Source organism: Syngnathus typhle, linkage group LG3, assembly GCF_033458585.1.
Source record: "Syngnathus typhle isolate RoL2023-S1 ecotype Sweden linkage group LG3, RoL_Styp_1.0, whole genome shotgun sequence".
NCBI lineage: Eukaryota > Metazoa > Chordata > Actinopteri > Syngnathiformes > Syngnathidae > Syngnathus > Syngnathus typhle.
The window spans coordinates 3,113,791-3,170,639 of record NC_083740.1 but is presented as its reverse complement, the minus strand read 5'-3'; the positions used below and the strand labels follow the sequence as shown (position 1 = coordinate 3,170,639).

Below are 56,849 nucleotides of genomic sequence, written 5' to 3'. Positions count from 1 at the left end.
CAATTTAGAGGCACCCATTGAAGGCTGGCTGGGCTGGGATGAAACCAGAACACCGGGAAAGCCTTCTGACCTCAAAAGCTATCCATCAAAGGCTCCAATTCAAAGTGTCAACGTCCATTGTGGGACACAATAAAGGAGCGCCTCCGCCGGGGAGCGGGAGGAAGTATTGGACGTGTTGGATGTAACTGTAGATGCTCCGAGGCGATTCTCTCTCTCTTTTTTTTTTAATTACTTTTGTCGCCCATACCAGATACTTGCTTCCTGCCCAGGGAAAAAAGAATAGCATAGCCAATAGCCATGTGGTACACCTGCACAATCTCGTAGGATTCAATATAAGGTGTAGGGATGAGTCAAACTATTAGACAGCTCTAATGGAAATTTACCAGACTGCTATATGTGACCAGATTAAAAAGCTTTTTTTTTGTTTTTTAGAATTTATATGCAGTATTCTGCTCTATGCAATTTCTCCCCTTCTTTAAAAATCCAATAAAAATGAAAAGAATGAAACAGCAGCCAAAGATGGTCCAACTCTTAACTGGCGCACATGCTTTCTACATTTCCAACAGTCATCCTCCAAAACTGCAATTAATTAAGAGGAATAAAAGTACAACAGTTTAACCCCGATTTTTCCATTTCCTGCGCAGCATTAAATATAAGAGGGTCAAGTGCTCAGTTAAATACACAGTGTATGGTTTAAAAAAAAAAACATTATTTTTATAGTTTGCTCCCAGCGGGGCTGCTGGTGCCGGCGGGGCGCCAGACAACACAGCACACACACATTGGGATCACTTTCAGCCTTTGTGTGTGTGCTTGTAGGGGCGGAGGAAGACCGCTCATTAATCCTATAAAGAGACGATCGCAAAGCATGTTTCGCACTCACTCATTCCTCGGCACAAAGGCGGAGAGAAGAGAGCACTCTAGCCTGAACTCCGTAGAGAATCTTCATGACTTTGTCTTAACTTCCTTTTTGCAGGAAAAAAAACATTTAAATGATTCTCGTGACTTTTGCTGTGTGATCTCGGAGAAGACAAAGCGTTAACATCGGCTGTAAACTCGGCCGCGCACATCCACTTGTTTTTCTTGCGAGCAAGGATGACGCTGCTGGTGCGCACTCGGATTAAACGCTGGTTCCTAATGGTCCTCTTCGCCACCGCCACGAGGTGTCAAGCGCCGGAGGGTCGCCCCAAACCTTACTCCATCGGGCCGGTTCTTCTTGCGGGTGCTGCGGAGGATCAGGCGCCCATGGTCGCCGTCTCCAACCGCTCGGCTGCCGCGCACGTCAAGAAGTTCAACATCTTTGCGCAGGTACCTTTCTTCCATCTTCACTTTGATTGGACGTATTAATAGTGATGATGGGCGACCCTATTGTCTTACGTCATAGGATTGTGCAGGTGTACCCCATATTTGCAAAGAACCAACGGAAACTTTGCAAGCCTGCGTTCGGTGTTGTATCGGATGGTGCCTTTTTGTTGAGTATTTTAAATTGTAGCATCTTTGAAGTTGTCGGCAATGATTTATTTTTTCCTGACTATACAGAAGTTCAAACTTTGTGCAATACAGTATTCCTGGTGACTTATTTTATTTTTTCAAATTGACTTTGCACTGTGTAATATTTCAACAAAAGATTTCTGTTTTTGACAAAACTCAATTTAATCTTTAATCATTTGGCAAATTTCTTTTTTTTCTCTTCTTTTTTTTTCATTTAAAGATAAAGAAAAAATTATTTAACTCTCACATGACTTTTTACTCTAAAAATTTGACTTCATTCACATGTTACACTGTGTAGAAAACAAAAATGGAAATAATGTCATTTTGCAGTTTAAAAAGAGAGAGAAAAGAACCTGACTATTGTGTGTCCAAAATTTCCATTTTTGCTCGTGAAGCAGCATGCAGCTTCGGCTTAATTGTACAAGTGACCATAAACAATTGTGGTAGTGAATAAAAGGCAGATTACGTTTACTACAGCTGCTGTGTTAGTCACTTCATCTCCAAACACAATATTTGCCAAACAGCTGAGAGGTCTGAGTGTCTTTTAAATAGTTAGCAGTGTACCATTTAAAATAAGGGTTCTTTATGTCGACCCCCCCAACACCCCCCATAAACTCCTAATTGCCTTTGAGACGTGACGCCACTGTGCACCTCAACAGTAAATCATTAACGGGAGCACAAATGTGAGGAGAAAAAAAGTGACCAGTGGGGGGGGGGGGGGGGGGAGTGACCAGTAGGTCCAGGCACGCTTGTCTAGACTTTTTGGTGTCATTCAAGTCAGGATTAGGGGGTTCTTTTTATCAAGGTAAGGTTGGGGATTTTCTTTACAAATAATTCTCATCCTGCTCTTATAATACTAAAGTGACACATTTGAGGGTTGAGAAATGAGAGGAACCTAGGTGGTGTAAATTTAACAAAGAAAAACTGGGGCAAAATTTACACACGACCGCTCAAATTTCAGTGAATAAAAATTAATTGATCTATAAAATGAAATTTCACGTCAATATTTTTAGGAAGCACTCACACTATGGGTAAAAGTTGACTCAATCAATGTGACCATGGTTGAGCGTTAGGATAGTTAGCATAACCACAAAGTGCTTTTCAAATTCTATCAAAGCAGGAAAAATAACTAAATAGTATAAAACCAATATGCGACTAATATACATGACATAGTCAGACACAGTTAAGTAGTAAAACACAATTAACAGAGAAGTAAAAATGCACAACTTACATCACATTGGACATCAATCTTGTACCCGAGAAGGACTTCCACCTGTCAAATGAGTCGTCCAAGCATATGCCTGTCCTATTTGTTACGTTTAAGAAATACTGCCCTCTTGTGATACTGATGATTTAATAAGAAAAAAAATGTTTAAAAATACTGCCCTCTTCTGATACGAATAAAATGGTTAAAAAAACAACAACAATCTAAAATAAATGTTTGGCTTTCAGTTTGGTGGGAACAAACTGATTTGATAGATTTGAGCGTTCACGTCGGCTTTTCGTAAGTTTTCGAAAGTTTGACTCCATTAGTGGCGAGAAGCTTCTCATCGCAACACAATTTTTTTCAATTCATTGATTTATTTATTTTGCTGCGGTTTGTCTTTTTTTCAACGTGGCCCTCGTGACATGTGTGTGTGCAAACTGCTGAGCGTGCTGACATCTTGCCCTGAGCCAACAATGATGTGAACGTTGAGGCGAAAAACCTCAAGCCGAAGCCTGCCAGACCTCAAATTTGAACGCCTGCTTGCACCTCGGCCACTGACAATATAGGAAGCCATACGTGTGTGTGTGTGTGTGTGTGTGTGTGTGTGTAGACCACCAGTCTACCAGCAGTAAAACCAGGCAAGTTATGGCCATAATGACATTCATGGCGGTGTGTGTGTTTGCACGCGCCAGGAGCTTTTCCACACTTGTAAAGCTGCGGCCTAAGCCACATTAAATGGCTTCTACTGTATAACATTTGACTGGCCCACTAACGGTGAGGCCATTTACAAGCGGAATAAATCAGGAGGTAAAAAAAAAAAAAAAAAAGTACCTGATGTACGCGCTGTTGCCTTTTATTTAACAGACCTTGAAGGCGTCGGAAACCATCCGTGGATCAATCGTCATCTGGTTTTCAGGACCATTTCAAGTCTGCAATGAAATTTTTTGGGAACATCAAAAACAGTTTAGGGCTAAAGCTTACAATTGCGCAAAGACAATTTAGGCTTTCATAGAAATGAACACATGTTCCTGTGAACATCAAAGATACTCACAGTAGCGTTTTGTGTTGAAGACCACATTATCCTAGACCAAGGACTTGCCTGAGACCAGAACTTACAGAGACCAAGACTATTGAGAGTCGAGACCAAGACTGCAAAAGCCAGCAATTTAAAAAAAAAAAAAAAAAAAGAATATTTTCACTTTGATTTGGCATGTTGGTCCAAATTGTCTTTGATGCAGGCAAATATGCTGTTATGACAATTTATGCTAGCTATTGACAATTATTTTGTCTTTGACGATTGAACAAAACCAACCTTTTTCAGGTGGGTGGCGTGAGTCTCAACCGGCTCCGCTTTTAAAAGTCCTGCCGGCCTACCCCGCCAGAGCCGCTCGTGAAGCGACCTTAATGAGCTGAGAAAGTCAGGCGGAGGTGTGGCGGCTTGTTAGCGCCGCCGCCGCCGCCGTCGGCCTCCCGTCCGGTGGCCTTTCCAGTCTGCTGCTCCCTCGGGTGCCGGCGGGGCCTCCAGCCCGAACCTATTAGGCGGGGCCTCCCGCGGCGACCGTAATTGGACCTGTTAATGATAGAGGAGACCCACGGTGATTTAAAGACATTGTCTGAGTGTAATAAGTCGGATGTCTTGTTTCCTCTAAAGGATGCCGGGGTCCAAAGTTCACAGACATGTTTGGTCTGCTAAAGGACGCCAGCGTTGGCGTTTGACGGCCGGGGATTTTGGTCGGAGTGATTCACCCTGAGTTTATGTGATATCTGCTGGCTGTCTTTTGTTTTCTGTTTGTTGACTTGATGAGGTTCTTTTTATTGGACTCTCTGCAACCAATTATTTTGTCATCCACTGATATAAACCTTCAAGTGCAGAGACACAGGGATCACTTTTTATCTTTTCCTTTTAATCAAGTAAGGTTCCTATTCTGGCTCGCGTCATGTGTCACTTTTTGCTAGGCAAGAACTTTAATGTGTCTCGCCGACTATATTATTATTCCGGTTTATGTCAAACGTTTGCTGCTCGGCAGACTTTGCGGTGCGCGTACGTCATGTCTTCGAGAAGCCAAGTAGAGAGTATGAGACGATTTCGATCTTATTGATGCTCAGGTCACTCATTTGCGGAATACTAAAATTTGTTTCGCAAAGGCTAATGAAAACGTGAAATAGAGGAGAACATTTTTTGGGATTGTCGTGGGTCGCAGGAATTCTATTTTATCTTTCAATAACGAGATTAGGAAGGACGAGGATCAAAATGTTCACGTGGGAAAAGTTAGTCACATTTAAAAAGTAGCTCAAATTGTTACTTTAAAAAAAGAAAAAAAGGATATCGAATGAGTTGCAAGACAAAGTTTAGTAAGTTGGCATCAATGTCCTCATTGTTTTTTTTTTTCTTTCTTCACGCAAAGTTCCACTGACATGAGCTGTACAGCGGAACCGTGTTTTGCTTGTAAATAAGGGTTCCACAACGCTGCTTTTTAGAGATTGTTGACCCCGCAGCACGAGTCAAAAAGGGTTTTGTGGTGGAGGGGGGTGGGGCTTCCCTCATGGCGCTGCGTCTGTCTCCATCCTTATCGCCTCGGCCGGCATGCCGTGAGTGGCCGCCGAGTAAAATAGCTCTCGGGGGCCACTTCCTGCGCGGGATCATCTAAGGCTTTTATGTGCCGAGTAAAAATAAGGGCGCGACAACAGAGACGAGACGCATCCGAATTCAAGCCACACGTCCCTCAGAAGTAGCGAGTGAGGCGTTTTAAATAACCGCCCGATAAGATGAGGTAATCAGATGGAAAGAGGGAGGGAGGGGGAGGCTTGATTCACCACATTTCAAAGACTTGGCTGTGATGGAAGAGGTGAGGCCCATTTTTTCTTCCACACCTACGACGTGGATACGAGCCTGAGAGACAGATTCAACGTACGTCGTAGTGTGAAGCTGCGAGCTGTCCGTTTATATAAAACGAGAAGAAAAGCGCATCATGTCTCGTCCCAAATGAAAGGTTAACGAAAGGTTAACAATCACAATTTTTGTGGAATGCTGGTCTTTCAACATCTATGCTTCGAAACGTTTCAACACACTTCTGTTTTTGGCGGCCATTTTCATTTTAGTATGAGTAAGCCAGTTTGTGAACTCGCCAAGTACTGTAAGAAACTGTGTTCAGCGTTTTATTGTCTCATGAGACACCATTTTTAATCAGCGCTTCTTTTTTTTTTTTTGCTCAGGTAGAAAAAGATCACACTGTTGCATTGTCACTTTGTGTTTTCAGAAAGTGAAGTTCAGAAAAGTCTTTTGTAAACAGCTTGTTATGGTGTAAAGGAAAAATCTCATTTGTTACCCTGTGGCAGTTGAATAAATTTTATGTTGCGGACAAATCTGGTTTTGTTTTAAAATTATACTCCAGCCATATTCCCCGCAAGGATGTGGTTGCTTTGAAATGCTTTGTCTCATTAGCGTTAACATTTGTCATTTGTCTCTGGAGTAATGAAGACACTCATCAGTCATCCAATTAAAATTAAACAATAGTATTAAGGATATGTTAAGCACATATGGAGGATTGTTTGTGCCAGAATTAAATACAAAAAAAATCAAGTATGAAAAAATTAACTAAAGTGGTAAAAAAATTAAATGTAACAAATATACCAGGCCCATTAATTTATCATATTTAATTTTTTATGTTTCATTTGAATTAATTTTTTTTTTTTTTTTTATCAAACGGCCTTTTCATCATTCAGTATTTCATAAAATATTAACATATTTAATACATGTTTAAATAGTACCGTAATTTTCGGACTATAAGTCGCTCCGGAGTATAAGTCGCACCAGCCATGAAATGCCCAAAAATGTGAAAGTATAAGTCGCCCCCCACCCACCCAAACTATGAAAAAAACCCCGCGACTTATAGTCCGAAAATTACGGTATTTAGATATCAGTCAGTATCAACTTTACGGAGGTGGAAAACATAGTTGCACACCGATATTGACAAACAAACGAGTACAGAGTGTTACCGTTTTCAAATGTAGGGAGTAAAAGTATAAAAGAAACATAAAAAAAAAAAAAGTATTTCTACCTCCCACCGCTGTATAACGGACTCGAATATAAAGATGTTATAGCTGACGAAACGTTTGACCAACCTGATCCGGCGCACTACTGTTGGTCACGTCTTGGGCACAGTAATTCACTTTTCTAAATTCGATTTGTGACAGGCTTCATGTCCAACTGCTCTGCTTGGCCCCCCGAGTCCCACGGCAACAGCGCTTACACGTGTAAGGAATTACACCGAGATGGCGCATCTTGCGATCCTCGAGGAATTGGCAGTGGCCTATAAAAAAACAAAAAACTATTTGTTAGGCTGTAGCAAATATTTTTTCACTTCTCAACAACATTGAAAAAAAACAGGGAAATGGAGGGAAAGAAAAATGAAAGAAAAAATGTCTGTAAAAACAAATGGAGGGGAAAAAAAAATGAAAGGAAAAAAATGTCTGTAAAAACAAATCCAACTTAGAACAAACCATGCAAACAAGAATCTGAAGGAGTATGATTAGGGGAAGTAATTACCCCTGAGGTACGACTGCAGGGATCATTAACGCTTGGCGAAAGAGCTGGCTTAGGAAATCTAATTGCTCCAATTGTCTGGAGTGCATAGAAATAACAAGAAGGACATGTGAGGAAAAATGTCCGCGCTTACAAGAGTCACTAGACATCCTCCTAAGGAGACACAAAGTGATTGGAGGGAGGCACAAGGCAGTGTTATCTTAGGATGAGTCACGGGTCCAGACACAAAAACAGCCGGTTGAATAGGGGGATGAAAACATTGCCAAACAAACTTTGCCTTTCGATAACAATGCACATTTCCACCCCTACGCTTATTTCTTTGTGTTTTTCCACCTTAAAACGAAACACCAATAGTTGGAATTTTCAAAACCTCTCTCAATTAATTGTCAACTAGAAAAAACGGCCGGAGAAAAAAAAAAGATGTCAGGTGTATTTAAAGTGAATTGTTATGTTCCCTCAGCAGGTGTATCCGTGCAGCAACGACAAGGAGTGCAGCGTGGGAAGTTACTGCCACAGCCCCCATCAAGCGCCCTCGCGTTGCCTCGCCTGCCGCAGAAGGAAGAAGCGCTGCCACCGGGACGCCATGTGTTGCCCCGGCAACCGTTGCCATAACTGTACGTCAATGCATCACCCCTGCGTGTATAAAAATAAAGTGAAGGACTGTTTATCATGGAGAATAAATTACAAACCCAACATCAATCGGTGTATGATGACCGATCAGCTAAATTTCACATCTAAGGCTGCAAATAACGATTTAAGAATCAAGCAATCTGTTAGTTTGCCGATTAAAAATTGTTTTCCAAAATCTAGGACAATTCTACATTAAATACAATTAATCGATGATCAAAATGAATGTACCAATCGATTCGTTGTCGATTAATCGTTGCACCTCTACTTTCATCTTTCCCAATTTTCAGATATTTGCTTGGCAATCTCCGAGAGCGTGATCTCGCCTCGCATCTCCGCCTTGGATGAACACAACAAGCTTACCGCTAAAGACCACAGCTGGAGGAAAAGCACCGGGAAAACACAGGCCAAGCATTCTCCTAAAGGTACAACAACATCCAATTTGATTTTGTAGCCCTTGGTTAAATGTGGACGGCTGCCAACCTTGCAGCATACTAAACAATCAACCATCATGTGATCGCTCTCAAAATCGATCAGTCTTTTGGACCGCAACGTACAACGATAACCTTGGGCCATGAATCATGTTACTTTTGACTAAAATCAAAGAAATGATTGTCTGATCACATGTTCTGGAGCAGCATCGCCTGGAAAACTTTGGAAAGGCAATCCGACTTTAGGTTTGAAATCCATGTATGGATTTTGTCCTATTTTTCAGGTACAGGATCACACAACATTGTCCTGTTTTTTTTTCTTCCAGGTCACGAGGGCGACCCGTGCTTGCGTACGTCCGACTGTTCCGAGGGCTACTGCTGCGCCCGCCACTTCTGGACCAAAATCTGCAAGCCGGTGCTGCGACTCGGCGAGGTTTGCAGCAAGCAAAAGAAGAAAGGCTCGCACAGCCTGGAGATTTTCCAGCGCTGCAATTGCGCCAAAGGCCTCTCGTGCAAGGTGTGGAAAGATGACACCTCGTCGTCAAAGTCCAGACTGCACATGTGCCAGAAGATTTGAAAGAAGAGAAGGCAACGTCTTCAGCGAGCAACACGATCAGCCCAGGGAACTTTTATTTTTTTGTAAAAGGACACAACTACGTGGGTGTTATTTTACGTTGATGACATTCAGGGATGGAGGGACTCCAGGCGGAGCCAGATTATTATTGTTAATATGCATTCCTTAACACGCTGCAAAGTCCATTTGCTCTCAAGTCCACCTCTTATTACCGCTCAAAAGCTTTTCCACAATAACCGTATGCTAGTCGCTAAACGTTAGCGACAGCAAAGTAAGGAATAGCAACCATGTCATCTATTCCGTCCATTGTTCGGATTCATTGTCAATGAAATACAACTGTTGTGTTTACAATCTCTAGTTCTGCTTTTCGGCTTATTGAAGGATACGACGGGAAGCCAGTCAAACTTTTGATCCGAATGACTATGTGTAACGCTAATCCGCATATTATCTTATCTCCCTCTGTTCCATGACTTTATTTGTAACCATTTCAAAATAAAGGTATGCTCCTATATTGTAAATAGAATGGAGGGCGACGATGATGACATATTTAAGAAACAGTGTATATCGTGTACATATCATAAGATATAAAGCCTGAATGGTACAGCCAAAAGAATATAGGTGAGAAGAACGAAGAGACCAAATAAGTTAGCCGGCAGATGCATCACAAGGAAAGTTACTGCAACACAAATACATTGTGTGTAAATGCTATGTATATGATGTTAAGATTGATATCTCAACTAAATATTGTTTTATGTGAATAATTGTGATTGATTTGTTTTTACAATGATGGACAAATTAAAAGAATGTATTTTGTATTAACGCACCGAGTGTTATTTTGCACTACATAATGATCACACTATCAAGCTCAAGAAATTATTTGTAGCAGTTGGAGTATGATCAAATCATACAGTATGTTTCAAACTAACGTATTGGATGCATATTTCATTGATACAAACCACATGATGAAATGCTTACCGTAAAATGTGCTTTTTCTGTGTAAAAGACGTTTTTAATTTGAGAGTTTAATGTCTCAAAACGATAAATGGTCCCAGCCAAGCCTCCAGTAAAGATTAGGTAAGATGGACAGAAAGGTAGAGAAGGTAAGTTGGAACCGTGTCACGAATTGTGACACGCTCGGAAAAATCTTTCGATTCATTGAAGCCAAGTCCAACACATCAAAAGACAAAATCCCTCGGGAGCTATGGCGGACTGATGTTTTTTCAATTAGTCCGTTTAGGATACTGCTAAACAAGACTGACACATTTTCCGTAATTCTACGAAAACATGTGAGGGAAACACTTGTGTGTTTATGTCTGGCGGGGAAAAATTCCACACTGGCCTTTTCATGCTGCGCTTCGAGCACACCCAAAGACTTCATGCGCAAGTTATGAGTGAGACAAACAATTCTGAACTCACATCTGCATAACAGTTCTGTTTATGCGACTTAAATATGAAAATAAATAAAAGCGTTGGTTCTTCTGACATGTGGCAACATAATGTCAATTTAAACATGCTTTCTGTCTCCTTTTCCTCACTGTATGCTAAAAGTAACAATCTTTGTGGAATTCTGTCCACAAAAATGCAAAAAGCACTTGAAACGCTCTAAAATCTTCCACAACAGCTAAATACAGGTTTTAAAAAAAATAAATAATAACTCCAGTCATTTAACCCTAGGCCCCTAAACACCAACCTGCTAACTGTGCGCTAATGCCCCCAATGCTAACACAGTTTCGCATATTAGCGCTTCCACTGTACTCTGACTACAAAGTCAAAATTTTATATATATATATATAAATATAAAAGTACACATGGAAAAGCGAGCTTAAATATGGACAATAATAATTTGCCCCTAAATCTGACCCAATAAATTTGAGGAGTTATTATACAATCAAAGCACTGCAACTAACCATGCATGAAGAACAGAGAAGACTAGGTACCCGTTCTGATTTATTTGTCTTAAGCAATAAAACAATAATGACTATAACATTCATATTTGGGTTTAGCTTATCCAACATCCTGACAAAGTTTGACTCAGCAAGTGATGAGAAGCTAAAAGTGTAACACAAATAGTGCTACAAACGTGACCACCGAGCTTTCTCTGAGCATTTGCCAAGAACCGTCTCCATCCTGCTTTGGACGTGTCCCGAAGGAGCACTTTGAGGTGGATGCGGGATGGAGCACAGTATTGGAAATACACACAACAAACAAGTGCAGCATGTGAATGTGCTTAACACGGAATGTGGGCTGTGTCACGGGAGATTCACAGCTTCGCTTTGATCGGCAATCGGGGCTTGATTTACAAGGCCTGGATCGAAGTTCGCCACGCTCTGATATTGGTTGTTCAAATTTTTTTTTTTCTTTACTGGAGGTGAAGCTTGTAATGATTCCCCGGTCGAAAAATGTTAGATAGCCGGTACGAGAAGCAGTGCCAGGGAAGAGCGGTCATGCTTCACAACTGTGAGCTGATGTTGAATGCCTTAAATCATGTTTTAGTACTTTTTTTCTTTTTCTTTTTTTTAATCTTCAATGAAATGGGAAAGATATCAATGTGAACCCATGTGGGTAAGAGCGGTGAAAATTAATCGATTAATCGACAGGTTACTATTATCATTTAAAGCCATTTTTATGCTAGAACTTTCCAATTTTTTTATGTCAGCTTCTCAACTGTAATTATTATTTTTTGATAAAAACAAAATATTTTGAGAGTTTAATCAAACAGAATTTTACTAACATCTGCTTTTACTTGGGAAAATAACTCATTACATCGTACATTAACCCTCTTGTGTATTATTGTACAATACCAAATAAACAGTAAATGTGGGGGAGAAACTTTCATGCAAAATAAAATTTCATCAGATTATTCGATTAATCGATGGACTCATCGATTAAAAGACACATTTATTATTGACATCTAATGCAAGATGGCCATCTTAGCATGTGTATAAAAGCGTCTTGTGTGATGAGTGTATTTGAAAGGAGGACTCACTCACTCACTCACTCACTCACTCACTCACTCACTCACTCACTCACTCACTCACTCACTCACTCACTCACTCACTCACTCACTCACTCACTCACTCACTCACTCACTCACTCACTCACTCACTCACTCACTCACAGCTACCACCGTGCTGTCAGGGAGGCTGCAGAGAATGAGCGACATGGAAATGTGACTGTTTCAAATGTCATCTGAGTGCAAGTGAATCTTCATTCATCTTCCCAAAGTCCATTCACAAAAAAAGAAAGAAAGAAGACCCACCCAGCCAGACTCCACTGTTATGACATCACGTCTCTGTCAGTAGAGCAGACTGTATTGTTGTCCAGGACTTTATGACAAACACCCTCTCTTCCTAAACGATAACAAAAGGGACGCCACAGCCCAAGCTGCAGACATGCTTGCCGCTTGTGTGCGTGCGTGCCTTCAAATGTGTATGCTTCGCATTTGCGTTCTGATCCCTTTTATAGCAGTTTGACAGCAATTTAAAATAAAAAATCCTCCAACAAGTTTAATGTGGACATGTCCGTGTGCAAATGATAAAAATAACTATTACTGTATATGTTTTGATGTATATTTTTTGATTGACACGTGAGACATACATAGACCCAAAAAATGTTAAATGTATATATAAATGTATATACCGTTTTTTTCCGTGTATAGTGCGCCCCCATGTATAGTACGCACCCCTAAAAATGGCATGCTGATGCTGGAAAAAAGCTTGTACCCATGTATAATACGCACCCAATTTTTATGAATTTTTTTTAAAAATTTTTAATTTTTTTTTTTTTTTTTTTTTTTTAAGTCCCAATGATCGTCACACACGCAGGGAGGCAATGGGTCCCATTTTTATAGTCTTTGGTATGGTCTTAACTAGGCTGGATGTAATTTTTTTTGTTGGCGTTGATTTCTCTGACTGCCCGTAAACGCACCACCGCGCTCCGTGCGCGTGGAGCGTGTTTGAAGTGAACAGCAGAGAAGAAAGGAACAAGGCAAAGTGTTGTGAAATAAAATATTACCTGTAATACGGATTTAGGTAGAGAACTGAACTCTCGCTCTTTATATAGCTGACGTGTCTTGCGCATCCGTTCTGCGCATCTGTAATGGCGGCCTCCGTATGATATCCGGTTTGCGTGTGTGCGAGAGCGAGAGAGAGCGAGAGAGACAGCGCGCAAGAGAACGCTCAACCGTAGCGCGCCGCCGACCGCCCAACTGCACCGGGCTGGTCGATTATTGTGACAGAGCCGTCGCTGAAATTTAGAAGATATTTTTAAAGTCCTGATGTACTTTCTAAAATTTAAGTGGACCTCAGTGCGCACTGCGCAGGGAGCTTAATTTGGTGCGGTCGCGCAACCGCAGCGCGCCGGGCGCTCACTGTCGCATTGCTTAAAGAGCGCCTTTGTGTTTTAGGATGAACAGCAGAGACCAAAGGAACAAGGCAAAGTGTTGTGAAATAAAATATTACCTGTAATACGCATTTTGTTATTTGCTGATTGAAACTGCTAATTAAACTGTGAATTGAAACTAATAGGGAGAAAATAACTCTCGCTCTTTATATAGCTGACGTGTCTTGCGCATCCGTTCTGTGCATTTTATTTCACAACACTTTGCCTTTCTTCTCTGCTGTTCACTTCAAACACGCTCCATGCGACCGCAATGCTCTCGTATCAGACGCTTGCTCGATCACCTGCTCGTTTGCTGTCCCGTGCGCGCACGAAGCGCGGTGGTGCGTTTACGGGCAGTCGGAGAAATCAACGCCAACAAAAAAAATTTGATCCAGCCTAGTTAAGACCATACTAAAGACTATAAAAATGGGACCCATTGCCTCCCTACGTGTGTGACGATCATTGGGACTTAAAAAAAAAAAAAAAAAAATTTAAAAAAAAAAAATTAAAATTTTTTTTTGTACCCATGTATAATGCGCACCCCAGATTTTAGGACAATAAATTAGTTAAATTTTGCGCACTATACACGGAAAAAAACGGTATTTTGATGTATTTTATGATTGACATTTGACACGCACAAACCTTAAAAAATATGTTAAATTTACATATAAATGTGTGTTAATTTATTTTATTACTATATTTATATAATTTATATGTACATTTATATAACATTAAAGTTACATATTGAATTTTTTTCTCCAATTGCCTAATTTCTTATAATTAATTACAAATCAAATCATAATAGAGTTTCTCAACGATAACATCAACAATTATACATAAAATACAATAAAGACAAAACATTTTTCAGTATGTTTAAAAAAAATAAAAAATAAAAAAATCAATTGAGGCCTTAAAGCACCAAATTTTGCCCAGCCCTGCTTTTCGACAGCACCTTGCTTTCATTCTCTTTCTATTTTCTTTACGGCGATTTTACACATTGGACAGTCGGCGCGGCACATCTCTTCCAATAAAACGCCTTGTTAAAGATTAAACCAGGCGTTTCCTCTCTTACAAACTTACAAAAAAAAGCAGCATGGAGCCTGGCTCTTGTTTCAGACGTGACTATGATTTGTTAACAGCTCCAGCTAATACATTTTTTTCCCCCCTTCATTCCACATGTGGTTCCATTTCAAGTGGCTCAAATGATCCACTAGCTCAGCAAAAGTGGGAACATGTTTTAAAAACAGATTTGAGGTATCAAGAAGCTTGATCTTCCTGGTGTCGCTGGATAGGAAGTCAGACTTGCTACAATGTGTGACATGCCAAGTCATCAGTGACTGTCCCTGATCATTTTTCATGGTGTGTCATTTCCAAAGACTTTTACAACTACATTGAGCGGAAAACAGTTGTGCTGTCATTTGAAATAGATTTTTCAGATTGCCAATTTTGAGCACTGGATTAAATCAGATCAGTACTTGAGCGATGAAGCCTGGCAACTCATTTGAAAAATCTTTTTTTAACCACAAGAAATATTACATGACATTGACCATCGTGACACTGTTGAACAGACCTGCTTTCATATCAAACAATTAAAACACAATAATAATAAATGGACTTACCCAAAACAAGTCAGTGACTCACTTTTCAGTTGCAGGCCACCAGTTGAGATCCACCAAGTTCGCCTGAAATTTCATCTGAAGTTAGCAACTTCATTATTCTTATTAACTATTTCACTGAAAGTGCTTTGAATCATTTTTTGCCTGGTAAATTATTCTGTTGAACAGCTAATATTTGCTAGTTACCTGAAAAGGCCCTGAAACTTGCTTTTTAATTGTAAAAAAGTCCCTCAGTTTTGTAGCATTAGCCAAGGCCGCCGTTTGCTAGCCTGCTTATCGCTGACTCAGCTACCTAACCTGCATTGTGGATTAACATGAGAACATTGTTTTGTAGATGTTACAAATCAACATTCGCTAAAATGTAGCAGTGTAGCATAGGAAGTTTTTCCCCTTTATCTCAGTCATAGTGTGATGGACTATGATAAACGTCCGCCTGCACTTTTATTGAACTCACAGTTTAGAGACTGTCACTGATGTTTTGCCCCATCACGATGCTATCTCCACCACAGCCGCAGATTATGTTACCAGAGTAAACAAAAGTCACATGATGCAAATACCTTCCAAAACTCACCATAATGGGTTCCTTTCAACAAATGTATTGTATGCTGATAGAAGCCTACGTGAAAGACTTTGCAAGCCGCTTCAACATTCCAACTGAGGCTTTATCAATCAACAAATCACTATGTTAAAGGATTTCTTATTCTCAAAATCACTGCAGATTTTTAGGTTTAATTCAGCCAACTCAAGACAGTTTTATTTAGGGAGAGCAAATTTTATTTCGGAAAACTTTGGTGGGTGTGACTAAATGATCCAAGTTCAGTCACCAGCTAATTACTTATCATAGAATATCATCTACAATCTCTATGCCAGTGATTTATAGTGACACGCAAACCAAATTGAATATTCTTGCAATAGATAGCAGAAGGTACAATTAATCCAGTGTATAATCAAATTAAATTCACGAATAAATCGTTTTTACGTACTTTTTTTTTTTTTTGCTAGGAACACAATACAAGTCCTGTAGTTTGCCCGATTGCTTGCTCAAAGGTTATTTCTCATAATGAAATGTATATTCAAAAGCCTTTATGCTATGAGAAGATGTTTAACAAGTGTCCACGCCTTGTTAGGAGAAGAGTAGAATGCATGGGAATAGCTCAGTGCCAAAAGGATGGCTTCAGTGTGTCCCATGGCGACGGTTAGCCAAATAACGTTCAAATAGACAGGGGGTCAGGTTGCAGAAAAATGGTAAAAGAGTGGCAAAAGGCATTGTCATGTCTTTTGTGATCACTCCATTTTCTAACCCTGAATGTCTTTTTTTTTTTGCAGACCGGACACCAGTAATTTCTCAAACAAACAAAACAACATCCTTCTTTAAAGCGCCATGACAAAAGCTGGGAGACCTGAATAATTGGGAGTGCTGGTTTTGTTTTGTCCTGGGAGTCAGTCATGGCCCTGGGAAGGAGCTGGACCAGAGTTTTTTTTCTTTTTTTTTGCCTCTAGCTATCAATTGATGGTCAACAGGGTTGTGACATCATTAGGTTGATCGCTCTAGGTATTCCACTGACACCGTTGAAACACTCTTTGAATCATGTGACTAACCAGAAAGGACATTAAAAATGTATCTTGAAATTTTGGCTCGACCTGTTAATACGGTTGAAGATGCTAGTGATCTAAATTCAATAAAACTGATTCAAAGGTTGGAGTTTGTAGATAGAAGGGGCTGAAATGAGCAATCGACAATCAGATGAAAACTGCGGTTTAGCCTCGCTAGCTTTGGCTAATCCCATCGCCGCTAGTCTTGAAAGGTTCATACTAGCGGCAGTGAGAGGAACATAAAGACATTCATATTACATACATTAAAATAGACAAAGTTTCTTTTTGAATGTGTGTGGCTTGGGTTTTCTTTGTTTCTCTTAATTTGGATTTGGGAATTTCCTTTATGGACAGAGTGCTGAGTCGTGGATTTACATCCTGCCCGCTGAATCATGAAATAAAGCACATATGTACACAATCACACTGTAAACTAGAGAAAGCAAAGCTTGTTAAAAAACACAAAGACACGCAAACAAAAGTTTTACAGCTGATCAGTGTCATTTAGTTTGTAGGATGATAGAATTCCACGCAACTTTTAGCTGCTATTTGGGTTTTGGTCTGAGCGTTTCTCATCGGGATGCTTTTGCCACGGGACATAAAAATTCCCTAATTGAAGCCAAGAAATTATCAGTGACTCTGCTATCAGCACAATTCTACCACAAACTGATATTTAGAAAGTCCCAATTATGGTTTCCTGGCGTCACAATCTACTTCCAAGTCTAATTATTAAGTCTATTGGTATGGTTTGGGTCAACTTTTGTCCCTTACTTCACAAGATTAAAACCTGCACAAACCCATTTCAAATGTCATTTATCATTAACCTTTGCAGAAGTTTTGCAAAGCCACACACAGAGTGTGCGAGCTCTTCCCTTTCAAGCGTAGCCAAAGCGAGTCCGCTGAAATTTGTCTTTCCATCAGAACTCTCCACCCAAACTATGTTTTTGTCCATCTTAAGATGGTTTTCAAACAATGCTGTGGATCATTTTCATTGTTTACTTTTTTTTTTTTTTAAATCATCTGTCATGAATCGAAATTTTGACTTGTGCAGATGGTGGTTTTTCCATGATGAAATACACGATGAGGCGCAGGATTCTGTAGGTAATAACTTCTGTAAAACGGTTACAGGTGTCTGTTTGCAAATCGTGTTTTGTTAGACTCCTCGATTCTAGAAATAACAAGGCTGGTTTGGATACGATTTAAAAATCGATTATTGTTCCGACAATGAGAAATAGTTGACGTTTAAAGAAATAACGACCATCAAAAGATGAAAAGGAAGTCAAGTTTGCCATGAACAAGAAAATAATTGGGGTAACATCTGAAGCGTTTTCTGGAAAAGCGCTTTACTTTCCAGAAAAGGCCCTTTTGTCTGAACTTCTGCAGGCTGCTGGACACGTTCGTTGGCGCGACGGCTGCTTTATGCTACATCTCCCCATTTCCTACTTCTATTTTCAGCATTTGGGGCTCATTGGAGGCTAGTAAAGATTTACAACTTCTTTGCAAGCCATCACAGTAAACAGTTATAACCCGCTGAATGTCACACGCAACCGCAAGGCAGCAGGGCTCGTTTTTAAATTATCGAGTTTTTTGTCTGCTCAACGTAAAACCACGGAACATCACCGAGAGCACCGCTATGAAGCATGCGCTTAGGAAACGAAAGTTAGAACTCGCATTAGGAAGAAGATGAACATTTTATTGAAGCCCTTCAAACACTTTTTCACTTCCATTTGTCACCTGGTGGATCGGCTCGTCTTCTTTTATTTGATGCCGCTGTTGCTCATGGTCTGTGCCCGGCACACTCCCTTACCGGCCACTTCAAATGGCGCCCCCTTGTAGGTCGCCACGCATGCGTCGTCTGTGCGCAGGTCGGGCTGAATCTGCTCCCAAACTTTCTTCTTTGGGTTCAGCTCTTTGTCGGGCTCGCCTGCAAGATCGATTAATTGAATAATCAGGTACAATTACATTTGCGTATCACCCGGTCGGTTTGTTCGGACTCGTAGGTGGAAAATTCCATTTTGGCCAACTGTGAGGGAGGGGAAAGGAAAAAAAAAAGAAGAACCTGAGAAGTTCTGGAAAGTGATTCTTTCCCCCGGCACGGCACCGCTGGGAGGGTCGAGGATTTCCACCTTGTCGGGCGAGCTGGCGCACATGACCATGGCCTGGGATGTCACCCCTCTCATCTTGGCTGGCTTTAGGTTACACAGCAGAATTGCCATGCGGTTCTGCATCTGCACGAGACAGTTAAAAGGAACATTCTTGAAGTCTATTTATCCCAAGACAGGCGAGTGGGGGGGTGGGGACTCAAACCCCATACGACATACTTGAATCAAATGGAATTTGACATTATGTAACAAATGCAAGGCTCTTTTCCATCTGCAGTTCTCAAAGTGTACCTGCTCCAAAGGCACATGCTTGACCAGCCCACTGACCACCGTTCTGGGCGAAGGCTCCCCGACGTCCACCTGCTCTACATAGAGACTGTCCGCATCCGGGTGCTTCTCCGCCGTGATGATGCGTCCGACGCGGAGGTCCAGCCGGGACACGTCCACCTTGGCGTCGTCCTGACCAGCTGCCGTCATCTGCTGTGGTTTTTTCTCTTTGCATTTTATAGACAACAGCCATTTTAGTCCACTTTAACTATTTGCCTTAAATCCAAAAGTACCTTTTTGCTTTTTCTTGGGCAAAGAGGGATACCAAGTGTTGGCAAAGTTTCTTTTTTGCGTGTGTGATGTCAACACTGATGGACACCAATCTATACTTGTCTAATTCCCACGGCATGGGTGTGACTTGATTTCACAAGCAAAGCTAAAAAGCTTTATTCTGAAGAATAATGAAACTCAGCTGTGGCTTTTCTGGAACGTAAACTTCTTTCAAATATTTCCAATGCAATAAATTCACCGCAGTTTTACAATGAGGGGGGGGGGGGGAGGGATTGCCATTGCATTGTATGACCCATCAACACCTGATATGAGAAAAGCGAACGTCCTGAGATGAAATGCGTGTTTTCAATATGTTGTGTTTCAATGTGTTCTCAAATCTGTTGAGAGGTCACTTTTAATAACTTCAACGCAGAGCACGCCGCAAGAAACTCCAATGAAATCCGCAGCTCGCTGACGTGCGACGTGACACACGTCACCGATTGGTGTTTGCGTCGCCACTTCAAAAGAATTCATAACTGGAGGAATGTTGATGTGCGCCATCCGTCACCTTTTTTTTCTGGCTTCTTATTGTTGCCGTCGTCTTTGGGGCGAGGACTCTGAACCGTGGTGCCGGCGGCCTGGGTGACAGAAGGCGCGGGACCACCGAGTTGGGGAGGAGTGGCGTTGGACTTCACAGAGACTTCCACCGATGGCATGGCAACGTCTCGCACTGGGGGAAAAGGAAAGAAGTAGATTTCATCATATGATGAAACTTTCCAGCTAAGTATCCGCCGGACATTTTGGGGGGCATGTTCTCATGCCACATAAATGTATTAAAATGATCCATATAATAGAAAATGTATTTATCAATAATACCATAATTAAGGGAAGGAACTGAACATTCAAATGAATGTTAAAAAATGTCCATGAGATGAACAGTCAGGCAAGAGTCACTTTACCTCCCCTCATCTTCTCTTTGTCCAGCAGCTGTTTTTTCAGGTCCTCTATGTCCTGCTTCAACCTGGCATTTTCTACCAGCAGTTTCTTCTCCTCTCTGATGCTGGCCTGGACATCTGCAAAGTAGGTCGATTCACGTTGACGTCGTCCACAAAATATTCAAACTTTAGGAGATGCTCCTATAGGGCTCTCAAGTCGACTATGATTATTACTGGGGCGTATACTTTAAAGCATTTACTTGCTTTCTCCTTGAGCAGCTGGACTTGTTGTTTGAGGTACTCGATGAGCTGGTCAGCTTCGGCGGCTCGCTGCTCCAGCCTCGCCAAGGGGTTGACACTTGACATTTTGAACAGGGAGCGGGCAACAAGCCTGAAAAAGAAATGGTTTGACAAAAGACAGTGAACATTGGATATTTATGAAATTTGTTTGTTTGAATCAAGTTCAATTATAGAATTTGCGTTTGATTCGTTGATGTTTTGTTTTGGCTTTAACTCATTGTGTTACACATTATTTTATTTGCTTGTGAAAATAACAACAGCTGATCATTATGACATGCTCTTGCCGAATGGCCAATGTGAGATAAAGGTGACCTCTGTCCAAAAGGCCAAGAGAAAGATAACTAGCCAATCCCAGATAAAACTGAACAGATAAGTGCCGAACTGAATTCTGAACTTACTAAATTGGTATGGAGAAAAAAATATTTTGCTTCAACATGTGGAAATTTGGTTTAAAAAGTTTAGAGTCTCGATTTTCAATTATTATTATTTATTTATTTTTTAAATTAGGGACACCACTGTTTGAAATCAAATGTGAGGTGCTGGAAAACAACAGCTGGCTCAAGATGAAAAATGACTGCAGAAGGATGAGGAAAATTAGAAACATTTAAATCGCCGCAGTTGATGGAAAAAACTAATCAGGATCAAAGAGTGTTTTCCTTGAATTCATTTAAACAGCCAGCGGGGCAGACCACATGAAGCTGAACTCATTTGGATACGCATTAAAACACATCACAGTACACATTGACGCATATACAAGTCAATTATGCTTTTGTTACTCATCCCATCTGTAAATACAGTATGTACAAAACATGAAAATATCTGAGCACCACTATGACAAAATACAAAAGTGCAATCATAGCGCCAGCTTGAGTATTTAAAAGGAACTTCACTCTAAAAATAGCTATCCGACCATCCATTAATGGTAAGTTTAGACTGGCTTTCCCGTGTGTCATGGTCTTCAAAAGAATCACATTCTCTCATGTATTATTTTGTTTGTCAATTTGGATACTATTGCTAAAAATACTTGAGTGTTGTCAAGATAAAAAGCATGTAAACCTCAAAGGGACAACTTTATTCGAGCTTTGTGATGCCAGCTAACGCCTTTAGGTTGTAATTGGCGAACAAGAGTGTTGATATAACGAAGCAATTTATTGCAGAAAATTAGAATAGCTAGCGCGCAACTAACAGCTCCAAAATTGTTTCGAAGCGTCCCGACTACACCTTCGCTGCTCGTAAGACTGCTTTGACAAAGAAAAAAAAATAAGGGAATCACATATAAGGAACAAATTAAACTTACATGGACTTTAGGCATTCACCTCTACACGTTTCCGCGAGCTTCGGCGGGTCTTGACACTTGCTTGCTAGGAATGTTAACACTAATTTAGCTCAGGCAGGCACACGGATGCTAAATTAGGTCCAACATCGTAGATTTGTAAAAGATGCGCACAATCGTCTGACATACGACAGCTTTTACCCACGTGTTATATATATCGTTTGCACAACTGACCGAAATAATCGCCGATTAAAAATTAGTTCACCATGACATTTTGACAATGGGGAAAAAAGAAAATAACACATGTATAAATCTGTACTTTAAATATTCGTTATTTATTAGGCTGTAAACTCGTCTGTAAACGAGTGTCATTTGAGTACATCACTGTCGCACAGAAATGACGTCATATATCACGTTCAATGTCTTTTTAGTTGACAGCAGCGCCCGACTTCTTCAATGAAAATATTGAATATCAACCCGTTATTCGAGTTCTAGGTCGGTCGAACCTCTTTGCCGTGAAGCGGGTGTAAAGACGCTTTTCGCAGGTAATATAGACAATTTGTCTTCCTTGGTTTCCTACCGGAAATCGACATTTTAAACGATGTGTTCAGTGAGTGTAGTTCACTGCAGCATCAATATGCTGATAGAATAAGTCTTAGTTTAAACCATTTGTAGACTCTTTATATACTGTAAATTAGACCCGTCACTTGCTATATTATATGCGTGTGTTATGGCAGCATTGCTTGAGTATAATCGATGATGACAGCTGATTCAAATTCACACAGTACCAAGAATCACCATGTGTCAGTAAAGACATCTCTTTACCTGGATAATAATTCAGGATGCAGCCTCTCAAGGACGCCCAGTTGGGGGCTTTTACCTTCTTCGCCTCAGCACTCCCCCATGATGTGTGTGGCAGCAACGGCCTCCCCCTGACCCCAAACTCCATCAAAATATTGGGACGCTTCCAGATCCTAAAGACCGTCACCCATCCCAGACTCTGCCAGTATGTGGACATCTCCAGAGGAAAGCATGGTATGCATTGTGTAATGGAACTTATCGCTCAACATAACATGATTATCACTCAACATACCCATGTGTCTCTTCCTGCAGAACGTCTCATCGTTGTTGCTGAACACCACGAGAGAAGTCTGAATGATTTGCAAAAACAGGGAAACAAAGTCAGGTTGGAAATCTGTTCAAAATCCATATCAACTGTCCCATAAGACATTAAGGAACGACACAGCAATCCTTTTTTTCTTTAGTGGCCAAGGGTTGATTGAGCAGGCCTTTGAATGTACAAATGCATATTCATGCTAATATTGTGTATTTGTTGTTCGTCTTTATGGTGGCATAGTGTACGTGTGACACAAATGTGTGTGTTCAGCCCAGAGACGGTTCTGCAGATCGCCTATGAAGTTCTGGAAGGCCTGACCTTTATGAACAAACATGGTATGGTGCACAGGGCCCTTAACATGCACAATGTGCTCCTGGATAGTAAGGTAACATGATGCTTAGGTAATTCAAATATACTGCGCTTATTTTGCGAGCTGATTTTAATGTGAAATTTATTTCCTTGGAGGGCAACGTCAAATTGGCAAAATTTGGCCTCTATCACATGACTGATCATGGCGTTGATGTGGACTTTCCAATTGGGTATGTTACTTTTTTTGGTCTTTGTCATGTGACATCACAAACATTCCTACTCTGAATAACGGCATATATAGACAGTCAAACTAATTTATAATTTAAGACAAGAAATTCGATTGACTTCATGACAAAACTCAGTCCTGAACCCGATTGTAAGATACTTTTTACTTTAAGATTCAAAAGGTGTGCTCTTCGCAGGTACCCATCATACCTTGCTCCAGAGGTGATTGCGCAAGGCTCCTTTCACCCCAGTGGCCCTTCCCACGAAGAAACCCCGCGGCCTTCGGGACCCAAAACTGATGTGTGGTCACTCGGAGTTCTGCTGCTTGAACTGTGTGCTGTAAGACGGTTTTATATAAGCTTACATTCGAGCTCATTTTTCCGCCTTAACGCTGCTTTTGATTTTTCGGCGGATCAGGGTCGACGGCTGCTGCATAACATTGACATCAATGAGAGGCTGAAGTTCATCCTGACTCTGGGTAAGTACCAATAGGTTTGCTTGATGTCCATCATGATGTCGTCTATGTCCTTTCCAGGCTGCATAGACGACATTGTCACGGTCCTCGCTGAAGAGCATGGCTGCCTGGAAAACATTAAGGTAGTCCTCAAATTATGTGTTTGATCAATTTGTTGAACTTTGAGGTATCATTTGGATCTTAGACCCTCATTTGGGATGATTGTGTGTTTATTCCAAATTAGAAATTTTTTTTTCTTCCCCATAAGAAATATTGGAAATGGGAAAAAAAACCATTTTGATTTATTATCTGTCATAGAGGGAGATTTTTTGTTATGAATTATACTGGTATTGTAAACGTAATAGTGCTTTTCTCATGTCACAATAAGTTGACATTTTATTGCTAGTAAGCGAAGGCTTTATTTTCAGTTCCACTTCCTTTTCTGTAGTTTTCCGATATCCTTGTGTTGTTCCACCCCCCCCCCCCCCCCAAAAAAAAGAGAGAGAAAACAAAAGCGCATTTTTGAGACACATTTTGGTCCAGTTGTATTCTGCGTCAATATAAAAATACCACTGGTTACTTTTTCATACTTTTGACAAAAAGTAGGTTAGGTTGGCTGATGAAATGTTTTTGACAGGAGCTGCCCGAGAACGTTCTAGAGTTGCTGCGGAAATGCTTGACCTTCCTGCCTTCTAAACGGTACGCCATTTCCCAACAAGTGACTTTTTAATCCTTCCCTTTTTTTGTATGTGGCCATTAGAGGGAAACATTTGGACCAAGGGCGGAGCTAGCTGGGGGGTTGTATGGACACTGCCACCCTCCCTAATAAGAAAAACAAATTAATTTATACATTTACATCCGTCCCCTGTTAAATCTTTAGCAGTGTTTTTTTAATACGTTTTCAGGTTAGGAATTTTTTTTTTTTTGCTGATCCCCTGAGATATTCTACAAAATGGCAGCAACAAACACATGCTGCATGTTCAACCTCCAGGCCAAGCCCACGCGAGCTTTTGGGAGACGCCGTGTTCGATGGCGTGTCGTGCCTGTACACGCCCTTCCAGAAGCCTGTCAGCCTGTTCTCATCCTCGCTACGCTGTGCACATCTGGAGCTCCCCGAGGACATCAGCGACCTTTGCAAAGGTTGGTCTCAAACGCTCTCTTTGTGCATGCTGATATTTCACCTTAAATGCTCGTCAATATAGCCGGACAAACGGGTCTTCTAGGCTCCAACTGAAATGCTAGTTCAAGTGGAAGTTTGAATTCTGGTTCCTAACTTTTTTTGCTTTTCAATTATCACAGAGAATATTTATATCCAGTAGAATCTGAAAACGTATTTTTAAACTTTCCATTAACCTCCAATGTCATACAGGCTAATTTCAGTGCGGCTATAAAAAGAGAGGGTGTGTAGTGTGCTATAATTCCGAAACCTTCGGATATTTTGACAAAAGCGTTATTGCACCCACTGGGAACTGTCTTAGATTTAAAAAAGAATCCTAAACATTTCTCCTTAAGAAATGTTTTGAACATTCAGATGGCTACTAAATCTTGTGATTTTTTTTTTAAAATGACCAATTTGACTAAATACCTTGCATATATGGAATATACAATCCTTATAACTCACTCTACCAATCCAATTATGATCATTTTAATATGTATTTATTTAAAGCTATAGTCATCAACTAAAAGTCAATATCAATATTTAACATTTGTGTACCGATACAGCATCAGCAAATATAATCATTTGGCTTCTGCGGCTTTTAGGGGACGACGACGATTACCTTTCAGAGCGAGCCATCAACGAGGTGTACCACCTGTGGTGCCTTGCAGGGGGCGACCTCGAGAAGGAGCTGACCAACAAGGAGATCATCCAGTCCAAACCTCCCATATGCACGCTGCCCAAGTATAGCACATCCACATTTGTTTGTTAGTCGGCACACCGCTGGATAATCTCAATCTTTTCTTGCTCATATGAAGTTTCGTGCTGGAGGATGGCGAGTCGTTCGGCCAGGGCAGGGATCGTAGTTTCTTGCTAGACGACACCACGGTGACGCTTTCTCTCTGCCAGCTCAGGAATGTAAGACCAACAAGAAGAGCAAACAGTCAAATAATTGCTACTACTTTTAAAAACGATCTTTTGTCCTTTACCAGAGACTGAAAGACGTTGCAGGAGAATCTTATTTCCCTCTGCTGGAGGACGAGTACGTTTTTTATTTTTCAGCCTAATTGCCACAGGGGCCAAGAAATGGCACCACACACTGTTTGTTATTGTTCCCCTTGCCACAGACAGTCAAGTCTGGCGCACTCCAACAGCGCCAACGAGTTGTCGGCCACCGTCACGCTACCGCTCATCATCCGCGAGAGAGACACCGAATACCAGCTCCTTCGCGTCATCCTCTTCGACAGACTGATCAAGGTCTCTCCCTGCATGTACACATAAATAGCAAGACGCTCGATTTCTAATCGCTATTGTCAAAAACATTGAAAATGGATCTTTTCAGGCTTATCCTTACAAAAAGAATCTCGTGCACAAAGAGGCCAGGGTTGACATCCCCCCGCTTGTGCGTGGACTAGCCTGGGCAGCTCTGCTGGGCATTGAGGTACAAAAGATGGTCGAGAACGAATTCAATGGCACTCAAATGCGCCCTTATGCGTCTTTTGTTTTCGACAGGGGGATATTCAGGCCAAATACGAAAGCATCGACAAGGACACGCCCATTCCGACTGACAGACAGGTAACAGGACATCTGTCAAAACGATATCATCTGCAGACGAAAAAAAGACAGTGCCGTTTGTTTTTTTTAGATCGAGGTGGACATCCCACGATGTCACCAGTACGACGAGCTGCTGTCGTCCCCTCAGGGTCACATCAAGTTCAGACGTCTCTTGAAAGCCTGGGTGGTCTCCCACCCCGATCTGGTCTACTGGCAGGGTCAGTCGAACCCTGACCCGCCACCCAACTTGAACTTTTAACTGAAGTTGTCAACAGCACCACCCGCACCATTAACTCGCGTCCTTCTACCCTTGCGGTGTAATATGCGATTGGCCACCAGGGGGCAGTCTCGATCTATCACTGCTTCAGGAAGATGACTGCATAGCATATTTAGGATATTTTATTACCATTGTAAATCAGGGAAACTTGACCTCATTTTTGCTGTTCTGGATACAGCTGACGTAAGCATTTGCATCTATTTCACAAGTGACAAATGTTTGTTTCTCTTTTAGGCTTGGATTCACTTTGCGCCCCATTTCTTTACTTGAATTTTAACAACGAAGGTAAGAAATGACAAATTGCCGCTTGTTTGTCTTTTTTTTTTTTAACAGTTTTTTTTTCTTTTCATCCCTGTGCTCTTGACAGCGCTAGCATACGCTTGCATGTCCGCCTTCATCCCGAAATACCTCTACAACTTCTTCCTGAAGGACAACTCTCATGTCATCCAAGGTCAGATGGAGAAAAATGAGTTGTACTAGCAATGCCATGATTATTGCCTTGAGGTTGAGCTGCAAACCAGCTCTCAACGTGAGAAAGCAAATTACTGCCGAGGTCTGTTTGTGTGTTGATTGCATTTTTTTTTTCAAAGCTGTGAAAAGAAAGTTTCAACGTCTCATCACGCATTCCCACAGCTGTCGCAATTGGGAAAGAAATGAAACCGCATTAAAAACTGTTCCTGCATGACTGATAAAAAGCTACAAATTGGACTATTATTATCTCGCTCCCCTTCAGGTGGTCTGGGGAGTCAGATTTATGTTTATGTGTCTGGTCAAAGCTCTTTTGTTGATAGTAAAAAAAAAAAAAAAAAAAAAAAAAAAAAAGCATGCCTTTTCTGCCAATATAGACGGAAGATAAATCCAAGGTTAAACTGATTAAAAAAATGTCTTGTTTTTTTTGGGCCAGTGGTATTTTCATCTGACAGCTGAATTTTGAAGTTTAGATTTTAAACATATAAGGGGGAGAATCTAAATTTCTTCGGAATAACACAAGCAGAAAATGCTCACGTGTCATTTGTGACCTCTTTTCAGAGTACCTGACCGTCTTCTCGCAAATGATCGCCTTCCACGACCCCGAGCTCAGCAACCACTTGAACGACATCGGCTTCATCCCTGACGTAAGAATACAAACAGACCCGTGGTCTTACAGTTTGTGGGGAAAAATATGTGAGCACAAAATGCATGCGACTGCGTCGTACTTACTCTGGGATTCAGCTCAATCTTCTCTTTTTGGCCTCACTCTTGGATTTGCTCAATGTCTGTGTAGAGAGAAAAAAAAAAAGAAACACATCTGTCTTTTGTTGAGTTTTCACACCAAGCATGCATTACATGCATCAAGCTGTTGAATTCCCTCTCAATATTTTTTTTGTTTTTGTAGTATGCTCCAAGCATAATTATGTTGGAATTCTTGATATTAATCCAAGTCATTAGACCGCATGAATCACAATTTCCTCTCTGAACGTCATCCAACACTCAGTCAAAATGTATTGTCTCATTCAATAGAAATATGAAGGAAATGTTTCTGTGTTTGCTCTCTTGGATTAAAGTGGAAATATCTAAGATGACCTAAAGGCAAGTATATAAAAAAAAAAAATGTACGCAATGCCGAGTAAGGAACTTTGTAGCCATTTTCTCTTTATGAAGTTAGCTTGGCTAGTTCAGAGAAAAAAAAAATCTCAATTTACAGAACTCAGTGGCGAGCATTTCAAATACTTCTTTGACGCCAACTAATCGTTTCCGTGATTTGGCGCCATCATGTGGCATCTTAAGATCATTACAGAAAGAGCACATTGAATGACAGAGATGAGCTTCCAACGAAATAAAAGGTGAATAAATAAATCCGTGGTTGATCGGATACTGCTGAATAGCATCCAAGGTGTCCTCTCCAATAAATCCCGAGGCCAAAAGCCCCCCCACCCCCCAGACGTATCCAGATGTTTAATTCAGGTCATTTTCTATTTGACTACATCTCTCATTCCCGGGTGGGCCATTTATGCGGTCACAAATTTAATCCGGCCCAACTCGCCCTCCTGCCGGTTGAATCCGAGGCTGCGGCCGACGGCGCCGCTTATCGTTCGTGTGCCCGGAGTGAACCCCCCCCCCCCCTCTCAATTATCTGTCGGCTGAGTGGCCAAGATAAGCGGCAGACCCCCCCTCCTCCTATACATCGGGCAGGTGTGTGTCCAGGTGCTTCATTAACAGCCAAGCATGCTTCACAATGTATTCATGTACTCCAATTTAGCATTTTGAGGAGTCCTCAGGGGCGGAATTGAAAGATTACCAAGCGCCATAATGAGATTAATTGTGACTCTGAATCAGAGTCAGCACTTTGTGTTCCTTCAGGGGCTCGCAGAGTTAAGTCACTGACTCAAGCCCATTTTTGTTATGCTCGTTTCAGCACATTGCGGAGAACAAACGTTGCTTTAGCTCACTAATGTTATCCCCCCCCCCCCCCCCCTTGTCGCTTCATTTCACAGCTGTATGCCATCCCTTGGTTCCTGACCATGTTCACACGTGAGTAGTTCTCATAAGCCTCTTTTACAAAGACATCCTGTAAAATTGTGACTCGTTGGGGGTGTCAAGACCACCTCTAAAAATGTTTATAATTGCATATTCAACCAGATTGTTGCCATGTGCCCCCCTCCACTTATCCTCCGCTTTTAATGCTAACTCCACAGGCAGAATTAGAAATCCTGTCTCATCATCTCCCTGCTATTCTATATTGTGCTGGTTATACGGGGAAAAAAAAAATACTTTCCAGCTTTTAGCAGCTGAGTGAAAGGAGCAGCAAACTAGTCCATTAGCATCAGTAGGTTCCGGGAGTCCGCTTCCTTTTTGGGAGCCGACTATGAATGAGACTAAAAAGGTCGGCGGCCCCTCCGGGGATGTTATTGTTCATCTTTTGGTGACCTTTATTTAGTCTACGGATGAATTTGTAAAATCTGTTTGATGACTCAAGCCAATGGAGCATCTGCGTTTGATTCTTTCGAGCGCCTGAAAATGGAGGAACTCTGCAGAAAGAAAAATCTTTTTATTGCCTAAATTTATTTCGAAAGCCCTTCGACTCAAACTGGGCTCGTCTCCACAATGTGACCCAGCATGAGAAGCTCGCACGGTGAGAGCGCGGCTGTGGTGGAAAGCAGAGTTAAGCGTGACCTCCTTCCCCCCCCCCCCGAGGCAGAGTCCAGCATTAACGTGTCCTGCTCTGACTTCTAATGTGCACCTTCCCAGCGTCAGCCGGTTTCCGTTGTCCATATAATCAATATACGTGTGGCCCCACATTGACTGTCACCTTCACGCCTCAGTGGACCCACAGGGGATCCAAACGGGCGGATGATCGCCTGCCTTCAAATGTGAAAACGGTCATGTTAAATATTCTGCTAGCAAACCAGCTTCGCAGGAAAACTCCCGCTCCTCAGCCCATTTCTTTTCTGGGTTGGCTTTTTTTTTTTTTTACACAAACACAGCCACGCTTTAGCCAATGTATAATTCACATATGCAAATGATGTCTTTTTATATACGAAGTGTTTTGATTGTGGCCCGTTCCTGTTGTCTGGGATGCTGCGGCTGGCGTCTCTTTGAATTCTTGGGGTTTTTTTTTGTTTCCATATCTACACCCGCCTTTGCAGATGTGTTCCCGCTGCACAAGATCTTCCACCTGTGGGACACGTTGCTGCTGGGGAACTCGTCGTTCCCGTTATGCATCGGCATGGCCATATTGCAACAGCTCAGGGACCGCCTCCTTGCCAACGGCTTCAACGAGTGCATCCTGCTGTTCTCTGACCTGCCGGGTGACTATTAACGTGCATCGCAGCAGTGGCTGAGAAAAATGACAGAGCTTTCAACCACCATTACCGACATTAAAAAAAACTGAGCCTATTGCAAGCCAATGCACAATTTGAACATTAAACACTGTACTTAAATATAGGCAAAAAAAGGAAATAATTAAAAAAAATATGTATATATATACTCAAAAGATTCAGTAGCACATGCAAAAGTTAAATACCTATGTTATAAATAAACAGGTCCTTAAGATTAGATACAAATGAAATACAACTGAACAAAATATTCCACGTGCCACTAGAGGGAGCCATACTTTTCCCAAACAGGAAAAACACATTTTCTGCTTCCACCAACCTGGGAGTACCGACGCTATCAAGTTTTGTCCGACTTCACACTTCAACAAGTCAAAGTTCATCAAACCACTGCAATCACTAGCATCCCTCCTCCGTGAAATTCTTCTCCTTATCTGCTACTCCAAGTTCAGTCTGCATCTGGGTGGAAACGAGAGGCAAGCAGGCTGCCTCAAGCACCAAACCAACCCAGTTAGAATGCCCAGTGTGATTTTTGCTGGTCATTTGAGACCACAAGTGACGCTCATTCTACAAGTGAACGAACGCACAAAAAGGTGACGACACACAGCGAGCTATGTGGCATTTACAATGAACTTCAGAATGTACCAAATGCTTGGGGAGTGACTTTCCTTTTAAAGGTCTTACCTTGCCAAATACTGCTTGACCTTACTCGCTGGCCTTTCTCAAAACAAAACAAAACCAAGGCCATCAACCTCCCACCTCCCTCGTTGCCGACCCAAACACACTACGAAAAGAGGCTAAGGCAGAGGCAGTTTTCCTTATAAAGGTAAAAAATGTCAGGCGAATCAAAAAAAACAAAAAAACAGTCAGCTCCTTTGCCAAGCTTTTCCAAGAGGGACGAGGCCCTTCGCCAGCTCCTTAATGTCCAAAGCCTTGTCACATTTTCTGAAACAGTAAATGCAAGGTTGTTGAATTGTTTGTTGTGATTGTGTTGTGATTAATTTGAGCTTTTTTCATCGCCCAAAAAAGAATAGCGCGGCAACATCGTGCCTGCCATCAATCTCATTTTGGCGGGCCTATGGCCTCGAGTGATCCGACCGTAAGTCTCTCTTGTTTAGAGACTTCATTGATTGGTAGTGGAGCATTGAGGTATTTACTGATGATCCAGCAGCATTTGCCTTCACGGAACATTAGTATCTGTCTCTGCAAGAGGAATTGAGCGCAGAATTTAATGGGCTCCAGTTTGTAGATTTCAGAGTGAACAATAACAAACCGCAATTGTCAAACTACGATGTCATGCAGTTTAGTCAGAGAGATTGATTTACAATATTAAACCCCCCCCCACCCCCTCCCTCCAGAAATTGACATCGAACGCTGCGTCCGTGAATCCATCAATCTTTTCTTCTGGACACCAAAAAGTGCAACGTACAGACAACATGCGCAGCCGCCAAAGATCGCCGGTGACAATGGCTTTGGAAAACACACAAAGTGTTACTCGTCTGACTTCCAGGATTTTCCCAAGACGGACCTGGTGAGTGTAGTAACACAAATTAGCATATATGTCGCTGTCATGCCGCCATGTAGCCTGTTCTCCTCACTCTGCACGGAGTTGAAAGACAATGAGGGAAGTTGCTGCCATTAGATGGCTAACACATCGGTTGTGTTCACTCCCACAACGTCGCAAACCAACATTTCTAAATATCGTTGGGCAATTATGTATGAAATGATTTACCGATTTACTGGGCTTAAAGGTTTATCTCAACTTTTAATTTTGATGCCTCGCAATCTCATCTCCGTTGTAGTCCCGGGAACCTCTCGTGCTGTTGGACCTGAAAGCTGAAGTGTCACCTCGTATTTCGGCAGAGGACTTCATCGACCTCTGCGAAATGTCATTCGCCGTAAATAAACGGACCAAAGCCAGCAAGCCGAGCATTATAGCTGTTGATATTCGCAGTGCAGAGGAGTATCCTTGCAAGGGTGTTGTGAAATATGCTCTCATCAAGTTCCTCAAGAGAATTTCTGAATAACTGTACACACACACCTAGTTTTGGAAACTGCGTAGTATCCTTGCTAGAGTGTTGTGAAATATGCTCTTTATCAAGTTTCTCAAGACAATTTCTGAATAACTGCACACACACACCTAGTTTTGGAAACTGCAAATTATTCTCGCCAGGGTGTTGTGAAATATGCTCTTTCCTCAAGGCAATTTCATCATCAGGAAATAGTGTGTACAAGCTGTAACGTGAGGTGGACGGTTGATTTTGTTTTCTCATAGTTCAGCCAGTCTTTTTACTTTGTTTTATCTTCCAACCAGCTTTGTAAAAATCATTCAGCCTCAATAGTTTTTCCATTGTTATTCTCACAGTAGTTTGATTACTGTGTGTATGTGTGTTTGTATCATTCTATTGTTTTGGAAACTGAATTCTTAACACTACAGGTTTGAATTTCAGACCAAGAAAGAAAAGTACAGGTTAAACTCCAAAGAATTGTACATTTTAAAGAGCTTTTTGTCTCTTCTGGCTTTGGAGATGGTAAAAGTAACAGCGAGATAGTTTTAATTGGTTAAAAAGGTCTTTAACTTCACGTCAACCAGCTTCAGCAGAGGCCACATGTCTGGCAGCATCAACATTCCCTTCAGCACGGCGTTCGGAACCGATGACGAGGTTCTGCAATGTCCAGCAACGGGAACCCTTCAGAACTACAAAGGGCGGGTTGTCGTGGTCATCGGCCACGCCATAAAAAGCGCTACTGTGGTAAGGCAGCAAAGAACACAAGTTCATGGTATTTCATTTCAAATCAAATGACTTTAAATGACTAAATAATTACATTTTCGACATGTCTGCTACACAATTTTTGTGTGTGAAATGTGCCATTTTTCTGTTTTCTCCTAGTTTTCTGCACACCTCGTCAAGGTGAACTTTCCTCGGGTTTGCATCCTAGATGGAGGCATCAACAAGCTGAAGCCCACAGGACTCCTGACTGTCCCCTCCCCTCAGATTTGACCCAAGTGGTTGAGTCAGTTAAAAAAAAAAATACTATGTACATATTCTTGCCGTTTTTTTGTCTTCTGATACCATCATGAATAAAAGAATTGCACCACCTTAATAACATCTAAGTGCTTCTCCTTATTATCGGAATAATAAAGTGAATGAAAAGCAGATCAGTGCAGTTCTCAACTGGGCTTGATGGAAAATCCAGAGCTTGACCAGTCCAAGACGGAGACAAAGCAAAAGGGTGTCTCTTTTAGAATTTGCTATACAGAATTGAACAGAATGTAGGAATGATATTTCATGATGATTTATTATGCTTTATTATACATTTGTGATGCTGTGGAAAGTGTGTTGCGAATAAAGGTCAGAAGCAGAGGAAACTTGTTGCCTCTGCTTGGCCTCAGCTGAATTCCAGCCGGCAATATGAGGAAACCACCGGAGAAGAGCTTTCTGCTTTTAGAGGATATGATGAAATTATGTAGAACAGAACTTATCTGCTCGTGTCTGCTTGCAGTGACTCTGCAAGAAACATACAGTATCTCACATCCCTCTCATTTCTGCAATGTTCTAATTATATCTTGTCATGGGACAACACTGAAGAAATGACACTTTGATCCAATGTTAAGTAGTCACTGTAGAGCTTGGATAGCAAAGTCAATTTATTGTTACTTCCAAGTAACTCAGTTCCTCATACAGGAAGGCAACATATACCTTTGCGACTACAAAAACCTGACGGAATCCCAGCAAACATCATAGAAGGGAAGCAGCAGTATTTGAGCGCTCCTCTTGTCCTGCTTCACAAAAGACCTGACGATAAGCTAATGCCTATTGCCATTCAGGTGACATTAGCTTCATCCAATGTCCATGAAGTATTGTACGGTCTGTCTCTGGATATGATGAAGCCACAGTATCAAGGGTGTCTCTTTTAGGTTTTACTACACAGAACTGCATGCCCATTTAAATCAGACTTCATTGTGAAAGTGCTCATCTTGCGAAATGAACTTTTGCAACCTTGCAACCGGTCATTGCTCATAAACGTCTTACTAATACCTGCCGCAGGTACTTCCCACTAGCAACTATTTATACGGTAGAAGAAGGCAATTTGTCCAGTTGAGAGAAGAATCACATTGACCGGATTAAGATTTTTCAACAATGGTGGTTTATGAGGCGACAGTCTACACAGGCGACCGAATTCAGGCCACCACCTTAAACAGCGTGCACATCAAGCTGGTGGGCACGGATGGCGAGAGTGATCGTACATGGCTGAAGTCTTTGGTCATCTTCAGAGGTTCAGTAAGTAAATTGCCTTCTTTGTGTGCTCCTCCCATTGGTTGATTGATTGCCAACCAAGGTCCTCACGAGGTCAGTGTAACTACCAAAATATTTTTGTCAGTTTTAACTGAAAGACATCAATGCAGCTCTAATTATTTTGAAGCCACATTGCACCGTGTATCACCTACAATGAAGACTTCCATTAAATCTTCTAGGTTTCTACTTATACTGTGTCCTGCCCAAATTCCCTGGGACGGCTGCTTCTGATCGAATTAGACAAACGTCAATTTGGCTTTTTGCCCGACGACGCTTGGTTCCCCGATAAGGTGGAAATCAAATCACCCGAGGAAGACATCTACACCTTTCCCATCCATTGCTGGATCAGCGACCAGGAGACGCACCGTTATAGAGAGGGCAAAGGTGGGTTGATCTGCCATCGAGTGTGCGATCCCTACAAACAATCCTCATGTGTTGTTTGTGGTTTTGCTTTGCAAGCTCTGAGGATCTTTGACGAAAGCCACTCTCTTGGCCAGTACGCCAGACAGCAGGAACTAAGCCAGCGAAGTGTAGACTATGAGTGAGTGTTCACTCCAATGTTTACTTTTTTATATCGAGAGCATTCCGCATGAGTTTACATGTTTAAATTGCCCAACAGCTGGGAATTCTATGGCCCAGGTATGCCGTACACCATAAAGGCAGATGGTGCAATGACCTTGCCAGATGAGGTCCAGTTCTCCTTCACCAAAACGACAGAGTTTGCATTCACAGCGGCCACAGGGTAAGCGCCTGCCAAACCTCATAGTACGATACCATCATTGTGTTCAGTTCATGATTTGTTAAGAAAAGGTTACTCGTTTTACTTCCAGGTTGGCTGAGCTTCGGCTAAAAGGGCTTGTTGACAACCAGGATAATTGGAAAACTCTTGACGATATCAACGACGTGTTCCGTAACAAAGACACGCCCTTATCAGGTACAGCGGCCGAATGGATTTTCCATTATCACCATCTGCTGGTTTTACAAAACCTGAGCTGCAAACGTTAATTACTTTTGTCAGATTACGTGCAGGACCACTGGGCGGAGGATTGGTTATTTGCATACCAGTTTCTAAATGGAGTCAATCCCACCTTGATTCGACGTTGCAAAACTCTACCCGAGAACTTCCCTGTGACCGATGACATGGTCTTCATCCCCGATGGCTCAAACTTATTGAATGAGTTGGAGGTAAGAGTTTGGTTCTCCTCCCAATTATGATTTGAATGGATTGAGCCGTTTTGTCAACAACACAAAAACTCAGCAGTGGTATCCTCAATATTATTATTCCGATGTGTTTGTCCTCAAACAGCGAGGCAACATATACCTTTGCGACTACAAGAACCTGGACGGAATACCGGCAAACATCATAGAAGAGAAGCAACAGTATTTGACCGCTCCTCTTGTACTGCTTCACAAAAGATCCGACGACAAGCTGATGCCTATTGCCATTCAGGTAACATTAGCCTCATCCACTGTACAGGTAAAGTACTTTTAACAGTGAATGATCTCATCTTGTGGATAAAATAGACAGATTTTGCAGTATTAGACGTAGTTGGGATCATCTGTACGTAGTTATTGCTCAGACTCCAAGAACGTGACCTTTCGTGTTTGGTGCGGCGGTTCACACCTGGAATAAAAATCAACACTTCAATCTGGGAGCAATGGGTTTCATTTGGAAAAGTATTTCGGGGTCTCGTTCAGGGCAGATTAGTGTATCATCAACAATAAAAAATGCCCATCCTTGGTTTGGTTTCTTCCCCTTTCCACAGCTGAAGCAGACTCCAGCGGAAGACAACCCCATCTTTCTCCCAACTGACTCTGCGTACGATTGGCTGACGGCTAAGATTTTTGTGAGAAGTGCCGATTTCTCAGAGCACCAGCTCAACGCTCACTTGTTGCGCACCCACCTGCTGGCTGAGGTTTTTGCCGTGTCACTGCTACGCAACCTGCCCATGGTGCATCCAATCTACAAGGTACCTAGAGTTTTCCTAATTTGGTTTTATACATCAAGACTTTGGTTGTCTCCAGGTTTGGGTTCATGATCCCTCCTTCCATCCTTTTAGCTCCTCATACCCCACACTCGATACACTCTGCAGATCAATGAATTAGCTCGGCAACAGCTCATAGGACCCGCTGGAGTCTTCACTATGGTAAAAGTCGACCTTTACATTCTACGTGACATTGGAGATCCTTCTGTTTATGTCTTGAAATGGACTGTTTCTCAGTTTGCAGCTTCTGGCCGAGAGGCTTTGCCAAAGATCTTGGCAAGATCGCTGTCCTCCATCACCTACAGGTCCCTTTGCATCCCCGACGACATTGCTGACCGTGACTTGCGAGACCTGCCAAACTTCTACTACAGAGATGATGGACTCCAACTGTGGAACATCATCTTCGAGTATGACTTTTTGCATCACAAATTATTGCAATTATTGCAATCGAAATCATAATGATACAGCCCATGTGTTCGTCATCCCCAATGAACCAGGAAATAATCAGTTAACAATCAGACGGATCCAAAATGAAGTTTGTGTCAGTGAAGGTATTTAGCTGAATGTATGTGTAATCATCAAGTTGTCTTTCAAAAGATATGTGCAGCGAGTGATAAAATACTACTACAAAAGTGATGACGAGGTCCAGCGAGACTCAGAACTGCAGATTTGGATTGGGGATATTTTTAAACACGGATTCCTTTCCCAGCTACAAACAGGTAATCATTACATGAGTGCACAGTCGCCTCACCAGCATCCACCTGGAATATCGAACGCCACTCAGTGATGCTGCTGTTTTGCATTTTTTCTTTCCTTCACAGGAATCCCTCAATGCTTGACCACTGTGTCTGAACTGATCAAGTTTGCCACTATGGTGATGTTCACTTGCTCGTGCCAACACGCAGCTGTGAACAGCGGGCAGGTAAATTCTTAGAATGACCACCAGTATTGCTTTGCATTGCATTTGGTCTTATTGCAAAACCTTCATTGCAGTACGACTATGGTGGCTGGATGCCCAACTTCCCCACCACCCTGCAGCGTGCTCCCCCGACCAAAAAAGGGACGACTAGCAAGACCACAATCCTCGAGACGTTACCCCCTATCAACGTGACTGCTCAGGGAATGGCCAGTGTGGCTGCTCAGCAGGCGGTCCTCTGACTTTGTAAGTACACCAAACTCAATATACCAAAAAATGTCAAGTTGAAAAGCAAACGTGAGTCATAGAAGTAAAAAACGTAGTAAGAAGTAATTGATTATTATCGATACAATAATCGATTCTATAAATATTTGATAGTGACAGCCCTCGAAATCACTGTAGTATCTGTCTGACACTGTAGAGCTGGTCCAGTGTCAAGATAACTAGTTGACCACAGATCTAGTTTGCAGTCATGTGAATCCTTTGTGTCACCAGGTCCCACTCGGACATTACCCCGAGTACCATTACACCGAAGAGACTCCCCGCCAGTTGCAAACAGATTTCAAAAGCGATCTAGACAAGTTGTCGATCACGATCAACAACAGAAACAAAGACCTGGAAATCCCGTACACTTACTTGGATCCAAAGAATGTCGAGAACAGTGTGGCCATCTAAACATCAGAAAGTAACCATCCTAAAAACCTGCGTGTATACAGATCAAGGTGTGATGAGATGGTAATAAAATGAAATTCATGAGTGTGTTTTGTTGACGTATCGTTTCAAGTTTGAGACATTTTCATGCAATAAAGTTTAAATTGCACGACTTTTAGGTCATTTGAATGTACAAATAATACAGGAATGCGCACGATCACTGCAGGATTCTATTATCTGAAGCCAATTTTAGGGCATCTGAAATGTAAATTAATTTTGGTCCTTATCTTTAAACGTACATTAGGTTGTCTCTTTTAAATGTTGTCATTGGTTTTGTTTATGTTCCTTTCGACAATATCGTGACAATGCTCATGACCGTGATACTGTTGGTCACGATGCGTGTGATATGAAATACGGTTTATAGTACATCTTCAAGGTTCTTGATACATATTAGCTTATTTAGCTAGCTGGGAGCAGCTATCAAATCCCATCAGGAAAACAAGTGGGCACCACCACCAATAAAAGCTGAACAACGTTGCTCTCGTTGTTGTTGCGTAACTTAACAGTCTTTTGACAGGGAAACCGCACAACAATGCTGACGGTACACCTTGTCTATGTGAACTTCTCACAGCTTTGAATCCTGGCTGGAGGAATCAACAGGCTGATGCCCATCAAGCGCTTGTCTTTATCTGCCTCTCTGATCTCACATGAGCCCTTGTCACACACACAATTGTGTAAGACTGCATATTTTGATTGTATCGAAATTTGGACCGAGTCCCACAATGATGCTAGCAGTGCAGTAGCAGTCGCTACTGGTTGAGTGCAGCCGCTAAAGTTAAATTGGCAAACAGTAAGCGCACCTCTAAAGTTGCACAAATATCCACCGTTTGAACCACTGTCATAGAAGACCCACTGGAAATATTGTGCCCTTAACCATACAAGCTACTACAAGCCCGCGCCGCAGAGCTGTGAAGGCGACATCCGTCTGCTCAACGATCTGAATCGCTTCTTTGCTCGTTTCGACGCTCAGAACAGCACTTGCCCGCTGAAGACCCCTCCCCCTCCACACGAGCAGCCCCTGTGCCTCTCTGCCGATAGCGTGAGGAGGGCGCTTGCCGATATCAACACCCGTAAGGCGGCGGGCCCTGACACCATCCCAGGTCGAGCGCTGAAGGAATGCGCTGGGGAGCTGAAGGGTGTCTTCACGGACATCTTTAACATTTCCCTGCAGCAGGCCATCGTCCCTTCATGTTTCAAGGCTGCCACCATCGTACCTGTGCCGAAGAAACCTGCTCCATCCTGCTTCACGTAATATGTTATTTGCTTATTTATTATTTATTCATCACTCTTATTTATTCATTGTTTGTGCCTTCTTGTTTTTATTTTTTGTGTTGTTTATTGTATGTATATTGTGTACTATTTCTTGTCACCGTGGGATAGCGGGAACGTAATTTCGATCTCTTTGTGTGTCTTGGCATGTGAAGAAATTGACAATAAAGAGGACTTTGACTTTGATAAAGCACTTTACATGAATTAAACGTACGTTAAAAGCCGACAAAACAATACCATTCAAAACGTCAGAGAAAAACAATGAAAGCAGAACCAGAGAGATGCAATTATTTTACAACTTACAATATATACACATAAATCAGACTTCAATGCGAAAGGTCTCATCTTTCATGTGAGATCTGCAGTTGTGATTAGATCTGACGTCGCTAATACACGTCTGACATTCCTTAAAGCTGCTGCAGGTACTGCCCGCAAATTAGCATACACCGCACAGGTATATAAAAACCTGGCGTGGCAGATTGCGTCCGACTGGGAGAAGAACCGTGTTACCGTTATTAGGATTCCTCATCATTCCGGAATAACAATGGTGGATTACGAAGTGACCGTCTACACTGGTGATCGAGTTCACGCCACCACCATTAACCCGGTGCACATTAAGTTAGTGGGCACAGAAGGCGAGAGTGCCCGCACGTGGCTGAGGTCTTTGGTCATCTTCAGAGGAGCGGTAAGTGTCGAAAAAAATCTCACCACCTTTTGGTGGTCCCGTGAGTTGCATAGAACAATAAATAAATACGTACTTCTTTTACCACAAACAAATTATTTAGGTTTCATTACCTGACATGTTTCGGCTATCACTTCCGCCTCTGATGAATCGTGTCAGGTAATGAAACCTAAATCATTTGTTTGTGATAAAAGAACCAGTAAAATAATTGACAATTGAAAACAAGATGAACATTGTACAACTAATAAATACGTACGTAAATAAAACTAAACAATATAACGTTTAAATAAACGTAAACGTTTTCATATCAATCCTCGTACATTAATCTGTTTTTATGCTAAATTGTATTTGCTGTACAGTACATGCTTAGTGTTAGTTTAGACAGATAGACTATTAATCCATTTATTTTAGGTCCTAATGTACTGTATGCTATTGTTGTTCAGCCCTCGAGGTGAAATTGTCCCTCAGTATGACGCAACTCACTTTTGATCCTGAGCCAAAATATGGATGCCTTGAAGGGTTTTGCACTTGACTTGATAATGGTTATACCAGGTTGTCTTTAAAAGCCCCATCTGGACCTGATTATTAGTTATGGGGGACGTAATATTTAGTGGACCTTTGAATCTCAATCTTTTGGAGTCAGGCAGGACCACAAGACAAAGATTGGAGAGTGGAACTAGTGTGTACTTGAGCAAGTTGAACCTGGCTGCCGTCGTTTCGTTCAAGTCTCTGTTTCACCACTATGTGCCTCAAGCCAAATACCTCATTCTTGCTGCTAAGTTAGTTGTAGGTTGCCATTTTCTTTTACAGTTGCCAACTGCTCATCTGGAATGGAGCGAGCCTAGGGGTGTGGCTACAACATAATGGTGCACATCGTATTTTCAACCAAATTCAACATTTTTTTTAATTTTCTAGGTCGCAACCTATACTGTTTCCTGCCCAAAGTCCCTTGGACAACTGGTTCTGATAGAACTAGACAAGCGACAATTCTTCATTTTGCCTGGTGACGCTTGGTTTCCTGACAGGGTGGAAATCATATCACCTGAGAAAACCATCTACACCTTTCCCATCCACTGCTGGATCTGTGACAGCGAGACTCACCGCTACAGAGAGGGCAAAGGTGGCTTGATCATTACGCTTGTCTGTCATCATGTGCGCGATACTGACAAAGAATTCTCGTGTGTTGTTTGTGATTTTTCTCTGCAAGCTCTGAGGATCTTTGACGAAAGCAACTCTCTTGGCCAGTACGCCAGACAGCAGGAGCTGAGTCAGCGAAGTGTAGACTACGCGTGAGTTTTCACTCCAACGTTTACTTTTTTCTATCGAAAGCATTCTGCATGAGTTTACATGTTTAAATTGCCCAACAGCTGGGAATTCTATGGCCCAGGTATGCCCGACACCATAAAGGCAGATGGTGCAATGACTTTGCCAGATGAAGTCCAGTTCTCCTTCACCAAAACGACAGAGTTTGCATTCACAGCGGCCACAGGGTAAGCGCCTGCCAAAACTCACAGTACGATGCCATCATTGTGTTCAGTTCATGATTTGTTAAGAAAAGGTTACTCGTTTTATTTCCAGGTTGGTTGAGCTTCAGCTAAAAGGGCTTGTTGACAACCAGGAAAATTGGAAAACTCTTGACGATATCAACGACGTGTTCCGTAACAAAGACACGCCCTTATCAGGTAGATTTTCCATCATCGTCAACTGTTTGTCTTGCAAAACCTGAGGTATAAATGTTAATTTATTTTGTCAGACTATGTGCAGGAACACTGGACGGAGGACTGGTTATTTGCATACCAGTTTCTAAATGGGGTCAATCCCACCTTGATTCAACGTTGCAAAACTCTACTTGAGAAGTTCCCTGTGACTGATGACATGGTCTTCATCCCCGGTGGTTCAAACTTGTCAAATGAGTTGAAGGTAACCGTTAGACTAAGTATAGCCATTTTGTCAACAACAACAACAACAACTACAAAAACGGCATTGCACTATGCAGATTGTGGTATCTTCAAGCTACTGGAAGCATTCCAATGTGTTTGTCCTCATACAGAAAGGCAACATATACCTTTGCGACTACAAGAACCTGGACGGAATACCAGCAAACACAGTCCAAGGGAAGCAGCAGTATTTGACCGCTCCTCTTGTCCTGCTTCACAAAAGACCAGACGACAAGCTGATGCCTATTGCCATTCAGGTGACATTAGCTTCATCCAATGTTTATGAAGTATTTTAGGGTCTATCTCTGGAAATGATGAAGCCACCATGCAGATTTGTGCAGTATCTCCAGTAAAAAAAAAAAAACACACACACACAATATGGGGTCCATTAAATGTCCATTCTTGGTTTGGTTCCTTCTCCTCCTATAGCTGAAGCAGACTCCATCTAAGGACAACCCCATCTTTCTCCCAACTGACTCTGAATATGACTGGCTGACGGCTAAGATTTTTGTGAGAAGTGCCGATTTCTCAGAGCACCAGCTCAACGCTCACTTGCTGCGCACCCACCTGCTGGCGGAGGTTTTTGCCGTGTCACTGCTACGCAACCTGCCCATGGTGCATCCAATCTACAAGGTACCTGGAGTTTTCCTAATTTGGTTTTATACATCAAGACTTTGGTTGTCTCCAGGTTTGGGTTCATGATCCTTCCTTCCATCCTTTTAGCTCCTCATACCCCACACTCGATACACTCTGCAGATCAATGAATTAGCTCGGGAACGGCTCATAGGACCCACTGGAGTCTTCACTCTGGTAAAAGTCAACTTTTACGTTCTATGTGACATTGGAGATCCTTCTGTTTATGTCTTAAAATGGACTGTTTCTCAGTTTGCAGCTTCTGGTGGAGAGGCTTTGTCAAAGATCTTGGCAAGATCGCTGTCCTCCATCACCTACAGGTCCCTTTGCATCCCCGACGACATTGCTGACCGTGACTTGCGGGACCTGCCAAACTTCTACTACAGAGATGATGGACTCCAACTGTGGAACATCATCTTTGAGTATGACTTTTTGCATCATAAATTAATGCAATTATTGCAATCAAAATCATAGTGATACTGCCCATGTGTTCGTCATCCCCAATGAACCAGGAAATAATCAGCTAACAAACAGACGCATCCAAAATGGAGTTTGTGTCAGTGAAGGTATTTAGCGGAATATATGTGCAATTATCAAGTTGTCTCTCAAAAGATATGTGCAGCGAGTGATAAAATACTACTACAAAAGCAATGACGAGGTTCAGCGAGACTCAGAACTGCAGACTTGGATTGGGGACATTTTTAAACACGGATTCCTTTCCCAGCTACAAACAGGTAATCATTACACGAGTGCACATTTGCCTCACTCGCATCCACCCGAAAGTTCAAACGCCTCCCAGTGATGTTGTTGTCTTGCGTTTTTCTTTCCTTCAAAGGAATCCCTCAAAATTTTACCACTGTGTCTGAACTGATCAAGTTTGCCACCATGGTGATGTTCACTTGCTCGTGCCAACACGCAGCTGTGAACAGCGGGCAGGTGAATCCTTAGAATGACCACCAGCATTGCTTTGCATTGCATTTGGTCTTATTGCAAAACCTTCATTGCAGTACGACTATGGTGGCTGGATGCCCAACACCCCTGCCACCCTGCAGCGTGCTCCCCCGACCAAAAAAGGGACGACTAGCAAGAGCACAATCCTCGAGACCTTGCCCCCTATCAACGTGACTGCTCAGGGAATGTCCACAGTGTGGCTGCTCAGCAGGCAGTCCTCCGACTTTGTAAGTACACCAAACTTGAGATGCCAAAAATGTAGAGTCGTGAAGCAGACGCGAGTCATCCAAGTCATGTGAATCCTTTGTGTCACCAGGTCCCACTCGGACATTACCTCGAGTACCATTACACCGAAAAGACTGTCCGCCAGTTGCAAAAAGATTTCAAAAGCAATCTTGACAAGTTGTCGATCACGATCAACAACAGAAACAAAGGTCTGGAAATCCCGTACACTTACTTGGATCCAAAGAATGTCGAAAACAGTGTGGCCATCTAAACATCGGAAAGCCAGGCACAATCAAACGGTATCACACCATGAATCGCAAACGCTTGATGTTGAGATGTTCATAAAATTAAAGTGTGGTTCATTTTGCCGATGTCTTGTTTATGGTTTGAGGCCAGCAAACTTTATGATTTTGGAGCTGCAAAACGGGCTGGATATGAAAATGTGTCCGTCAAATATATTTTGGAGGGGATGCTGCTCAGTGTCAAAAATGTGTCAAACCCTGAAAATATTCAGCTTTGTACGTATGTGTGATGTTTATATATAATAGAATCAAGACATCTGATTATTGAGCAAAATCAGTTTTTCCGTGACAACACTTGGAGTTCATTACTAGTCATACTTTCTAATAAATTTGAAAATAATATAAACCAAACTCAACAAAGCAAATGTATAAATGATGCCAATTAAGTTGTCCCTTAAGTTTTTGGTCAATGCTTTGTTCTTGTTTGTGCGTACCGCCTACACTCATGCAATGCAAAAATAATAGGACAGCTTCCAAAATAAAAGCACCGGAAGACACTCTCAAAGTTGTTTTACATTTCATTGAACTGTATTTCAACACCACCAGCATTAAATTCTGAAAACTCTTCTTTCATTATGTTGTTGTTGCGCAACCGAATGTTTTTTTGGCACGAAAGCCACACAAAAATGCAGGCGGCACACCTTGTCAGGGTGAACTTCTCACAAATCACGAGTGGAACGATCAACAAGCTGACGGCAATAAAAGTCTTGACTTTACCTTCCCGTCTGACCTCACCTAAACTGTTGATCCAACTGCCAGATTTAGGATATTCTTTTTGATCACATGAATATCAAACCCAGTCCCACAATAATGCTCTCATTTAGTTAAACCACCAAACATTCCTGATACCCGCTGCAGGTACCTCCCACAAATTAGCATATTCAGTGCTGGTGAATAAAAAGCGGTCGTGGCCGACTGTATCTATTTGGGACCGGTTTTTATCTATTCCGATACCTCGTCATTCCGGAATAACAATGGTGGATTACGAGGTGACCGTCTATACTGGCGATCGAGCTTACGCCACTACCGTGAACCCGGTGCACATTAAGCTGGTGGGCACAGAAGGCGAGAGTGCCCGCACGTGGTTGAGCTCTTGGGTCATCTTCAGAGGAGCGGTAAGTATCAAAATGAAGCTCACAATGCGGACAGAATTTATTTTTTTGGTGGTCCTGCGAGTTGCACAGGAAGTGCAAACTTTTGTTCGCGGTAGGAATGTTACGGCATGCATGTTGTTGCTCTTCAGTCGTCATATTTTGTCACTCCCATGTTTACTTCAGGCAAGTTAGGTCAGGTACCCCTGCCAGTATGATGCAGCACCTTTCTGATTCTGATCTAAATGATTCTCGCCTGCTTCATTTGGGTCTCAGTCAGTAGAACCCAGAGACAAACAACCGGCGGTCTCGTACTCGTCAGTAGTGGTCACTCACCAAGCCAGCAACTCCGTCCCTAGGTCTGCATGTCCTTTTCACCACGTGTGTCTCGTTCCAATGGCCTGATTTCTGCTGCTTTGTTGCCATCTTCAGGCCAATTTTCCTCAATAGCCAAATGTTAATCTGGAATGGAAAAAACAGATCAGTGTTTCTAAAACAAACCTTATATTGTCAGAATAATTAAACATATTATTTCCTGTAATTTTTCCAGGTGTCAACCTACACTGTTTCCTGCCCAAAATCTCTTGGACGGCTGGTTCTGATAGAACTAGACAAACGTCAATTCAGACTTATGTTCGGTGATGCTTGGTTCCCCGACAAGGTGGAAATCAAATCACCCGAGCGAGACATCTACACCTTTCCTATCTACTGCTGGATCAGTGACCGGGAGACACATTGTTTCAGAGAAGGCAAAGGTGGCTTGATTAGTGAGCTTGTCTGCCGCCATTTTAATTTCTGCAAATAATCCTCATGCAGATTGTTTTGTTTTGCAAGCACTGCGGATGTTTGACGAGAGCAACTCTCTTGGTCGAAACGCAAGGAAGCAGGAGCTGAGTCAGCGAAGCGTCGACTACGCGTGAGTGTTCACTCTGACATGTCCTTGTTCCATATTAAGCATAAGGTGATATTCACCTTTACACCGCCCAACAGCTGGGAATTGTTTTCCGTAGGTTTGCCTTACATCATTAAGGCAGATGGTCCTACTAGCCTTCCAGATGAGGTCCAGTTCTCCTTTACCAAGCGTACAGAGTTTGTATTCACAGCAATGACAGGGTAATAAGAAGCTTTCAATTCCTACAGTACAATACGACCGCTGCTCCTCTTTTCTGGCGACAAAAGTCAAATTAGAAGTAGAACACATTTCTTTGTTCTGAAATGAAGTCTCATTTGAATCTTTATTCAAATGAGATTGTTGGGTAGAATTGAAAATGTAATCTAATGACTTTGTACAGCCTCAGGCAGCGGTGTGATTTACCTAATGATTGTGAGTATTTGTTAAGAAAAGGTTACTCGTTTGATTTCCAGGTTGGCTGAGCTTCGCCTAAAAGGGCTTGTTGACAACCAGGAAAATTGGCAAAATCTCGACGATATCAACGACGTGTTTCATTACAAAGAGACACCCTTATCAAGTACTGAAGAGTTTTCTACCCTTGCACATTTAGGAGTACCTCATGAAATAATTGGAAGAAGACATTCTAGCGCATTCTTATGTTGTGACAGAATATTTTGCTTAGATTATGTTCAGGAACACTGGAAGGAAGATTGGTTATTTGCGTACCAGTTTCTAAACGGAGTCAATCCCAATATGATTCGACGCTGCAAAACTCTGCCCAACAATTTCCCTGTGACCGAAGACATGGTCTCTATCCCCAATGGCTCAAACTTGTCAAATGAGTTGAAGGTACGAGTCTGTACCCGGAATCTCCTCACATTCCTTTGTCTAGATTTGAAAATGGTGAAGACAATGTAATCATCCAAATTTGTTTGCCTTCAAACAGCAAGGCAACATATACCTGTGCGACTTCAAGAATCTGAATGGAATGCCAGCAAATACAGTCCAAGGGAAGCAGCAGTATTTGACCGCTCCTCTTGTCCTGCTTCACAAAAGACCAAACGACAAGCTAATGCCTATTGCCATTCAGGTGAGATTGGTGAGATTGGCAGGACTCACCAACCCAGGTCCTACCCCCGATCTCCCTCATCGAACACAATTTGCGTTGCATGCGGTACCAAACAGCAGTCAAACAAACGAGTGCCTCTTACTCCCACAGCTGAAGCAGACTCCGGCGGAGGACAACCCCATCTTTCTCCCAACTGACTCTGATAATGACTGGCTGACGGCTAAGATCTTTGTGAAAGGTGCCAATTTCACGGAGCACCAGCTCAACGTTCATTTGCTGCGCACTCACCTGTTGGCGGAGGTGTTTGCTGTGTCACTGCTGCGCAACCTGCCCATGGTGCATCCCCTCTACAAGGTACCTGGAGCTTGCCCCGTTTGGTTTCATTCAAAACTTTGGTTGTCTGAAGGTTTGATTTCATGATCCTTCCTTCAATCCTTTTAGCTTCTCATACCTCACACACGCTACACTCTGCATATCAACGAATTAAGTCGGGCTCGACTCACAGGACCCACTGGAGTCTTCACAAAGGTAAAAGCCAACCTTGGCTTTCAACATGACATTGAAGATTCTTCTGTTTGTAGTGATGATGATTTGCTTGGACTGCCCTTCAGTTTGGAGCTTCCGGTGGAGAAACTTTGACAAAGTTCTTGGCAAGATCACAATCCTTGATCACCTACAGGTCCCTTTGCATCCCTGACGACATTGCTGACCGTGACTTGCAGGACCTGCCTAACTTCTACTACAGAGATGATGGACTCCAACTTTGGACCATCATCTTCAAGTATGATAACCTAATAATACCATAACATTCTCTTCATAAGTTTGTAGAGGGGCGGCAGATGAGCCCCGGAAGAACCAATTTATTTTTTTACAGATCTGCATAAATGTTTACTTTCTTCCCCCTAAATTAGATCTCCTTCAACTACATACAGTTGTGAGCAGAATGTATTTGTACATCTGTTTCATGCAAAGATTTGTGCAAGGAGTGATACAGCACTACTACAAAAGTGACGACGAGGTCCAGCGGGACTCCGAACTGCAGACATGGATCCGGGACATTTTTGAACACGGATTCCTTTCCCAGTCACAATCAGGTGACCCTCACCGAGAGTGATGCGACACGTTACAACCTGAGAACACATTTTACTGACCAGCTCAAACATCTCGCTTTGTTTTCACTCTCCATCCCAGGCATACCTCCGAGTTTTATGACTGTGCCTGAACTCACCAAATTCACCACCATGGTGATGTTCACTTGCTCGTGCCAGCACGCAGCTGTGAACAGTGGGCAGGTGAATCCGCAGAATGAACACCAGCATTACTTTGCATTACTTTTGGTCTTATTGCAAAACCTTCATTGCAGTACGACTACGGTGGCTGGATGCCCAACACCCCCACCACCCTGCAGCGTGCTCCCCCGACCAAAAAAGGGACAACTAGCAAGAGCACGATCCTTGAGACCTTGCCCCCTATCAACGTGACTGCTCAGGGAATGGCCAGCGCCTGGCTGCTCAGCCAACCGTCTTCTGATTTTGTAAGGAGCCCGAAACACGATACAACAAAATATTGGTAAAGGGAAAAGCTTGCATCTATTACAATGGTTTTCTTTATCTGGACCTGGTTTGATATTTACAAAGTCAAGCTCAAACTTCCCTGTCTCTAGTCTTATTCCAAAAGGATTATAGAGCGCTTCGAGACATAGTTGAGCTCACATACATGTATTCTGTCAATAGGTTCCCCTCGGACACTACCCAGAGGAGCATTTTACCGAGGAGATCCCTCGCCAGCTGCAAAAGGATTTTAAAGCTGAGCTTGATGAGTTGTCCATCAAAATCAACAACCGAAACGAGGGTCTGGAAATCAGGTACACTTACCTGGATCCAAAGAACATTGAAAACAGCATAGCCATCTAAACGTCGGAAAGTCACAATCAAAAGGGAGGTGTGTGTGAAAATTCAAACAACAAATATTGTCTAAATGCAAGTTTAAACACCTCCAGTGTAAGTAAATCAGGTTATTTTATAAAACTAATTACCGCAAAAACGACTTGGAGTTAAGTCAAAGCGTCACAATTATATTATGTAGTGTGTGTGACGGATGAAACGTTGCTGTTGGGTTACTTTCATAGAATTCCCAAATCCCATATTCGGACAATATGATATGATTTTATAAATTATTGAAGTGAAAACCTCTGAAGCTGACAACAATGTCTTTGTGCCATTCCGTCAGGCTGGTTGACCTCCATGTTTATCTAAAGAAATTTTACTTGGAGACATATTATAAAGAGAGGTAATCATTACCGGACAATGCCATATCCTGGTTACCTTATAAAACATAACAGGATTCTCAGGAACTTGGTGAAGAAAACACCTTAATAATTATATTGACAAGTTCTTGCTTTTACTTGTGTCATTGTATATTTAATCAGTTCCAGTAAGAGTGAGCCCAAATATTTCTCTAGATTTGTGAAAGATTTGTGAAAGACTTGAGAAAGATTCAAGAAAACACTTGCTAGTTGAATAATTATGACTTAAATATCTCCTACTTCTCCAAAATGACATCTATAATAAAAAAAGATTAGGTGTTGGAGTTAGAGGCCTCCGTTTGCCATCTACAACAGCAGTTAGAACAGGGAAAGTTTGTTATACTTTTTTGGGGGGGGGGGATGGGGGGGCATTTTAACTTACGCCTTTACATTTTTTAGCTGTAGTAAGTAGTTCTCTACCATATCCAGCTACGACTGCATCCAGAATAATAAAAACAATGAATTTTGATTCTTGGTGATTTGCAAGTGCTTGGCTATGAGTTAATATTTTCATCTGGTTGATCTGCTGCTGGAAATTTTGGCATGAGATTGCAAGTTACAAATTGACAGCTTGGTTAGTGTTTTCACATGTCATGCCAGGAAACCTCGATCATAATGTTTCACCAAATGCAGGTTGGTGTATCCTTAGCATATGTGTGTGAGGTGATACAACTTTACTTTACAAACAGTAAGAAATAGTATCTTTCAACCTACTTATGGAAGAAAAATAAACAATGGAAAGTTGCCTTGGATTTGGTAGTGTTCTTTTCAATTTTGATCAGTTTTCTGCTATACAAAATGTGAATTTAAGAAATAAAATCTGTTGATTGTGTAAAAAAGTCCACTTTTCATCTGGGTTTTGTTGGGGGTTGAATAAAACCCTTGCTTCGGGCTAAATTAAAAAAGGTGCTCCTCAAAGGAAGTCATTGTTTGCTCCTTGGAGAAAAAAATATTTGGAGTCTTTTCAAGTATTTTCAAACTTAAACCCTCCAGAGATCTTTTTCTTGTTCATTAAGTCATTTTGGTTTTTCTTTCTTTGCTTTTAAATCAATTCAATTGTTTTGTGTGGAAATGTTTTTTTTTTTTTTGTTTTTTTTAATGCTTTACTTTCAATGATATGAATTGGTAACAAGAAGTGCACAGTCGGAATAAAGCTGCCTTGCCTTTTCATGCTTCATCATCATCATCGGTTCAAAGTCCGCTTTCCAGGCGCCGCTGGGTTGGACTGGGTTCTCGATATGGCTTTCTTCCACCGGGAACGGTCCATGGCCATCTCGTGGTTGATGCCGAGTGCCTTCATGTCGGCTGCCACGGTCGTCTGCCAGCTCTTTTTAGGTCTTGTTCCCTCTACGTTATACGACATAACTTTCTTCACCCAGTCGTTCTCGTCCTTCCTCACTACATGTCCGTACCATCGCAGTCTGCCTCTCCTCACCACATCCACTATGGCCTCCACTCCCGTCTTTTTTCTCAGCTCTGCACTGGTCTTTTCCTCCCTCATTGACACACCACACATCCATCTGATCATCCTCATTTCTGCTCTGTTTAGTTTGTCTTTGTGTTCTGTTTTCAGGGCCCATGCCTCACTTCCGTACGTCATACTACTTCTGATGCAGGCTGAGTATACTTGGCCTCTCATCTTCAGGGATGGGGCCTTAGATGTTAAGAAGGGCATGAGTTCCCTGAATTTCTTCCACCCGCTTCTCACTCTTGTGGTCACTGCTAGGTCCATCCCCCCATCAGCGTTAAGCATGTCTCCAAGGTGGCAGAAGCTGTCCACCACCTCGTACATCTCCCCATCTACCACGAGCCCCTCTTGCTCAGCTGGGTCTGCTTGGGCGACTTCTCCCTTGCACCGCTTGCATTGGAAGGTCTCACTTGCAGCTAGTAGGCTGCCTTTTACTCCGCTGCATCTTCGGTGTACCCATCTCTGACAACCCTTGCACCGGATAGAGTTAGCTTGCACTCCCTTGCTTGTGCTAATAAACTAACCTCATAAAATTGTGAGAACAGATAAGGTTAGCAGATAAGATTAGTGCATTCCAGATAAGCGTGGTTATCTTTCTTGAGAAAGCGACAGCGGCGTAAATGAGACATCTGTCAATCAAGTCTATATGTACCACCCACTCGGATACAAACCTATAAAAAGCTCCAGGGGCCCAGTGTCCCTCACACAAAACTTACTCTTCCCCATTCCAACTCATTCCAGCGTAACTATGTTGCATTACGAAGTGACCGTCTACACTGGCCATCGAGTTTGCTCGGGCACCTTGAACCATGTCCACATGAAGTTGGTGGGCAAAGACGGCGAGAGTCACCGCACATCTTTGAGTTCTTTGAGGATCGCCAGTGGATCGGTAAGTGTGGGGAAACCCTTCGCGATGCTTAACTCATTCACTGCAATTGACAACTACAGACGTCAAACATCTATTTTAACTGGGGCTGGCACTGAATGAATGAATGATTCTGAAGTCACACTAAAAGGAGAGCACAAGGTCTTTGCATTGTAACGAGTGGTACTTTTGTTTATCTGAACTGGAAGCAACAGAAAATGTTATATATGGAATATTTCCTGTGATTTTGCAGGTGTCCACCTATACAATTTCCTGCCCAAGGTCCCTTGGAGAGCTTGTCTTGATCGAACTGGACAAACAACATGGCTGCCTTATGCCCGATGACGCTTGGTTCCCCAACAAGGTGGAAATCAAATCACCCGAGGGAGTCATCTACACCTTTCCCATCCACTGCTGGATCGGCGACAAGGAGACTCACCGCTTCAGAGAAGGCAAAGGTGGGTTGATTTGTGCGCTCGTCTCCTATCGCGGGTTTGAGAACTCCGACTAATCCAAATGTGTGTGATTATTCCGAAAGCGCTGAGGGTCTTTGACGAAACCAACTCTCTTGGTCAGTACGCAAGGGAACAGGAGCTGTGCCGCCGCAAAGCAGACTATGGGTGAGAGGTACCGACGTAAACCGACATTTGCGTTGATACGTGATAGCCTACATCGAGCTCTCAACCATCCACTAGATGGGAAGAGGCTTACCAAGGCGTGCCCCACTGCATTGAGGCTGACGGTCCGTGTAAGCTACCTCATGAGGTCCAGTTCTCTTTCACCAAGAACACAGAGTTTGAATTCACTGCCATTGCAGCGTAAGAGCCCTCCAAACCTTTAAGTCTGATATCATCAATTATGTACTAAATGCTGTGATTTTGCCAACAAACCAAATCCCTTAGAACAGGTGGTTCGTTGTGTTACGCAACATTTCATCGTTTCGTTTCGCAGGCTGACTGAGCTGGAGCTAAAGAGGCTGGAACACGATCATCATAACTGGAAACATCTTGATGATATCAAACATGTGTTCTGTAACAAACACACCGTCTTATCAGGTAATGGTGAAGTTTTTCCATGGTAGGATTCATTGAAGTAGCAGCGAGCGTTTGACTGACAGCATGTTTTTTTTTTTTTTTTTCCCTCGTCAGATTATGTGCAGGAGCACTGGACGGAGGACTGGTTATTTGGATATCAGTTCCTAAACGGAAATCACCCCACCTTGATTCAACGCTGCAAAACTCTGCCCGAGAACTTCCCGGTAACCGATGACATGGTCGTCATCTCCGATTGCTCAAACTTGTCGAACGAGTTGAAGGTATGTTCCACATTCTCTTTAAATTTGATGATTTGAATCTATTGATTAACGACATCTCAGTATTGCACTCATCTCCAATTTGCCCTTATACAGCAAGGCAACATATACCTTTGTGACTACAAGAACCTGGACGGAATGCCAGGAAACATCATCCGTGGGGTTCAGCAGTACTTGACGGCGCCCCTCGTCCTGTTTCACAAACAACCCGACGACAAGCTGATCCCTATTGCCATTCAGGTGACATGACATTAAGATAAATGATTATTAACATAAGGTGAAGGTCCCAACAAACTGAGTTTATGGGTAAGGTAGAAAGATGTCAAAGTCTCAAATTTCCTGACTCTAGTTTGTGTTTTGGGAGCTCAATGGTTTTGCTCAGAACTTTAAAGTCCTTGATGCTAACGACACCTTTAAGGGCATAAGGGTCTTCTCGACCTCATCCTGAACCCTGATTTGGATTTGAGACATCTTTCAAATCGTTGAGATCAAATTTACGAATGTTGCAACAATAGCGGACAACCAAGGTCTAGAGAATATTCCATTTGTCGGCCTGCGGATCTCATCTCGGTTATTTGTGGACGATGATCGACGAGAGCGGTATCTGCTGCCATGAGGACCAACACAAAGTCTGTCAAATTTAACGGTACAATCTCCTCTTCGCACAGCTGAAGCAGACTCCATCTCATGACAACCCCATCTTTCTCCCAACTGACTCTGAATATGACTGGCTGACGGCTAAGATTTTTGTGAAAAGTGCCGATTTCACGGAGCACCAGCTCAACGCTCACTTGCTGCGCACTCACCTGCTGGCGGAGGTGTTTGCTGTGTCACTGCTGCGCAAAATGCCCATGGTGCATCCCATCTACAAGGTACCTGGAGCTTTTCCAATTTCATTTCAGCTAAGTGTCTTCATTCATTGATACGTTTGTCATCTCAATATTTCTTGGTCTTGCCTTGGTCTAGCTCCTCATACCTCACACTCGCTACACTCTGCATATCAACGAGTTAGCTCGGACACAGCTAATAGGGCCCGCTGGAATCTTCACCCAGGTAAGAGCCGACCGACCTTTGCTTTCAACACAACATTGGAGATCCTTCTGTTTACGTCTTGAAATGGACCGTTTCTCAGTTTGCAGCTTCTGGTGGACCGACTATGTTCAAGATCCTAGAGAGGTCGCTGTCCTCCATCACCTACAGGTCCCTTTGCTTTCCTGACGACATTGCCGATCGCGACTTGCAAGATGTGCCCAACTTCTACTACCGGGATGATGGGCTCAAACTTTGGAACATCATCTTCAAGTATGAAAATCCTCTTAAATGTCTTTACAGTTTGCATACAACAACTAATGCAATACTATCCTCTACTAAACTTTGAAGAGGGGTGGTTTATGGGTCTCAAAAAATATGTACAGATGTGGAAATTTATTTTTACAATTTCACCCTGTATTAGAGAATCTCTAGCTTCATTTTGAGGATATTTATCACAATGTTGTACTGATACAAAGGGTCTCGCAAAAGATTTGTGCAGGGAATGATACAGTACTACTACAAAAGTGACGAGCAGGTTCAGCAAGACTCAGAACTGCAGATTTGGATTGGGGATATTTTTGAACACGGATTCCTTTGCCAGCAACAAACAGGTGATCATTGCATTGAATGATAATACACATTGATACTTGAGTGCACGTTTTGCTCACCAACAGCCGCCCGGAAGCTCTTTTTGACGCGGTTTCCTTGCTCTCCCTCTCAGGAATGCCTCAAAGTTTCACCACAGTGCCTGAGCTGGTCAAATTTGCCACCATGGTGATATTCACTTGCTCGTGCCAGCATGCGGCTGTAAACAACGGACAGGTGAATCCTTAGAATGAACACTAGCTTTACGTTATATTCCTTCTAAACAACTTATGCATATTGCAGTACGACTATGGCGCATGGATGCCCAACACTCCCATCACCTTGCAGCGTGCTCCCCCGACCAAAAAAGGGACAACAAGCAAAGCCACGATCCTGAAGACATTGCCACCTATCAATGTGACAGTGCAGGGAATGGCTGCAGTCTGGCTGCTCAGCAGGCAGTCCTCTGACTTTGTAAGTAAATCAAACTTAACGTCACATAACATAAAAATCATTTTTAATTGAGTTATATTGCTCATACTAAAGGTGGAATACATTAAACCAAAAGCTGATATTTTAACAGGGTTGTGTAGACCTTTTATATCCAATGTGTGTTTATTCATTGATTCAACAGGTTCCCCTTGGACACTACCCAGAGGACCATTTCACAGAGGGAACCCCACGGCAAATGCAAAAAGATTTTAAAAGCGAGCTTGACCAGTTGTCCATCAAAATCAACGAAAGAAACAAGAGTCTGAAAATCCCGTACACGTACCTGGATCCAAAGAACGTCGAAAACAGTGTGGCCATATAAACGTCGTGAAGTCAACGGCCTGGAGAACAACTGGCTTTAAATTACACAGATAGGAAGAAAGAAAAATATTTGATATACTTTTTTCACTCTTTGTAGAAGATTTAACGTGACACTTACTGCTCGTAACGGTTGTATTTCCAAAGCGCCGCCATTTTGTTGGTATTGATACAAGTTGGTCTCATCCAAAAAACTCACCGCTGCTATCTGCTGGCCATAATTCTTTTTTTCAACTTGATTAAAAAGTGTTGACGAAGACGTACAGTATTTTGATTGACTGACATTAAAACAAATATGGACAAATTATTCAATAAAAAAACATACTATGTTTAAATTTGCGTGGCTGCACTGTTTATGTTCAAATATCAGTTGTTATTGTAGACCAGGGGTCACCAAACTACGGCCCGCGGGCCGGATACGGCCCACGGGACCGTTCAATCCGGCCCGCCAACCCTGAACAAATTGTATTAAACTTTTTTTTTTGTCATTTTGCCTGCAATGACTGCGTTTCCCCAGTAGATGGGGAAGCGCTCGCTTGCGCATTTACTACCGGAAGCCGTGTCAGAAAGCTCGGTGCACACTCACAAGTGCGTGTACGGACATGGCGCACTCGCGCTCTATTTGTATCAGTCCCGAATTTAGAGCGTGGGCTGTGACGACAGCATTCTTGTAATTCGCGCGCTGAGCTTTCAGATGCAGTTTTGCGCTAAAGCCACCCACAAACCTTCCCCTGGAATCCTTCCATTAAAATGAGTGGCCCGAAAAAAAGAAGTGAGTGCCGAATGTTAAAAAAGAGTGGCCAATTTGGCTCGACGTACGCGACGTGACGTTCAGCCACATGAACGGCAACATCTACCCGTCACAGATCGAGGTAAACGGACCAACACCTCGGATCTCGCCTAAGAATTGCCACAACAAATTTTACTCCAGACTATGACGCACTATCAAACTTTAACAAAAAAGACAGCGGTGTCTACAAGCCTACTGGAACCTACAAAAGGAT

The 56,849-nt window shown here is 42.3% G+C and overlaps 7 protein-coding genes and 1 long non-coding RNA gene across 13 annotated transcripts; 6 read left to right on the top strand and 2 right to left on the bottom strand.

The window, feature by feature from the left end:
• Positions 1-860: 860 nt before the first annotated feature.
• dkk2 (dickkopf WNT signaling pathway inhibitor 2) lies at positions 861-9,689 on the top strand. The gene is made up of 4 exons (XM_061274611.1): positions 861-1,305; positions 7,699-7,852; positions 8,156-8,290; positions 8,623-9,689. Exons 1-4 carry the CDS (start codon positions 1,093-1,095, stop codon positions 8,871-8,873), a joined length of 753 nt encoding a protein of 250 aa, XP_061130595.1. The 5' UTR covers positions 861-1,092; the 3' UTR covers positions 8,874-9,689.
• Positions 9,690-18,128: 8,439 nt separating this feature from the next.
• On the bottom strand, positions 18,129-22,569 carry LOC133151513 (aminoacyl tRNA synthase complex-interacting multifunctional protein 1-like). 2 transcript variants are annotated; one of them, XM_061274610.1, is made up of 7 exons: positions 22,429-22,569; positions 20,291-20,421; positions 20,055-20,168; positions 19,664-19,825; positions 18,850-19,052; positions 18,516-18,684; positions 18,129-18,380 (listed from the first exon to the last, which is right to left on the bottom strand). In XM_061274610.1, exons 2-7 carry the CDS (start codon positions 20,394-20,396, stop codon positions 18,214-18,216), a joined length of 921 nt encoding a protein of 306 aa, XP_061130594.1. In that variant the 5' UTR covers positions 20,397-20,421; positions 22,429-22,569; the 3' UTR covers positions 18,129-18,213. The 2 variants fall into 2 exon arrangements, with proteins under 2 accessions (XP_061130594.1, XP_061130593.1); XM_061274609.1 differs by lacking the exon at positions 22,429-22,569 and adding an exon at positions 21,628-21,775.
• Positions 21,989-33,615, top strand: tbck (TBC1 domain containing kinase). Its single transcript, XM_061274600.1, has 26 exons — positions 21,989-22,148; positions 22,445-22,638; positions 22,717-22,789; positions 22,991-23,105; positions 23,186-23,259; positions 23,452-23,593; positions 23,672-23,732; positions 23,790-23,851; positions 24,346-24,407; positions 24,700-24,848; positions 25,470-25,608; positions 25,683-25,782; positions 25,857-25,906; positions 25,992-26,121; positions 26,207-26,305; positions 26,377-26,439; positions 26,510-26,636; positions 26,930-26,980; positions 27,063-27,146; positions 27,725-27,810; positions 29,170-29,206; positions 30,322-30,483; positions 31,866-32,038; positions 32,310-32,470; positions 33,101-33,260; positions 33,399-33,615. Exons 2-26 carry the CDS (start codon positions 22,446-22,448, stop codon positions 33,507-33,509), a joined length of 2,664 nt encoding a protein of 887 aa, XP_061130584.1. The 5' UTR covers positions 21,989-22,148; position 22,445; the 3' UTR covers positions 33,510-33,615.
• On the bottom strand, positions 24,241-41,286 carry LOC133151516 (uncharacterized). Its single transcript, XR_009713928.1, has 4 exons — positions 40,482-41,286; positions 27,896-27,951; positions 27,701-27,805; positions 24,241-26,129 (listed from the first exon to the last, which is right to left on the bottom strand). It is a non-coding gene; the product is annotated as an uncharacterized LOC133151516 (long non-coding RNA).
• LOC133151512 (arachidonate 12-lipoxygenase, 12R-type-like) lies at positions 34,518-38,530 on the top strand. Its single transcript, XM_061274608.1, is given in 15 exon segments — positions 34,518-34,790; positions 34,985-35,189; positions 35,265-35,346; positions 35,425-35,547; positions 35,636-35,739; positions 35,824-35,990; positions 36,112-36,255; positions 36,572-36,775; positions 36,866-36,952; positions 37,028-37,197; positions 37,388-37,509; positions 37,612-37,712; positions 37,784-37,917; positions 37,919-37,952; positions 38,202-38,530. Coding segments are annotated over 15 exon segments (1,998 nt in total). The 5' UTR covers positions 34,518-34,649; the 3' UTR covers positions 38,382-38,530.
• LOC133151511 (arachidonate 12-lipoxygenase, 12R-type-like) lies at positions 39,403-44,921 on the top strand. Of its 2 annotated transcripts, none has more exons than XM_061274607.1 (14): positions 39,403-39,665; positions 41,284-41,488; positions 41,576-41,657; positions 41,736-41,858; positions 41,947-42,050; positions 42,122-42,288; positions 42,419-42,562; positions 42,735-42,938; positions 43,029-43,115; positions 43,191-43,360; positions 43,551-43,672; positions 43,774-43,874; positions 43,946-44,116; positions 44,206-44,921. In XM_061274607.1, exons 1-14 carry the CDS (start codon positions 39,606-39,608, stop codon positions 44,383-44,385), a joined length of 1,920 nt encoding a protein of 639 aa, XP_061130591.1. In that variant the 5' UTR covers positions 39,403-39,605; the 3' UTR covers positions 44,386-44,921. The 2 variants fall into 2 exon arrangements, with proteins under 2 accessions (XP_061130591.1, XP_061130590.1); XM_061274606.1 differs by lacking the exon at positions 39,403-39,665 and adding an exon at positions 39,762-40,371.
• A 354-nt stretch (positions 44,922-45,275) lies between these two features.
• Positions 45,276-50,525, top strand: LOC133151508 (arachidonate 12-lipoxygenase, 12R-type-like). 4 transcript variants are annotated; one of them, XM_061274602.1, is made up of 14 exons: positions 45,281-45,531; positions 46,058-46,262; positions 46,342-46,423; positions 46,498-46,620; positions 46,873-46,976; positions 47,082-47,248; positions 47,346-47,489; positions 47,619-47,822; positions 47,910-47,996; positions 48,080-48,249; positions 48,441-48,562; positions 48,660-48,760; positions 48,832-49,002; positions 49,202-50,525. In XM_061274602.1, the coding sequence occupies exons 1-14, from the start codon at positions 45,391-45,393 to the stop codon at positions 49,379-49,381; spliced, it is 2,001 nt and encodes a 666-aa protein (XP_061130586.1). In that variant the 5' UTR covers positions 45,281-45,390; the 3' UTR covers positions 49,382-50,525. The 4 variants fall into 4 exon arrangements, 3 of the variants coding, with proteins under 3 accessions (XP_061130585.1, XP_061130586.1, XP_061130587.1); XM_061274601.1 differs by having other exon boundaries at positions 45,279-45,531; positions 46,873-47,248; XM_061274603.1 differs by lacking the exon at positions 45,281-45,531 and adding an exon at positions 45,571-45,866 and having other exon boundaries at positions 46,873-47,248.
• Positions 50,526-51,887: 1,362 nt separating this feature from the next.
• Positions 51,888-56,180, top strand: LOC133151510 (polyunsaturated fatty acid lipoxygenase ALOX15B-like). The gene is made up of 14 exons (XM_061274604.1): positions 51,888-52,130; positions 52,360-52,564; positions 52,645-52,726; positions 52,802-52,924; positions 53,058-53,161; positions 53,255-53,421; positions 53,515-53,658; positions 54,087-54,290; positions 54,385-54,471; positions 54,551-54,720; positions 54,940-55,061; positions 55,172-55,272; positions 55,339-55,509; positions 55,670-56,180. Exons 1-14 carry the CDS (start codon positions 51,888-51,890, stop codon positions 55,847-55,849), a joined length of 2,103 nt encoding a protein of 700 aa, XP_061130588.1. The 3' UTR covers positions 55,850-56,180.
• The last annotated feature ends 669 nt before the right edge of the window (positions 56,181-56,849 follow it).

Bases quoted from the DNA above. Each gene is read 5' to 3' on its own strand.
- dkk2 (XM_061274611.1), top strand. From the start codon at position 1,093: ATGACGCTGCTGGTGCGCACTCGGATTAAACGCTGGTTCCTAATGGTC. The intron at 1,306-7,698 runs GTACCTTTCTTC...ATGTTCCCTCAG, and splicing joins AGTTCAACATCTTTGCGCAG to CAGGTGTATCCGTGCAGCAA. The intron at 8,291-8,622 runs GTACAACAACAT...TTTTTCTTCCAG, and splicing joins GGCCAAGCATTCTCCTAAAG to GTCACGAGGGCGACCCGTGC.
- LOC133151513 (XM_061274609.1), bottom strand. The intron at 20,169-20,290 runs GTAAATGCTTTA...CCTACTTTGCAG, and splicing joins GCTGCTCAAGGAGAAAGCAA to ATGTCCAGGCCAGCATCAGA. The intron at 18,381-18,515 runs GTTCTTCTTTTT...TCGATCTTGCAG, and splicing joins CACTTTCCAGAACTTCTCAG to GCGAGCCCGACAAAGAGCTG.
- tbck (XM_061274600.1), top strand. From the start codon at position 22,446: ATGCAGCCTCTCAAGGACGCCCAGTTGGGGGCTTTTACCTTCTTCGCC. The intron at 23,852-24,345 runs GTAGTCCTCAAA...TGTTTTTGACAG, and splicing joins GCTGCCTGGAAAACATTAAG to GAGCTGCCCGAGAACGTTCT. The intron at 26,440-26,509 runs GTAACAGGACAT...TGTTTTTTTTAG, and splicing joins CCATTCCGACTGACAGACAG to ATCGAGGTGGACATCCCACG.
- LOC133151511 (XM_061274606.1), top strand. From the start codon at position 40,231: ATGGTGGATTACGAAGTGACCGTCTACACTGGTGATCGAGTTCACGCC. The intron at 41,658-41,735 runs GTGAGTTTTCAC...ATTGCCCAACAG, and splicing joins CAGCGAAGTGTAGACTACGC to CTGGGAATTCTATGGCCCAG. The intron at 42,051-42,121 runs GTAGATTTTCCA...TTATTTTGTCAG, and splicing joins CAAAGACACGCCCTTATCAG to ACTATGTGCAGGAACACTGG.
- LOC133151508 (XM_061274601.1), top strand. From the start codon at position 45,391: ATGGTGGATTACGAGGTGACCGTCTATACTGGCGATCGAGCTTACGCC. The intron at 47,490-47,618 runs GTGAGATTGGTG...TTACTCCCACAG, and splicing joins TAATGCCTATTGCCATTCAG to CTGAAGCAGACTCCGGCGGA. The intron at 49,003-49,201 runs GTAAGGAGCCCG...TTCTGTCAATAG, and splicing joins GCCAACCGTCTTCTGATTTT to GTTCCCCTCGGACACTACCC.
- LOC133151510 (XM_061274604.1), top strand. From the start codon at position 51,888: ATGTACCACCCACTCGGATACAAACCTATAAAAAGCTCCAGGGGCCCA. The intron at 52,131-52,359 runs GTAAGTGTGGGG...GTGATTTTGCAG, and splicing joins TGAGGATCGCCAGTGGATCG to GTGTCCACCTATACAATTTC. The intron at 54,472-54,550 runs GTAAGAGCCGAC...ACCGTTTCTCAG, and splicing joins CCGCTGGAATCTTCACCCAG to TTTGCAGCTTCTGGTGGACC.